Raw genomic sequence first — 72089 nt, 5'->3', positions numbered from 1 at the left:
TGTCGAAGGCTATCGGAAGGATTGAAGGCCGTCTCTGCGTACGAGTTTCCTATGGTTACTGACAGTCTAAGAAAACGCTGGTCGTGTGGGGCCCCGTGCATTAAATTATCGCTCCACTGCGAATGAAATCGCTGCATTCGCCGATAAGAAAGTCAAAGAACCTATCAGAAAGCAAGAAGCTTGGAACATGTTAAGCCACGCCCTGCTTTCCTTAAGTTGTCAGTGACATTTCTCCGATACTCAAAACCAGAAGACGAGTAATTGCGATTCAGCGGCCACGCCAAAACGTCAACCTTCCTGCACTACACAAAAAAAAGGAAGCGTAAAGGTTAGAAAAAGAAAAGATCAAAGAAAGAACCGCCACTGAACGCAATTTACTCGTGTCTTGGTGCAAAATTGCCCACACCGCCTTTTTTCTCTCTCGTTTTTTTATTTTTTTTTTTGGTGGGGATTAAAGGAAGTGAGAGGAAGACTGCCTATAACGCCACGCCAGGGACGCCAACCTTCGTGGAAAACAGCGTAGCCATTGGAAGCCAGCACAGAAGCTGCAGCGCGACCACGTTCAACACCAGGAGCGTGTGAACGCGAGCATATACATACAGACACTTGGATGCTCGCACGCACACTCGCGAGAGTGTTGTATGTCGCTCGTCTCCAAGATCCGTCATCTCTACAGAGAGGGGTGTTCGCTCGCGGGTAATAATGATAGTTTTTCGGATCAAGGTCCAGATTCTGAGACGGCATTTAAAAATAAATATATAAAAATCACCAAAAAAAGCGGAAAGCAGACAAACCACGAAACGAATCCACACCAACAGCCAAGAGACGACGAACCGGACGTCGAACGAATCGATCCAAAACAAAAAAGAAATAATTGAACCAATCGAAAAACTTCATACACAGCAATTGTCACATCAGTAACCGCAAAAATAAAAGTACCGAGATTTAAAAGAACAAGGCTTAAGGCTCCCGAGAACGTCGCATACCCGCACACACACACACAGTTCCACATACGCAAGAAAGAAACCTTAGGACAAAAAGAAAATGGCGGAGAAGGTTAAAAGAGGGGTGCGAGGGAGAAAAAAAACGCGTGCGCCTCAAAGCTATATCGTGTTTCGGTAGCAGCCACGCCCCCGTCCAGCCGCGCTATCGAAGGCGGGAGCAAAACTCGAAAGCGGTTATTTAATAGAACAGCACTCAAAGTGCCGTGAAACTTAATGACAAGGCGGCCCCCGCTGCAAGGCTAGGCGGCGCCGCGGAGCCCAGCGCGCGCATCTAATACCGGCTGGCGACAAAACGAAAAAAACGTTGATCCGCGCCTTGATATATACTCTATCCCCGACTGCATGCGGCGCGGACGAGAAAGCGACGACGACGTGCGAACTGCTTCGGACGTCGAGACAACAGAACGCCGTAGCGTGCGCGCATGGCATGCACTGCACACTGGCAGCGGCACTCTGCCCCGCGCAATAACAGACATATACACGCAACTCTGGCATCCTGCGCTCAAATTGGAGGGGAAAGGAAAATCAGGGTGTCTGGTTGTGCGAGGACTTCCGTTTGCGCGCCGCCGCGGCAATGGTGGTGGTAGTAGTGAGATAGCCCCAAATTTCTCCGACTTCGTTGCACTTTCGTGTCTTTTTTTTTTTTTTTTTTCTTTTCGGCTTTTTCTTTTATGTAATCCTCTTCGTCGCTGTGAGTTTCGTCGAAAAAAAAAAAGAAAAAGCGTTGGCGATTGAAAGGCCCACTCGATGCGCGGATTTTCGACAAGCTGGGAGCCGACGGAAACAAATGGCCGGGTTCTGTGTTTAGGCTTATCGAAGGAGCTGGAAAGGAGGCTGTTCGGTGGCGACGTGTTTGTTGCTTAATAGGCGCTTCTTCGCTCGTCGCCTGCCGTTTTATTTGTGACTCCGGGAAGGGGGTTGGGGGGGGGGGGGGGGGGGGAGTTGATGCTGCCGCTGTTGCATTTTTTTTTTTTTTGGGGGGGGGGGGGGAGTTTGATTGGGTGTTACGAAAGTGTTGGTTCATCGATGCGATGAGACCGCAGGTTTCTTTCTTTTTTCCTCGCGGAATGTCGTATCGCTTCTGCTTTCTTTTGTTGTTCTAATGGAGGGAGCCTGGTATATGGGAAGCAGCCAATCGAAGGGGAAGGTTGGATATAGCTTCGGCAACTGCTGTTCGGTCGATGCCACGGAATGGAGGGGAAATTGACCGGACACGGCGTGGGAATCTGTGTGTTCCGAATCCGTGTTATACTTGTCGAAAAAGGGCCCTGGGAAAAGAGACCGCACAAGTAAAGAAAAAGAAAAAGGATATCAATCGATAGCAGAAAACAAAATCTGCACGATATCCTTTTTTTTTATCTGTTTTTGTTAGTATGCCCTTTTCAAAACCCCATGGAGCAACGTTGGCGGTCACCATTTGTTGGGCACAAAACTTGTGATTGGATCCGAGTCTCCTATTGTTTTCGATAGGAGCTCGGCCGAGCACGCGCCTAACGATGATGCAGCCCTTGTGTCCGATAGCGATCAGGGTACCTGCCCAAGCAATGGTGGACTCGAATAGTTTCTTTAGCAGTCACCAGGTGGCGCGCACTTTTGAAACATACAGAGTGAAGTACCAGGAAATTGATACAGTGTGCACTGCTTGTGGAGAGGAGGACGAGACGGCTGAGCACTTGATACTCTACTGTAAAGGGCTTCACCCTATGCCTACCGAAGACAACATAGATTTAATAAAGTCATTGGGTTTTAGAGACAGCGAAGGGAGAGTGGATTTCAGGACTGTAGAGATTACCAAGCAAAGATTAAGTGAATGGTGGCAGAAATCGAGAGAAAACTAGGTATTTTCTTATCCACTGATGGCCAGGGGGTTTCATAGCCTCACTTTCTTTGCACTGCGGAGTGAATATAGATTTCACATTTAAATATTCTAAGCTTAAATGGTAAAACAAAATGGCTAGGTGGCGTAAGCTACCGCCCGATCCAAAGGGCTCAGCCGTATTCATCCATCCATCCATCCATCCGTCTAGCTCTTCTTCTTCCAGCACATCTATCCTTATTTTACCCACGCATTAACGCAATGAAGCAGTAACACAGAGCGCGGACGTATAAGTCGTGCCTCGGTCTGCAGTTCCGTCAAACCCATTTATTACGTTGTCTTCTGTAAATGAAAAAAAAAAACAATATATCTGCCAACTTTCTACAGTTTGAATTTATCGATCGGAGCAATCCGTAGTAGTGACGCAGTTTTACTTCTTTTTCCCATTAGGTGCGTCCTTAATCGCTTTGTTTTTTGTTTTTTTCAAAATAATTATCTCTTTGTTTTCTTTTGTATACAAAAAAAGGGAAAAAGCTGCAAGGCTTGCAGCTTGACGAGGTACCGTGTCGAAGAAAAGCAGCAAAAACAATTCAGACAACACAAGGAAAAAACAATACTACACCTTATTACATCTATTAGCTACAAAAAAGTCGTTATCACTTTGTTTCTAATAATATATCTCGTAGAATATCCTTCGATTTTTTAGTAATGTCAATATTGAAATCACTGTTCTACCCACACTGCGTATATAGGGGGGATTGCGGTATTGCAGCTGCTATTGTCCTGAATTCAGGGTGTTATATATTTTAATAGGGAGACACGTTTTTTTTTCTGCTCTAGTCATCGCGAGCATGGTGAATGAATTCCCATATTTTCAGCCTTCTCACTAACACGTATATCGATACACCCCCATGACTACTCTCACCCGTACCATTCAGATAAAAATGACGTTACGAAGCACACTGAACACGCCGGTAATCCAAGTTGGCGGGAGGACCTCAACGTACACCCTACCTCAGTGAGGAATCTTTGAAACGTCTGATTCGCAGCCACCTTTAGGACTAAGTCCCTTTAGTGAAATGGCGACTGCCACTCAGTAAAGTTGCAGGAAGCTTTCCTTTATTTTTATTTTTGTTAGGGTATCGAGCTACAAGAACGAAATGTTCGGAGCACTACAGCAGGTGAGAAAGTGACCACATTCTCGTGCCTTAGCATGTACGCGTGCATTAAGCCGCCCTTCATCAGACATTTTTATATCCAGCGTAATGAAAACTTAGAACAATTCAGATATTGCCGCCAGCCCTTTTTGACAGCCCTTTTTGACGTATACTGACAAAACAAACCGCAGCAAAAACATAAAACATAACACCTCTACTATTCGTCGAAAAAACACAAATCGACGCGATTCTCCTTCGTTGTTTAATTCGCACCTCAAGCAACCGCACCTCCCTGAGCGCGTACATCGCCCGCCGTTCCACCGCGACATCGGGATCGACGGTCTTCCGCCGCTGATCTCTTCTCCCGGCGATCGTGGATGCGGTCCTCCTCCTCCCGCCAGAAGAATCGTAGCAGCGCGTGCATCCACAACCACACGAATCCGGAACACCATTGACGCGACGAGGGGGCGGTGCTTGTCGGCTCGGTCCTCCCTCGCTCCCCCCCAACGACGCCGGGAAAGAGGGGGGCCGGGAGTGGAAACCAGAAACCTGCCCGAGCCCGTCGGCCGCTTCGGCAAGCCGGACAACGAACACCGTGTAGTACGCGCACCACCTACAACGGCGGGAGCGGGGAGCTCGCCGCCACACAACCCGAAAGGATAGCCGAAGCCGCCGCCTCCGCAAAAGATCGGCCGAGGACCTAATCGCCCGTCGAAGCGCTCCATGCGGATCCCGGGCGTGCCATGAATCTTCTCGTCCGATGGCCGGCGTCGCCAGCGACCTTGAAGATGACTCGGCGAAACCGGCAGACCTAAGGGTGAGCCAGAACCGACGACGTCGCCGCGACAGCGACGGAGAAGGTGTCGTCGCCAAGTCGACGTCCGCGCAGAGTTCGTCCTCGTTCTGCATCAGCGAACTGATCGGCCGCCCCAATCGTCAGGGACACCAGCGACACGAGAAGCTGCGTCATCATCATCATGATCGCCATCATCAGGAACATGAGCAACGTAATCATCATCATCAGCTTCAGCAGCAGCAGAGGCATCGGAGGTACGTGGTGGATGACAAGGATGCGGAGGACGAGGAAGAGGGAAGATGCGGAACCGCCGAAACGATGGAGTCGGTTCGGTCGGCGACAGCGGAAGCGGAAGTGGCGATGCCTGGCCATGGGTTTCCGGTTCTGCTCGATGCTGGTGAGTGGTTTGGATGCAAGCTTTTTCATTTATGTTTTTTTTTTCTTTTTTGTCTCGGTTCTCGATGACCGTCCCACGTACGCACGGGATCGGCACTTGGACATATGTCTAACGGCAGTCGTTTTTGCGTTTTATTTTTTTAATAGAGAGTTTTAGTAGATCGCATTCTGCGGAAAGCGAGCCCAGCGGGCGCTTGCCCATTCCTCGCTTCAAAGTTACGGCACGAGCTCTCGCTAGCAAAGCGAAGCTCTAATCTACGGTCTACTAAAGGTCCCTAAAAACCCTTTAGTCCGTTACTACGTGAATATTTGCGAAGGATTGTAGCCACACAAGACGTGCACGACTGCATCTCTTGAGGAGTCACATCGTCGTTTGCGCGTTTTTTAAAACGCAGCAATCCATTTTGTTTCCTAGAAGAATCGTGTGCCTGTGCGAGCTGTGCTGCCATCTGACGGTGAGGGCTCATATGTACTTTGGTGAGAACGAAGAAGCTCTGGCTTGTTTCTCTTAATGTGCGAGCAAAGGCTAAGCTATAACTTATAAGCATGAGCGTGTTGAGCTGAACAATGCTGCTGCACTACACGAGCACCCGTGTTTGGCAGGGATGCTGAAAGGCCGGAACTCAGTCTCGTATCTTCTGCGCTGCAGCAATTGAAACAGCATGTTGTCTTCAATCGTTGAAACATACCGTGATTATTTGATAAGCAATATTTCTAAGTACAAACGTCACACTAGTTCTCATAAAGTGAATGTTAGGCTACGCTTGGACACAGGTTTCTGTGACAATTCAGAAGTTGAGGAGTGCGCTTGCATAGCTCTGGTCGACGCTCAAAATGAGCGCGAGTGCATGGCTTTGACTGCGTCGCCGTCAATCGTCAGTAATCCGTTTCTCGTTTATTCAAATAATTAAATAAACGAACCGAATCAATCACATGAATTCAGAAATCAGCTGGTCGACAATATCTGTAGGCATTGTGATTCGAACACACGCTTTATGATGAACCCTTGTACTTCGGCGGATTTTAATTTCCCTTATGAATGCAACCCCCCTGCAATAATGCCTTCGGGCGCTGCGGAATAACCCGAAATAAATAAAACGCACAGAGGGACAACACACCGCCGGTATAGCCGCCATTATCGCGTACGCGCAGTTGACAAGGAGCCACCAGGCAGCGTGTTAGCAGTAACAGTCCGGAGATTTCTCGGATACAAGAGCTACATATTCCGAATAATGATTTCCGCTTCATACGCGAGGTTCTTTTTGCCTCATAACGTGCGTGTACTGCGTTGAAGTAAACCGCTAGTAAACGTTTCTAGGTCTTCGACTGCTTTCAAAATAAACTGATTTCATTGCAGTCAGTCAGCAAAACAAAAACGAAAGAATAAATTCTAAAAAAGTCGCCCCTTTTCCGTGCTGGCGTGGCAAAGGCAGTGGTAACATAGAATGTGATGTGTTAGTGTGTAAAAGCTTTGAACCCATGTGGAGACTGGATAGCGCGACACGTGGAGACTGGAGGGCGGAAACCTGCCACATCTACAGTATATAGCAGACTCTGTTCGTCGTTTATCAGGTTTCGATAACAAAAACTGAACAAAGAAAGAAAATGAAGCTGCTAGTTTTTATGGCAATTTTGAAAAAAAAATTCATGCTGCGGCTGCAAAAATCAAATTTTACAATTGATGTGGTTACTGAGCTCGTTCAAAATAACGATCCTCAATTACTCTTGCCGTAGCAGCATTTATTTACGTTGACTAGGGGTGTACGATGTCTAATTTATATTTCACTCTTTATGATTATTTTTTTTTTTTTTTCACAATGCGATAGCAACAGTTTTGGCGCAAGATTAAATAAAATGGCTATTTGGGCTGCTTTTGACTTGCGTTTTGGCTACTTTTATCAACCGCCAAACGGCAACACTGTTTTTGTTTCTCTCTTTTAATTATTAATGACTGTTTTTAGCTTCGTGACGTGAGACCAACCCAAGTCCACCGGTGTTTAAAAAACAAATAAACACCGAAAAACATCCGTCGATTTTTCTCATGAACAAAACCCGGAAAATACGCGTCCTAATTTTATAACCATTCCTCCGGGCCTACATTTTCCAAAAACAAATGTGAGACTGGTGAAAATAGCTGCGGGCTTTTCCGCATTACAAAAAAGACGCGGCAAACGAACGGCATGTAAGCGCCGAGAGGAGACGAGAGCGCAAGAGTACATGAGAACGCAGAGCTATGACTGGGCTGAATAGTGGGTAGACCTAAAGCTAGCAGCCTTTGTGTCCACTGCACTCGTCGAACGTGTTTCAATGCGAGAGACAAACGCCGGACACCGGAGCTCCGCGTTCTGACGCGTTCCACGAGTGCAGCGGTGACAAAGGAAGCTAGTTCTGCGTCCACCCACGAATCAATCCAACCAGAGCCCGGAGTTCTGATGTACCCACGCGTTATCATTTACTCCTCTCCCTCAGATTGTCAGCGCATTGGTTGAAAGAACACTTCCCTCACAGTCGCTGGGAAAGGATAGTTATGAATAGTTTTTCTTCGCGTATCAATACACGAAGTCATCGAAGTCACTGAACCATCAACCGCGAGTCTCTTCAAAATCCTTCCATTGACCCCCGTGCCGTCCCTCCCCTTATAAGCGAGTTTAGCGTTCTACACGCCCACGCTCCCGATCTAACAAAGCTGGGTCCCCACCCCCCGGTCCCGGCACACGTGTCGAAGGACAACACGCTCAATCGAGGGATCCGTTGCGACAGCTTGCGGCGATGGCCCCCGGCTAGAAAGAGACACCACCGTCCCTCCCCGTTCTTCCGGAAACCCGGACAAATCTGTTTGTCCAGCGGTGTTGCGCTCTGAAGTAAGATCCGTAGCGTGCGCCGGGTCGCATGCACGTTCGCACACACATTTAAGTACCAAAACTATATATATATATATATATATATATATATATATATATATATATATATATAGGGAAAAAAAAAGAACATGCGAAATGTTACGGCGGCTGTGTATAAAAGAGAGAAAGAAGGAAAGTAAGGGAGAGAGTGGAGTAGGGGAGTAAGGGGGAACGACGAGATCAAACCTCCTGCGTGTTGCACAGGAACACGTAATTGTAAGTATGCACGTTCAATCCCCACCCCTGCCCGTTTCGGTCTGAATGAGCATCGTACCGGCGTGTGGTCGTGAATAACTATAGCGTAGTGCACGTTAATGACCCAAGGCTAGCGGTTGTACAGATGTGGTTAAATTGTTCATCCACAGCTGAGAGACAAGCCGCCCGTTGAGGCAGACTAAGTTCAGGCAGTGTAAACATACACCAATTCTTCGCTAATTATGCAGGTATAGTGCAAACGAACGAACGGTTTATGTAACAGTGTACAAAACAAAACAGGTTTAATGAGAGGGAAAAATTGTATAGAGAGAGATAAGATTTCTATTCACGCGCACACATAAATGGGCGTGTGTGTGAGTGTGTGTGTGTGTGTGAAAGAGAGAAAAAGACAGTTTAATAAAAAAATACAAGAACGTGAATTCCTGCGATGATGCGCTGGTTTGCTACCAGCGCATCAAAAGATAATAATAATAAAAAAATAAGAGAGCACGGACGAACGGTTTGCTCATGTATACGTGTGTGTGCGTGAGCGTGATCTGAAAGAGATTAACTAAAAGAGATCCTATCTGGCACGAACACAGTAATGATTCACACGACATATTTAGAGTCCCACAAAAAGAGGAATAAGCAAGCTGTGTGCGCAAAGCAGCCGGGGCTATAGCACCAGAGAAAGCCAGCCCGCCCCCCGATTAGTTTCTCCAGTGTCCGTCGTTCACTTGTGTGCGAGTGAACTCGTTACCTAAGCGCCTTTGCGCAGCCCCCCAAGCGCTGGAGCCCCCGTCGCCGGCGCTCAGCCGACGTGCGTGCGCGCGCGCGGGTGCAGCGAACGGCAGGCATGCAGCTGCTGGCTGCGCAAACACGCAGCACCGCCTGCCGCGGGCGAGGGACGCTGCACCTCGAATATGGGCTTCGGAAAAACTGTTTTACAGTCAGAGTCTCTTTATACTTTAGATAAACACGCGCACGTAAAACGCAACCGGCGGGGCAACCGTTCGTGCCACAATGCGTTGCCGGGCGCTAATGGTTTTCTCGCGCGTTTCCTTGCTTTCCTTTTTCTGCTGTTTATTTCGCCTTCTCTTATTTTTCGCTTTGCTTGTTTGTCGTTAGTTGCGAGATATTATGGGCTTCCTGTTTGCTAAACGGCCGTTCTCCCAATTTACCCTCGCGGCCTTCGGTTAAGTGTGCTTCTCGCCTTCCGTTTAATCTCGAGGGGCGGGGGGGGGGGGGGGGGGGGGGGGGGGGGAAGAGAAACGAAGTTTTAGAACGATGTGTGCGTGTATACGTGAAAGTGGGACAATAAACTTCCGTTTATCCGGAATACAGATCTCTCGGCGGTGACTCGTTCGTGGGTAGAAGGACATAACAGGAACGAACTCGACTGTCACGGGGACAAATAGTGGTTAACTGTTTAATTAGGACCGGGCGAATGCCGGTTCGAATAGAATAGCACTGCGTCATTCATAATCATAACTGGGGTTCTGTGTTTTCGGGGTTTATTTATTTATTTTTGATTCGGAGCTGCTTTTTTGGGGAGTTTATTTATTCCCTCTAATTTGGTGTTTTTCGGTGTTAACGTACGACTTGATAGTTGTTTATCGGTGCTTATGTCGAGGAAAACAAGGGCACCGGATTCCCGCGAAAGTCCAGGAAACACGTCCGTAACCCAAGTGTCGGGAAAACGTTCGGGTAACGATGAATAAAAAAAAAAACAAAAAAAACATTAAAATTAAATTTTAAAAAAAAAAAACAGCGTTGCGGGAAATTTTTATTTCCGCGAAGCTTGGTGTTTTAATTACTCAAAATTACTCAAAATGAAGTTCCAAGTCGAATTGTTTTTTTTTTCTTTTTTTTTTGTGTCCCCCGAATGGCTTAAAACGGACTTCAGGGTTAATTTTCAGGGTTTATTGGTATTTCCGAAAAAGGAGCGTTTTCCATTCACTGTGCGTGATTGGCCTAGTAGGGGCATAGCAGACACAAAGGCGATGAGAGCCGTGACATTGCCCTTTTGGCGCCGCTTCAAAGGCTCCGTCATACCGTCGGCCGCGATCGGACTTACTGGGGAAACGGAGTATGCAGGATATATATATACTTTGGTGGCTTATAAAGTATAGAGCGCCTTAGTGTTTACGCGTCTGTCTTCAAATGCTAACACGCATGAGTATCGACTAGAACGCCGCTTCTTTTCTATCCTTTTTCTTTTTTTTTTTTCTTTTTTTTTTTTTTTTGCTCTGGAGCGTTTAAAGGAAGAGGGTATCCCGGCTCGGGCTCTTAACGTTTTGCCGGGTGCTTTGCCAACATGCCGAATTACGCTATTTGTGCTTTCCCTACGTTTCCCACGTGCAGTCGGCATCGCTACTGTATACTGTCGTGCGTCAGTATTTTTTTTCTTCCAGGAGTATAGTGACGATATAACAAAAAACAAAAACCCCGAAAAAGAGCTTTATAGTTTTCTTGGTACGTGATTGGTTCCTTCGCCTTCTTAGCGGGTGAGGTCGCTGAATCCCATTGGCTGTGGAGCAGTAATAAAAGGATTGACCACGCCCCGCGCTGTTTGATAGTGACTATGCGTGGTGAAAGTGCGGGAGAGGAGGACACGAGAGCGCGCGGGGACGTCAGTACGTCGCGAGCTCCGCTTGGTATGACTAGTGGGTAGGCCTAAAGCGAGCTGCCCTTTGTTTTCGCCGCTGTCGTCGAACGCGTTATCACGCGGAACGCCGCCGTCCGGCTTTACGGTTCTCTCAATCGAACGCGTTCGACGACCGCGTGCAGTGGAGACAAAAGCAGCTAGCTTTATAGGTCTACCCAGTGATTTTCCTACACCCCCTTCCTACCGCCCTTGTTTTTCTGAAGGCACCCCCTGGGGACACCCCTGCGTCTACCTAGCAATCCCTTGAGCCAAGAGCTCGCCGTTCTGACGTCTCTGCGTGCTCTCGTCTCCTCTCTCTCTCTCTCTCAGTTTGAAACGTCGTGCCACAAAATAATATTTTATTATTTGCTTTTTATGGATACGCTTAGCTTTTGGGGCTGGCGATATCGATAATTAAAGGACAGGCTGCGTTGCGTTTACACGAAGGGGAGACAAAAGATCAAGAGAGGAACAATCACGCGCTTCCCATCCCGCTCTTTCTCTCTTCGTCTTCTACCGATTCACGGTTGTTGAATTTGTATTTGATGTGCTATACATTCGCATTCATGTAAACGCAGCCAGAGCCGCGAACACATTAACCGCTCATTCACACTGGACGCGGATCCGCGTTCGCAACCGCTTGGCGAACGCGGATCCGCTTCCAGTGTGATTGAGCGGTCAGACACTTCGGAGCACTGTACCGGCGTATTAACCCGCAGTTGTACCGGCATTGTTCTATGTATTAAACTATAATCTGTCCAAAAATTACTCTTATTGACTTCTGGGGGATCGGTGGCCGAGTTGGCTTAAAGTTGGCTAGCACACACTAGGCTCCCTGTATAGGCTCCCTACGGGAGCCAGTGGCGCGTTTACCGCCGGAGCGCCGGCTTTCCTGCATGGCATGCGGAGTCTGCTCCTCACGTGACTGAATTCGGCAAATAGCGGCGCCGCGCGTTCGAGGTGGGGGCGCGCGCCGTCTACTTTCCTGCACGACACTTGATCCGGCTCCTCACGTGATCGGATCTCGGCGAATAGCGGCGCGGCGGCACGTGGAAAACAGACGCGCAACTCTGGCTCCCGTAGGCAGGGCCGGAACGGGCTAAGGGGGCTGCAGCCCAGGGCCCCAGGCTGCCAAGCTTGGGGCCCTGGGGCTGTTGGTCCCTGGAAATATGAAAGAAAAAAAAAGAAAAAGAAGGCTAGTCGGTTTCAGTTTAGAACAGCTCAAACCTAAAGGAGGATCACGTGAGCCTCTGGGCCCTGGCTTTCAAGTCACTATAGTCTTGCCAAAAATTTGCCTTCTCATAGACGAGCTGGTGTTCGTGAACTCACCTTGGTTTTAAAAGCGCACAAAAGACAAGGACAAAGTAAGAAACAGAAACGACGGACGAGCGCTCGTCCGTCGTTTGTGTTTTTTACTTTGTCCTCGTCTTTTGTGCGCTTTTAAAACCAAGATGAATAACTACCAACTAGCCCAACTTTCCACTCTACTGCAGTTCATGAACTCGTTGTAAAAGACTGTGCTAGAGTAACAAACTGTTAACGTTGCCTCCCACACTTCTTGTGGAAGGGAGCAAAGCTGTCGATGCTGATGGTCCCGTTTGAAGTCTTTTCTAATTGAATCCAGACGGTAGGACGGCCAGGGGGTTCTCTATTGTACTGGGGCCCCGACGAATTTTGTGGAAAATGATGGCTTGGAAGGGAAGCGAAAAAGGTGTTGCCGAAGGCTACACGAGCAACTGGGATCGGACATTTCATCGAACGCCGTTTCGTCGAACGCCGTTTCATCGAAGCCGTTTCATCGAATGCCGTTTCATCGAACGCCGTTTCATCGAACACCGTTTCATCGAAGCCGTTTCATCGAACGCCCTTTTATCGAACGCCGTTTGATCGAACGCCGTCTTGTCTAACGCCAGGGTGGCCTTCCCGTTTCCTGAAGCCGGTCGGAGGTGCCCATCCCGGGTTCTTGAAGTTTTTGACTCGCATCGCCGCAGAACATGGACTGACGGAAGGCAAGCAGGAGGCGACGCTGATTTCCCAAGAGCCTCCTCGACAGAAGAAGGCCACAGCGGCAAGAAAAGAAGGTGCGCCATTTTTATGAGAACCGACGGACCATGACTGTAGGGAACTTTTTGAGAGCAATTGCTCATCATTTCAAACGGTGAATGACTGTCGCACGAACCCATGAACCCCCGAAAGTTTTCAGATAAAATCTGAAGTGACGTACTTACTTTTAACTTCATTGAGTCTTAAAACTAAAAAAAAAAATGTTTCGTTGTAGTTTCATAAATAGCACCTCAGCTTTAGCTACTGCAAGTTCCGGCAGTAAAAAAGTATCAATAGCAAGACATGAGAGGCTAGGAGGCTCACATGGCTAAAGTTGTTGCGCCTGCGCAAAATCTAAGTCGCCTTCTGACCTCCATGAGTTTGGGTGCGCTCTTACCGGGAGTGCGACTTTTTATTTATTTGTTACAATACCTTCAAGGCCCATCGGGTAATTAAGAGGGAGTGAGCAGATAAGCACAATGTGCGAAACAAACATAAAAATCGGTACAAATATCCTCATGGGTTACTCGCATCAAAAGAAATTGTAACAGCTACAAGTTTGGACATTAAAAAACCTGACGATAAAATGAGTGAATGACACGAAAATGCACTCGATCCGTACATAAAAGAGCATCTTTCACACTTTTCATTCAAAAGACATTCGATGAAACGGCCATCAGCGATTCGATGAAATGGCGTTCGACAAAACGGCGTTCGATGAAACGGCGTTCGACGAAACGGCGTTCGATGAATTGTCCGGGAACCACGAGCAACATGCATCCTACACATTATTCTCATTATTCTTTTTTTTTTCATTTCTTGTCATTTAGCGTAGTTTCATATGGAAATTTTCCTCCGAAACGATTAGTTTCAAAACAAGCAAAAAGAAATATCGGTGAACCTCCCGAAGCCATCCTTTCTAACCACTAACAGGCGTGTCAAGTAGCCGGCTTTTGAGATGTCACCCAAAAGTTTTCGAGAGGCAGCAACTCCAGGAAACTGCTTCGTAGCCTGTGTCTGATCTCAGTGATCGGCCAGTGCGAGACAACACTTTTGAGGTATGACCTGTCCAAATGCCATAAAAAAAAATTCTTAATTAGTCGGCAGAGACACGTATCTGTATAAATAAAGTTGTCGACTTGGTCACACACAAGTTCATAGGAACGCGGAGTCATTATTTTCAACTTTTCAATGGATGTTTGCGAGGCCCTGCTCGACATGCGCGACACTTACTTATCATTTTTCCTAATCGTTCATTGCTTTGCGTTTTGTACCTCTTAGTGAGTGATTGGCTATTTCCGAAACAGCCTTTAATCTACGACCGCATCTGCTTCATTTCCACCCAGTGATACCCTAATTTCCTAATCATCGAATCTATAGATACAAAAACCTTCCAAGATTATCATAAAATGAACGATATTTGTATTTTATAAGTTGGTGAAACACACATATTGCCGTCATGGTCGTTACCACTACCACTATCGTCATCATAGTCAGTATATCACCACCATTAGGGGCCTCTTGAACAGCCTTAGCCCAAGGCCCCAAAATTCCTTAATCCGGCCCTGCCCAAAGTGAGCCTATACAAGAATTCTAGCACAAACCAGCTCGGAGTACGCGTGGGGCCAAAGCTCGCGCTGCAGAACCCAAGGCCCACCCCTGCCCGTTTCGATCTGGATGAGCATCGTACCGGCGTGCGGTCGTGTATCACTACTGCCTGGTGCACGTTAAAAACCCCGGTCTAGCGGTTCTACCGAACTGCCTAAATTTATCACCTACAGCTGAGACAGCAGACGCCCACTGAGGCTGACTAACTTCCGGCTGCGTAAACATACACACATCAATAGTTTTTTTTTATTGAATCTATTCAAAATCGCTCAGCTTGTTTCATATTGACAAACTATCATCGCACTGCCAGCGTTTCTACCATGAAGGATACTCTCGAGCTGCCGTTACGAATACATAGCCGGAAAATCTCTCGTGCGTGTCATTTTCCTAAAATAGTTCATCAAAATGCTGTCATCGTCATAAACTAATTAGTCAACCTCTCCACATCTCTGCTCACATTGATTATAGCCATAAAGATGACATTCCAAATTTTAGAACTTCGTTATTTCAATAGTCTTTTTTGCCTCAAACATCCATAACTGGAACGACCTTCCCACCTCGACTGCTAACATCACTGATATTGTTTGCTGGGCGTCGATTACAATTTTTAACCCGATTAATCTCAACCCTTTAATCTATTAATTAATCGATTAATAGTTTTCGTTCATTCCCATGCATAACAGTTTCTAAAATGTCAAAATTCGTTTTTTGTTTCTTTCCTGACCATGTAATGAATGGCAAAACGGACAATTTCAGATTTTAAATAAACTTTAATGTGTGGTTGAGAACAGCTTCAAAAGTCATCCACTCACAAATCATTACCTCAGCCGCAGAAGCAAAGGGGTTCGCTGATATTCTCCGGCAGTAGCGAACGCCTTATACCCGTGCCACACGGGCTACTCGAATGCCATTTACAACGAATGACATCTGTGTGATCGGCGAATCAGCTCGCAATCTGTCGCGAGTGGAATGCGCTACGCCCGGAGTGTCGCGCGCTGATTGGCAGTCCGCTCAAATGTCATTCGTGGTAAATGACATTCGAGTTGCCCGTGTGTCACGGGTATAAGATAGTTCAGTAATCGCTCCTGCGCTAAACAGGCACTAGCATGGCGTTGAAGATGACTGGGACACGTATAACCTCTACTTCTTTGGAGTTACAAATCTCGCCCTTACAGTTTACTTTAGGTCAAAGTTTCACCTAAAGTTTGCCTTCATACAGGTGTATTCGTCCACGTCTGCGTGAGGAAAGGGATACATTTTAACTTTTTTTTATTGTTTGCCAAAATTTAACGGACTCACCGGTTAAAACATTTAATCGCGATTAAATCATTCATCGATTAACCGGTAGGTTAATCGACCAAGTTACCGGCCCTAATCTGTTTTGTTTAAACGTGACATTGCTAATATATTCACTTTGCATTTAATATTGTTTAGCACTGTCCCCTCTTCACTGCCCATACCCTGAGGGTATTTGGAAAAAAAAAATTAATCTCTATTGCCTCCCCCTGTCTAATCTCGTTCCACCTAGGTTCTGGATAGCAGTCGTACTGCGCTGTCTAAATTCCTCATTTACAGTGGAGACAACATCAGACGACTGTTGAGGCAGACTGACATGCCGCTGGTTCAACATCCAGACGTCAAATTTGACTTTGAGGTACTGCGAAGAGTGGCATCTGTCCAAAGTAGAGTTCCTGTATATGCTACCTACGGTAGCAGAGTTGCGCATTCAGCCTCGGCGGATGGCCGTAGCGCCGGCTTTCCCGCACGCCCTGGATGCTTTGCTCCTCACGTGACTAAATTTGGCGAATAGCGGCGCCGCGGGCGCCGCCGCGCATGGAAAACAGGAGAGGAGGAGAAGAAGGGCGAAAGCAGGGGAACATACGCCGGGGAGCGAGAAACGTCGGCGGAGCGACCGCAAAGGTGGCTTTCTTACACGGCGCCGGATGCTTTGCTCCTCACGTGATGGATCTCGGCGAATAGCGGCGTGGCGGCGCGGGGAAAACAAATGCGCAACTCTGCTCCCCCTTCGGGGGAGCTATACAGGAACTCTAGTCCAAAGGGCATCGAGACACTTTAGAAAAGACGAACGGCGGGTTTCCCCACAGAAGTACTGAACACAGCTCACGCCTGCGCGTGTAGGTACCTGCTTTGTTTTGAAAGAGTGATGCATCTGCGCAAGCTACCGCCCGCGGCAAAAAAGAAAAAGAAAAAAGTGAAGAGCGTTTTGAGAGAAAGGTGTCATAGGCCCCATTTACGCGCATTGTAAGGATAATTTTTACTTTTTTTATCTCTTTTTGCGGGTTTTCAAGAGGTTTCCCTGTTCAGTTTCTCATAAGTTTTATTTAGATAAAATTACCAAATGAGTGCAAAAAATGCAGTTATGGTACAAATGAAATGTTGGAAAGATATAGTTGACGCCGTTATACGAACAAACAAACTAGAAATCAGCGCAATTGCTTTTCTCTTTTTATGTTTTCAGTCACGCTCCGAAGATGACCACAACATGCCCAAAAGCTAAAGTGGTCTTTTTTTCTGTTGAACTTTTAGAAGTTCGCAAATGAATGTGATTGAGGTACGTTCTGAATTTCGAAATAAAACCATAAGACCAAGTTGATGAAGTTATTAGGGAGGTAGGGGGAGAGAGAGAGAAAATAAATAACGGTTGTGAACAGGTTTTGATGGAGTTGTATGTTTATAGACTCTTCAGAGCCTAAGAGCAATTAAGAAGCCAAACGCGAACTCAAGCGAGCGCCCCGACGAAATAACGAAAGTCGCCCACTTTTAACATAATTATTGGGATTATTTTTTTTTAATCGCTTATTTATTCTAGTTTCGGCAGCCGCTTGACTTTAAGCAGCGAAGCGTAACCTCCTTCAGGACAGCTCATTCCGCCTCGACCTGGAAGCCCCACATTCGAGACTTGGGCTTTCCGCTTACATCCACACGTGTACACCAACACACACACAAACGCACATACATACAGACGTACACGCACCCAAACTCAAGCAAACACACACACGCTCAACCGTCACTGACCAAGGGAGCACCAACAGTGCGACAACACATAACACATACACACATACGCACTCATACGCTCGCGCGCACACGCCATACACAGACACACAGAGACCGTCACTGACAAAGGGAACATCAACAGTGCGAGAAAAGAAGAGAGGCAGGGGATTATTAGAGGCACGGTAAGTGTTCCGCCCCCACACGCAGGCAAATCAAGAACTCCCGGGACTGCGGAAACGAGGAAGTGGCGTATCATGCATGCATGAGAAGAAGAATGGCTCCGGCGGCGACTCATCGGCTTGCTGCTCCCCACGACTGCGCTCGCGCGAGCGTTCTAAAGAGGAAAGCGAAGCAGCCACTGCAATTAGGACGAATTACTCTGCCTCATGGCGGTGACCGGCGGTGTTCCTCCAGTCAACCTTCCCTACCCCCCTTTCCCTTTCCCTCACATACACTAACACATACACGCACGCACACTTTCGTTGTTAATTGTCCCGCAGCGGCTCGTTCGTTCACTTTGTCTTTTGTCGCGTTTTCTGCAGACTTTATTAAGAATAGTTTCTATAGACCGTTTTCGCACTCTGGCCGCTATCCGCGTTAACTAGTTCGTGTGCGTGTCCTTCGTTGGTTATTCCGTGACTGTCAGACCAACTCAACAGTCGAGAGTCGGAAGAATAAGTTCGTCCGGTCCGGAATTGCACCCAGAATCCAGCATAATCCGGTCTGAATCCCATCTCCATTTTCAAAGCATACTGGAATCAACGTCCGGTTGCCGGCACACCTCTTCCACTCATTGATCACAGGACCGGCAGAGGGAGCTGCGGTTGATTGTTTGTACTTTACATACATTGGGCGCCCTGAATTAGTAGCATTACAGCTTAAACCATGAATTCAGGGGCGAATTTAAGGAGAAAAAGGGGCGGCGGCGGCCGGGGGGGGGGGGGGGGGGGGGGGGAGAGAGAGTTTTTTCCCAGCCCTTAAGAGCAGCTTTTTTTTATGGAAGAAAAAAATATGCACGACTTCTTTTCTATTTAAGAAATGCGTCGTTCTTGGTAAAATGGCAGTTATATCCGTCCGAGATGTCACACCCGTTCATGACGTTATATCTGTTTGAATCATTACATCTTTCACATTACGTTACTTCCTAAACTGCGACACGCCCCGTTTCTCCTTTTTTTTTTTTTTTTTTGAAAAAAAAAGGGGGGTGTTGCGGCGTTTCACGACTTTTATTAGTCGATAGGCAGCGCATGATCTGAATTTCGGGTTTCTTTTTCTTCTCTTGTGCTGACTAGAGCACCTCGATAAAATTATCGCCATAGTAAAAAAAGAACTCGTAAACTTCTGTAATGCCATTTTAAGAAAAAAAAAAACGGAAGCGATGTATAAATCGAAGTTGCCAAATACTCTAAAATGCGTTTCGCGACAAAAATGCCGACGTAGCCTCGAACTCCCGCCCTAGCTTACATAGATGGGAAAGTAAACAAAACGAGGAAACGGGTGTCGAAAGGAAAGTACAACGGCGAGGAAGGCGAAACGCCGTTACATAAACCGGGGTCCAATGCAAACAAGCTTTCGCCGGGACTGCATACGTATAGAGGCCTCTTCTATCGTTCTCTGGTGAGGAGAGTCATTTATTGCGGCGCTGATGATGTTTTCAGGCGGCGCGTCTTCAGACGGGAAATCGTCCATGTAGACGCTGCCTTTTCCACAGGATTGACTGCGCCCCCTCCCCTCCCCCGCTCCCAGGCCATCAGACCTTTCCCCTCTATAAGCGCATCAAAGGAGCGAAGTGATAGCGCGATATCAGCATCCTCTCACCGCTACCATGGCAACGCATCCTCCTCATCCTCTTCTTTTGATCCCCATCTTCTCGCTGGTTTCTCTTTCTCATTGAGTAGCCTCGTCAAGGAACGGACTTCCCGCAAACTCAAAAAAAAAAGACATGTACAAAAAAAAAAATATATATATATATATATATAGAAAAGATGGCGAGGCTCGCCGCTTCAAATTAGCGCTCGTTTCGAATGCAGAACTCTTTATAGGCGTTTCCACCATTTTACGCTCCTCTACAACGCGGCGCGCAACGATGGAGCCGGCTGGCGGTTTCATGGCCGACGATGCGTTGTCTGCCACTCGGGGAGAGTGGATCAGCGAGTTTGTTATTAAAGGGGTATTCACACGAGGGAGAAATCTCGGGGATTTCTCCCCGGCACGCGCATCCCACGACGAAAACATCAGGTTTTGCGATGTGCAAAAGCCTCGCGTTTTCATCTCGTGATGCGCGCGTGTCGGGGAGAAATCCCCGGGATTTCTCCCTCGTGTGAATACCCCTTAAGGGTCGCACGTTTTATTATGGCGCGAGCTCCAAAACATGTTTCAAAGCATGCTAAGCTCGATCTGCTAAAAAACATCGAAAACGTGGTTTTGTTGTCATAATATCAAATACGCAAAAACAGAAAGGGGACAGTTGAAATACAGGGACTCTTTTTTTTTTTTTTTTTTTTTTTGTTGCCGCGTATGACATGGTATGCGCTCTTTCGGCGTTTATCACCCAGACAGGTGTTAACGTACGATTGGAAACACTAGCCAGGTGGCGCGCTACCCGACACAAGGGGTTCAGCCGACCTATCCATCCATTCATTCATTCAATAATGTAGATTTTATAGCAGCTTACTATCATTCAGAAGTCAATTAGATTGCAGCACCAGTTTATAGCGGCGCCGAAAAAAGAACCACGATGCAAAAAGCGTGAACATAATAATGTCTTGCGTTCCTTAAATTGTCACTCACTTCAGACCATTTTACCACAAAACGCGGAGAGGGAAATGCCTTATATCACCTCTCGTCCTGGTGCGTTGTCTGCTCCGTAGACTGGGCAGTACACAAACAACCGGCAGGCGTGCAAACACGGTTTGAAATCGTGTCATTTCGGTAATTACAGGCCCAAAAGTGAGGATTTAGATGGGCAAGTTATCGCACGTTGTTAAATCCGATAAAGAGACTACCCGAGCACAATCCTGCAGGCACCTGCCGCGCAAGTTAAAAAAAAAAATGAAAAAGAAGAAAGAAGAAAGAAGAAAGTGAATACAACTCTGAAAAGTTGGGTCGATCTGTTGTCTCCGGCAGAAAGCAAATACGGTTGCAGCTTTTTGAAAGATACGAGTTTGCACTGGTTCAAGACTTTTAGCAACTATGTGTGAGAAGTCTGGATTAAAAATAAAAACATGCTCATTAAGTATGAAGCAAGAACCGCGCGGTGTGATTTTCCAACGAGCAACGAGTCTGCAGAGAATTCATTACCAGGGGGGCTATGCTCGACAAATGTTTCGTTTCTTCTAAAAAGAAATGGAAGTGACGGAAGTGACGATATCGCGTCTGATTGGTTAGATGCTCCAATGACGAATGCTCCCTCTTTCGTCATTTGAATCTCTAGCCAATCAGACGCGCTACCCTCACTTCTGTCACTTCCAGTTCTTTTTAGGAGAAACGAGACATTTGTCGAACATAGCCCCCTGATGTCCTTGAATTTGAAAACCTTTGAGGGCTTCGATTATCGATGTTTCTAGTAATTTGTTAAGAACCAAAATAACTATTTTTCATGTTTACGCTTAGGTGATACTTGGAAAGCAGTTATTAGGTGTGGATATGACTTCAATGCACCGCCAAAAACCTAACGATGCGGGTGAGCCGGCAGCGAGATTTGTGCAGAAGTTATTTATTTTTTATTTATAAAAAAAAACTAAAAGCAAACCAGCTGGCTTTAATGCGACGGTGCTTCCCTGGCTAACACATTTCTATCACATTTGGCTGGGAACACGCTAGGAAAACCGCTCTGGGTTATGTTTCTACCCCAAAATAAGACTTTTTTTTATTTTTTTACGCTTGCATGGCGTTTTACAAAATCCAAGCAAGGATTTTTCGAACTGAGCACTGTACAATCAGGATTACGTCTTTTGTTGACGCAATGACGGGCAGCGGTTGAGGGTAGTACTACCCTCAACCGCTGGACGTCATTGCTATCGAAGCAACCGAACGAAGATGCGCTAGCTGATCATTTTCTGAAATAAACCAACGGGGCACAATAGACTGATCCTGGAATACCCGCAAATGTTTAGACACGAGAACTAAGCGGCTGCAGCGGGCGAGCATTAGTTGTTCGCAACAGCCAACGTGCAGACCACGGGTACCGCCCCCACATGGAGGATCGCCGCTATATAAAAAAATTGGGCCGGCCAGAGAGCACTTAGTGGAATGGTCTATACGGCCTGCAAGCTCGTCTGGTCTTCATGCGATCACCTGTTTGTGTGTGCCCCCCCGCCCCCCCTCCCCAACCCCGGTCTTTTCGACCTCGACAAATGACACCGCTCACCTGGCGCTCTTTTCTTGCCCGTTGATTTTCAACCCCCTGCTTGCGTTCCAACCACCAATGCGCCAAGCACGCGTTTCTAAACACTCGCTCTCCGTATAGAAAACCACCACATAGGTGGGGCAGGCCGCCGCCTGAATTCAAACGGTTCAGCCGTGTTCATCCACCCATCGTCCAATAGGTTCTTTCCCGCGCATGGTCATAGTTCAGCAAACTCCGCAGCTCCGTCTTCCACTAAGTTGTCTGTCCAGAGCGGCGCCGGCGCTTTCGCACGCAGTTCTCGACTCAGGACCTACATCGAGGACACAATTGGTGCGGCTGCTGCCGCTACCTGCAGCCGTATACGCAGGCAGCCTAGAGTTAGCGAGAAACAAAGGGAAAATGGGAGGAAGCTTAGCGTACCGAATAAGGACTCAAAACGTTCCGAAATAGCAAACGTTCCCACGGAAACCACGCTCCAGCAAATCCAACATTGTCTCCCGGGTGATGACGCCCCGAGAGCAGACCCACTTCGAGGCCCTCCCGTCGAGTTAACCTTCTTTTATCGTCACTGCTTTTTTTCCTTTGTTTGATTGTTTTGGCTTTGTTTTACCGGCGTGCCACAGCAACAACAGTCATGCTCGTGCGAAAAAAAAGATCGGTTAAGCAGAAACGAGAAAACGATGAACGACTTGCTGGGAAGGAAAACGATTCTAGTTTGGCACGTTTTGAGTACCTCCGTCTCCACCCACACAAGAGGTGGTGCGAACTGTTCGCTTTTTCTCCCTGCATGGGAAGGTGTCTATTGTGCGTGCCAAGACAATCTTTTTTTTCTTTTTTTCTTTTTTTACATTATCAAGGTGTGGTGTACTTCGGAGTCCCTGGATGGACGTATTCGTATATTTCTGAGCGAGATTGGATCTACGCGGTAAAATCTTAAACGTCCATAGGGTGCTTCCACATCAGATCGTGCAATGGTTGTCCGGGTCATCTTTTTGTTTATATATTTATGTAATAAGCATACGGGGAATCCGTGTTCTTGGGAGGAACATTCGGCTATATCTGAACCCAGAGACATAAGATTGAGAAGCTCGAGGCGTGGACATTGCCGATATTTCACTAGGGTAATTTAAACAGCCGCCGATGCCACACAAAGGCAGGCACGCAGTTTAAAAAAAAAAATTGTTTTATAAAAAGTTACAACATACGCACTTAATGTTAAAAATTTTATTTATATATTTCTATGCAAACAAAAATTACGAAGCAAGTAAAAAAAAAGTGTTTTAGAGACATTTTCAGAAATTATTTAGTAACAAACAACTTTATTTAAAACGTAGCAAAATACATCAAAGTGCGCGACTTAAAATGCAGCTTAGGAATATATATATATATATATATATATATATATATATATATATATGTTTTGCCGTAATTGTAGCTTTGTTATTAATTCATAAACGTGAGTCATTTCTCTAAAAGCAACAAAAGTGCTCGTCAGTATCTGAAAAATCTCCATCTTTTACTTCCTTTAAACTCTCCTTATCTCCAGGTAGTAACTTTAACAAATTTGTGATGGCAAAATAGTGAGTAGCATACAACCTCCACTTAAGAAACGACAACAAACCTACACTCAAATTGACACGTTTTGTGTGTTGTCCCCTTCTTCGTCCGTCGTCTCCGGTTTTCAAAAATGTGTAACTCAAATTGAGCTGGCTTGTCTTCGTTATAGTTGTTTTTCCGCACAACATCGGCTACAAAGAGATATTATCTATAACCGACAAAGTGTGTTCAACGGTGCTGTTCTATTGCAGAGCGTAGAAAGTCGTCATAACTTAAAAGCATGGAACTAGGAAGAATAAAATCAGACGGAGAACACAACACAAAATCTCAAGAACAGCCGAGTTTATTCGACGACACCTAAACAGGACAAGATCAAGAAAACAGAAGATGACGTAGCAAAGATTTGACCAGTATTCGATATGATTATCTTACTGCATATCTTCTGAAAAAATGGCACCTAGGGTTTTGTGCTGTTTAATTATTTCAACGTGGTCGGTGCCTATCTCTAGAACATAATTACTAATAACGTGCTTATTTACAGGTCTAAACAAAATTGCCCTAGACTTTACAATGTTTATTTTAAGATCATTTATTGTTGACCACAAAAGAAACCGTGAAAGTGATGAATGACGCCGCGCTATTTGATCTGAACCCCTTTTGCATATACACCAATTGCTTAGGCAAAAAAGTGCCGACTCACTGGGTTTATGAACTCATCGAGATGTCCGATTATCCGTATTAGCGAGAAACTGCGCATGCTCAAAACGTGTTCCACACAAATATGGCGTCGGCAGAAGGCTGCTATTGGCATGCTCTATACATCCCTCCATCAATTTATACAACAAAAACAAAATATTAAAAAAAAAAGAACGAAATCTACTCAGCTTCAATAACGCGTTTCAGTCAACGCCGGTATTATAATGCGAGGGTTTGTCCACAAAGGGCGTCGTCCCGGGCGGTTCGTGCGTATAAACAAACAATCGCACGCACTGTCGAACACTTATTGAAGGAATCGGAGAGCGAGTGCAGTCCTGCCCGCCGCTGCTCGAGCCAATGGACGGGCGCGGAAACCGCTTAGCCGGGGGAAAAAAAAAGACGCTGTTGCAAGGACTTTGAGGTCGCCAATCCCCGACCGATCTCCCGCCGATTCATAATCGATACGACGACCTCCGAATGATACGACGAGGGAAGGAGGGCGAGAGGGCGGTGAAGAGAGTTAAAAAGCAAGAGACGGAGGCGAAAAAAAAATGATAAGAAGCGATGTCGGCGAGGAGGGGAAGTGTTTCAAATACCGACAGTATACGGCCCCTTGGGTGGACACGTTGCAAGCAAGCAAAGCTACAGTGACGCCATCTTCCGCGTCCATTTGGAAACAGCCTATTCGCTGGATGAAATGAGCACACATCGTTGCACGAGCGCACTTCTCAGCAGACTGCTCGTCGGAACGCGCTCCATGTAATACCGTGAGTTCTGTGACACTCAACTACAATTTATGAAGCCCTACAAATATCCTGGTTTGCACAATGCTTCTAACCTGTCATTAAAAACGAATACTCATCAAGTTATCTCGAACGCTCGTATATAGGGGGTCATTTACTGGACACCCTATTTGAGGGCGCTGTTTAGAGCGTATGCTCAGAGAGAGCTCACATTAATAAGCTGCTAAGACCGGCAATCTTGATTGTGCATGCGGAATGCACGTTGCAAAAGAACTCGGGAAGCTCACCGTCAGCACGCGCTTAGCAGTCGCGCCACACTCTACGCAGAAAGGAGATTTCTGCGTAGAGTATGGTTGGGAAGGACTTCGTGGGTGTATATAGGATGGTCGAACAATAAACCAGTTAGCTAAGTCTGAGATGTCCCTTTCTGTGTCTGTTTTTTCTCCTAAAAAGTTTCCAATTTCTTCCACCACAGTCTCAGGTGTTATATGACATGATTAGCTATCACCAGCTCGCCTGCATACTCACTGTCTTTTCATCATTATCATTATTATTGTAATTGTTATACCAAACGCGTGCGCCATCCCGCCCCGGAAAGGTGTTTTCCCCTTATGACGCATCTATCTTGCGACGAAGCGAGATAGACAAAATTCAACAACTTTGAGAATATCGCTATCAGTTCACTGGTGCACGATGAAGAGAACACTCAACGGAGCCGACTAAGTCTAACCCGTGCAAATAAACCACAAATAAACATTGCCAAACTTCCGAGTACTCTCAGTGTTCGATACGATGATCAAATCGAATAATACTTCATTCTTCATGACGATCGGAAGTTTCTAAAGTTGCTACAAGGGGTAGCTACTGTAGCAACGCCCGAGCTATCTACTAAGAGTTTCAGAAAATATTTTTAAAACATTTCTACTGGTAGGGTTTTTGAGGAGAAAGAAACGCTTTTCGGGAACAAACTGCCAGCCATGGCAGACGTGGGAGCTTGCAAACAACGTACTAATTAGCTAATTAATTTACTAAGATTCACTAATAAAGGAAAAGGAATTTCAGGCGGGATGTTGGTGCAAATCTCACATCTTACTGAAATGTACGATGCACATAGCCGGATAAATATTACGGCGCAGTAATCAAATCACTGACACAATCGCCGCCATTATCTTTTTTTTTTTTTTTTGTGTGTGTGTGTTTTGCAGTAGTGATTTGCTCGTCCTGGTTAGAGTATACTAGAAAGGACGAGTGGGGCCACCGGAGTGCTATTTGAGTACCTCCGCTTGTGGGAAAAAACGGCTAATCCAAGCCACTTCGCTCGTAGCGCCTCCTCGGGAGCTACGAGCGAAGTGGCTTGGATTAGCCGCTTTTTATGAGAAAACGCGTTTTGTTCCCACGCCAAGCTTGACCGGCACACTGGTCAAGGTCATAGGAACGATAGAACGCCGGACTATAGTTTTTTCATACAATCTAGACGTCAGGCGTCACGTACATAAAGTCACCGCGACCTGACTTGTCGTCACAACGCCATGCGACATCAGGACGACGCCTTGACGTCAACATCGTCAACGACGTTGACAACCTGCGTTACACGACATCAAGACTACGTTTTGATGACGACGACGACAACGTCACGAGACGTCAAGATGGCGGCATTCTTGTGAATGCAACGTCATAAGGACGCTTGTGTCAGTTCGTTGACGTCGTTATCGACATGACGCAACTCGACGTCAGGAGGACGTCCCGACTGCTTCACGATGTCGAAGTCATCGTCGAAGACGTTACACGACGTCACGACTTCGCCGTGACTGCGCGTCGACGTTGATGCTGGCGAAGGCGGCGACGTTACACGCCGTCAAGGCTTCGTAATGAGGTTGACGTTCACGATAACGTCAGGACGACGTTACCGGGATGTCATAGCGATGTTTGACGTTGCGTGGAGCGTCGACGTCAACGCCGGTATCGACGACCACGTCCACGTCGTCCTCGGTGTAGTGCGCGACGTCATGGTCGTGACCGTGTTACAACGGCGACTTGACGTCACGTAACGGTGTCGTACTCAACGCGACGTCATGACCGCGTTACAATGGCGACTCGATGTCGCCAAACGGCGTCGTCCTCGACGCGACGCGATGTCACGACGGCCTTACGACAGCATCTTCGCGTCGCGTAACGTCGTCGACGATGACGTCGTGGCGTCATCGTGTCGTGGCGCTTTGACGTTACCTCTGACGTCAAAATTATAAAAAATGCAATATAGCCCCTAAGGGGCTATATTACCCATATGACCTTGACCTGTGTCGTTGCTTGATCGCAGCGAAGGTGGCGCTGCGATCAAAGTGGCGCGGTTCCACCTGATCGCTTTACACATTTTGAGGTGCAACTGAAGGCATGAGCGGAGCCTATAGCTCCGTCCTACTCGTACCTTCTAGTACAGTCTATCCTGGTGAAGCACATTGCAACTTCGTCGCTCTCGCGAACCAACTCGAATAATCTCGTAAGTCTTTTTTTAACCGATATTAATATTAGTAGAACTAATATTAATATTAGTAATACTAAGGAAAATATAAAGTGTTTCTCGAAACAAAAACAAAATCACTCCCGTAAAAAAAAAAAAAAAAAGAAAAGAAAAGACTAGGCACCACACACAAATATTTAATGTCTTGCTGATTTTTTTCGAAGGAACTGAAAATTAGTAACGTTCCATACCGTTAGGCTCATGATTCATTTTGAGTATTTAGCGTTTTGGCTGGTAGATAGATATAGGTGAATATATGGTTTCACTTAGAAAATGTCCTGCCATCATCACTCCCCGTTTGAAACGATACCCGTTTGATACAGGTGCCCATTTGATACGGCTGCCCGTTCGACCAGGCACGTGACCACACAATTGAACGCGCCATTTGGCCTAAATGAGTCTATGAGCCCTAAATGAGTATCGTCGGGAAGGTTGGTTATCTTAGACTTATTTAACACGTCCCGAAACTCATAGACCGATTTCTAACATGGAGGATCACACCACTAAATCGGCGTACTTCACAAAAGCATATGGAATGCGGATAATCTTACGGCGCTCTGAAAAAGCACTCGCTTAGATTCCTGTTCAGCGCTGAGCCACCAGTGATGACTCAGAGGCAAAGCGGCAGCCAACAGGTCTCCAGTTCGCGGGTGCCCGAAATTCGACGGAGGCTTGTGCGGGGAAGGCGCCGTTTAAGATTTCGGTTGCAGGTTAAAGGATATTGCACGGTCTAAATCAAGGGTCCCCAAACCCCTTGCCGCGGAGGCCTTCCCAGCGGCCTGTGGCTGGCCGAAATCGTTGCAGTGGCCTGCGGCCCATTTTCAACAGGCCCCCCGCTACTGGCGCAAAAATAGGCGCGTCTAAAAAAACGGCGTCGCTCAACAAACGTTTTTGTATCCGTGCTGATTCTAACCCTGCTGATAGTTGCGTGCCCTATTTATTGCACATTGTCACCATCTCCTTCCTTAGTCCTCGGTTTCATGTCTGCTTAACTGAATTAAAAGTAATTCTCATGTATAATGTGCCCCTGTGTCCATGCGTATCGCGTATTGCCATTCTCATTAGACATTTGCCCTGTGCGAATATTCCAACGTATATATGCCATTTAAGTTATGCCTGCGGAATGTTTTTATGCTACAAGGTAGTGTATAATGTAATATTTCACTAAATATTAAATTATACTAAACATATACACCATATTCATATGTGTTACTTGAGACTTGTTATTTGCTTGTAGGTTTTCTATTGATACACCTTGGATTCGTTTTTTTTTTTTTACTCGCCTTTGAACTTTTGTATTTACATATCTATCTATGCGTATTTATTTAGGCATATTTTTAATTTATATTTACTTGTTTATTTTCTGGCCCTCGAAGCCTAATTCGGCCCGTTAGCCATAAAGTTCGGAGAACCCTGATCTATAAATTATCTTCAGATTGTTGGGGCGTGCCAGATGACATTCGTTGTAACCAACCACAAATACGCTTTTCGCGTACGTTGTAAGCTATCTCGAGGTTATTTTTCACTACAGACGTGGCGCCCTTGTAGTTGCAGCAGACGTTCAAGCTAAAGTTAAATTTGTTTAATGGATCTCAAGACAACGGGAGGTAGTCTACTTCGAGAGACGTTTGATGTCTCTGCTATATATGGGCAATTTGGCCAGAGCAGTGCGGCTGTAGATCCGGAGTCTTGAACGTGAATCGCGAGGTAGTGATTACGCAAGCGCACACATGTACGATGCTCATCCAGATCGAAGCTACCGGTGCTCCGAGATGCTGTGCGCTGGCCCACTCGGCTTTCCACAGCCGATCCCCCAATGTTGAAGAAGCTCGCAATGGCTCGGAGTGATTGGTTTATCTGTAGCAGTTGGAAACGATGTTGACCATAGACTGTCACCACCGTTCCCATTCCAATTTCGTATTCACCTTTCATTCATAAAACTCACACAGACACGACGCCCAAAAACACAAATGAATAAGCTGGACCATTCACATTCCGTCTTCGCAGGATATCGGCGGCTGAAAAGAACGACGAATAATACTCTTGACATCGCGGTAATATAGGCACCCAGCGCCCTATATTTTTTATGTTTCTTGTTTGTTTGTTTGTTTGTTTTTTTTTGTACTCGCGCAAGTGTTGTCAGACGGTCGCACGGATCTTCAAGATTGTCTTCTTCCTCTCAACCTCAGTCCTATCGCCCAGGAGTCTAACATCTTGACTAACTATGGCCAACCCTCCTCCTCCTATGATACAAAACAAAAACAAAAACAAAAAAACTACAGCATACTCAAGAACAAAATACACCACGAATAGAGAGCCTGAGAAATCGAGACACCCCTTCCCTTATATTATCCCTCGTGAAGTGGAACTCTCAAAGTACACGGAATTGCACGATTCCGCTTTGATTTATTTTCTTCAATCATTTCGCATGTTTTCCGTCTCCTCCGCCACCCCCGCCCGCTTCCAGACGCCAGCACGTACACTTATCTTTCCTCGCGAAGAAAAACCACACCAATTGTCGTTCGCAACCAACCCCCTCCCTCCCCCCTCCTCTTTCTTTCCAAACATCGTAAACACACGCACACACGCACACAAAAAAACAGGTCTAAAACGCCGCGTATGTATGGAAAACTCAATATCCCTCCCCCACCCCGCCGCGTGCACCAGGCTAGGGGCCGGCCAACGACATTCAGACACCGGCTCCAAACAACTCGCTCCCGCGAATATAAAAGATAAACACCGCATTTCCGTTTTCCAAACCCCGCCGTTCGACACGACCAATTCCAAGCCGGCACAATCCACGTAGAGGAGTACATCTATACCTGCCCAAATGGTCGGCGTTTCAAACGGCAGGCGGGAAAAAAAGAAAATCTCCCAAAAAAAGGAAACGGCCTTTTTGCATTACAACCGCGGCGTCCGACACGGCATTCATATTCAGCGCCACCGCGTCGCAAACGTATACAAGCATGCATGCACGCAGCTACCGCGGCATGCAGTCCGGGCGTACGTACTCGGCCAGCAAGCGCGGAACCAAATCTCAACGCTGTCAGAAGAGGTGCCGCGCACAGACGCCGAGATGAAGCGGACGAAAAGTGCGGCGCGGCGTGCGAGACGTGAGTGCAACGAATGAAAGAATCGGGAAGGAGGAGAAGATGGGACGGACGCGATCGGACGGTGCGGCAGAAGAGGAACTACGCGTATATATGTGCCAGCGTAGCTCGGGTGGCTCGCAACATAATGGAGGCCAGAACGGCGGGTCGACTCATTCGTTCCCATAGAGTCGTGACTCGACGTGAGAAGAAGAAGAAAAAAAAACACATCTCAGGTTGGTTTGTGTAGGTTCCAAACATAGACAAGCAAAACAAAAAAGGGAGATGGACTTTAAAAATATCAAGAGGAAAACTGACGGGGGAAAGAGAGGGTGGGTTGCAGGTTGGTGTTATATAAAGAAACGGCAGTAATTTACGATAATTGCGATGATTGGGGTTAATCGCATGATTGTATGCTCTCTATATGTGTGTGTATGTGTGTCCGTTCGCCGACGTGTTTTTGTGTGTCTACATGCGCGAGTGTCTGTGCATGTGCGCGCGTGAGAGAATGCGTGTGTACGTGTGTGGGTGGGAGGCGACGTGTTGCTTCTGTTCCCGGAACTGCCGAAAAATAATGCCGTCATGTTTTTTTTTTGTTTGTGTGTGTGTTTTACGTGTTTATTTATTTTTGAAAATGTCGGATTTTGTTCAATGCAGATTCTGTAAGTAGATTTTTTTTTCAAGGAAATCGGACGTAATTATGTGCACATAGTTTTCATAAAACGTTATACGTATACATTGAGAGAACTTATAAATACCGCCAGAGAATTTATGTGATGGACGTTTCAGGAAAATGCGTCTTGCTTTTGAATGAAGTCTTTTTTTTTAATGCCTGTAAAGTAAAGTCACTGTTACTGTGGTCTCTCAACGTAAAGTTTCTCTCAGTGTAAAGAAAAAACGAAAAAAAAAACGATTAATACACTGTGCAAGAGCTCGAATCGCGCACCTGGAATGCGACCTTTCACTTGTGCGCACAAAAACCAACAGTCCCTATTACTTCTCATTGTTCAGCGCACATCCCCGACAATTTTAATAGGTTACGTTTATTAAGAGGATAGAAACAATATAGGCTAGAGAAACCAAGAGACTAGAGACACCTTACCTGCATCCCGACATTCTGAACATTCGCCCCTTGCGGCCTCGTCAAAAATTCTTAACAAATTCTCCTAAAAAATATATATATATGAACATTCTTTTTTTCTTTTTTTTTTAGGAAATTTGTTGAAAAATATGGGCAGAGGCCACAAGGTCCCTGTAAAGTTACCATTCCCGCATTGAGAGATGCATTGGGGCCAAACAACCTTTACAAACGCTCATGATCGCTGTCCAGATCGATGGTGTGAGGCGTTTGTAACACCATTAACGTCTAAACACCACGTCTGGCCATGCAGTGACGCAATAACGAAATATCTCGCAATAGGGGCTCTTAAGGCTTATTCCCACGATGCATCTTTTCAACGCGCCACGGATTAGCTAAACCGAGATTTCGCGTAATCGGCCTCTTCGCACGTGTAGTTTGACGGGCGAAACCTGTGACGGTATTGACTCACAAGCATTTCGCCAAGCCCTGTCATCTGCGCCGGGAATATCAAGTGTTTCGCATAAAAATGGTGTAAAGTACACACAGTGTGAATAGACTTTGTTTGCTTTATTGTTTTTCTCTTTTTGGCTTTGGCTCGTATACGGAATCGGCCAAAAATCAGACTGCTTGAAAAGCCCGCTCCACCTCGAAGGTCAGGCTTCCAGCGGCCATACGCAGCGTCCGCGTTTCTCCTTCAGGTGATTGACAGGCCACGGTGAGGTTTCAGCAAATTATTGCTCCAGAAGCGAGCAGCACGCGCTACCTTTTTCGGTCACGTTCCCACGGGTTCACACTGATTGAAAATGCGCCCAGCTAGGCCCGCTATCCGCAATGCACTGTCTATAAAAATCCTTTATTGTTGGTCATAACAGCGTTCGACTTACAAAAAAATAAAATATGAGTTTTTGTTTGGTCAGCGTTTCTAAAATGAACTTTATCGTGTCCTCTTTGCTGTTACAAAAAGAAAAACAATTGCTAGGCAATTGTGTTGCATTCGTAAAACGTTCACGCATAACAAACGTTTAGCGATACTCTGAGTTTCAGACGCCAGACACCTACGTTCATGGCGCTCTTCATCAGGGCCCGTTTGCTCGAAGCTGGTTAACTTCAACCGCGGCAGACAGTTAACCGCCCTCCCCTGCTAGTTACGTACAAGTAGGTACATAGCGAAGTAACGCGAAGGCTGGATGCGCGATAGCTCCGTGTGTTATTTTGGGGTGGTAGCTCGCGTCACCTACTGGTTGTAGCGAATATGCTTACGTGGAAAAAAAGATCTGAGAAAGGGGGACCCAAGTACTCGTGTTGTCGAGTTTTCGCTATGCAGCATGGCATACATTTGGACTTGAGATACACTTTTTGTGTTTCGTGGTACAAATAACGAGTAAGGTAAAAACAAATCAACACGTGTTTGGTAAATTAATAAATGTTTGGGCATTATGAAGTCAAGACAAGCCTCGTTGAAATTTTTTCTCAATGCGAAAGAGGACGACGAAGTTTAGTGCTAGAAAACGATGAGGAAGAAGGGGGCAGTGAAAGGTGAGCGACACACCGGCAGCATGGTTGGCCAGCATGTTAGAACTCTAAATAAAACCCTCATAACGACAGCATATCTCTCTAAAATATACCTGTTATCTATCTATTTCTTTCTCTCCTTCGTGAAATGAAAATAGCGTAGTGCGGCTACTGTGGAAATTGGCGCGCGGTCTGCTTACGCGTGCCATCAATATCCGGCCGATTGAGTAAAGATAATCCATAAGAATTCCAAAAAACGTTACTATGCAGACAATAGACCAATCTCACTAAGCGTTCGGCGCATGCGTGACGCCTCCATAACTTTAGTTCACAGGAGGCAGACGGCCGTGCATGCGAGGGCTCGTGCCTTCTCATGCTCCACACGCGCAAAGCTCCAGCGAGGTTTTCGCACGTGCAGAAAGACTCAAGTTCCCTCGATGCATTGCGGCTGCGGTGGTGTAGTCAAACTGGATTGTGAGATCGGTCTATTACCGCGTCGGCTTAGTAATGGTAATGGCCAGAATCGAAAGACGATCCAGAAAATGGGGCGAGATGATTGCTCATACTTAGCGATTTAAGTGAGGTAAGGCGAAGCGAAAGCCTCCTGCACCACCCATTGCTGACAAGCGTGCCCGGTAGTGCAGCGACTACGACATAACAGTTCCAAAGCAAGCTACGCTCGCTGGGAGGAGCACCGCCATGTTTTTTCGCCGTCCCTGCTCTGCCGGTCACGCGACCTAAAATTTCCCCTTGTATGAAAATCGGGTTAACTTTCTTCCGCGCTTAAAGTTAACCAGCATCCAGCAGACGGGCCCAGATACTTCAACGCGCACCATGTGTACACTTGATAGTTGTTTCTAGAATGAAAAGATACTCTACCGCTAATCGGGCTGATAAACCTGGCGATCTTCCAGAGCCTTCCATACTCTCCGCATTCTCCCCATCAGTGCGCACAGGTGTTCCAGCTCCTCCTCGCCTACCCTTCTGGTCACATGACCTCCCCGTTAGCCAATCAGCGTTGAGCACCTTGCTTCTACTCTCCTGCAGTCATAATCTAAGAACGCTAAGAAGCCCCTTTATTTTGAGTACAAAACAATATTTTTATCTATGATATTTCAACTTATTTATACAAAGCTATTGTTACTCAATAAATAAAAACAATATATGTCGATCAGTGAACATCGCAATTGTATTAAGCATTTCTTCGTGTTCTTCCCTAGAAATCTTAAACCTACAAAAGAATAGACTTGCCGAGCTTCAGTCAAGACGGCATGCCCCGTGGCAATCCAAGCGCACTGGGCTACGGAATTCTCAACGGTACAAACACAAAAACGAAGAAAAAAAAAAGAAAGGTAACTGACCAATATTCGATGCATTCACCCTCTAAATTCACGCACTGAGAAGGAAAAAACAAAAACAAAAAAAAAACTAACGCCAACAACGATGTCCATTATGCAGAGCAAAATACAGGTGTACGCGTAATTCAAACCCAAATAAACAAACAAACGAAAAAGAAAAAAAACGCTCACCCCTCGTTGACTCGAATCCACCGCCCGTCAAATTATATTCTCGTTAGCCGGGTCTATACGTTCAGCCCGAAGGAGGACAAAGAAAGAAAACGGGCGTGAAATTCCGATAAGCGTGCAGATAGATGATCCCTCCGTTCACTCCCTGCGAGCCTGCCGTCTCGCAAATGGGTTGCGCCATTTGAGCGCGAGTGCGTTTGACAGAGGGAGACAGCGGCACAGCTTAATGGCAATCGTCGTTAGCTGAGTTTACCCGGATAACGACGAAGATTTAGCGCGTGTAGGAGACCACCGGTAAACTGTTTTGGGGAATCCCGTCAAAATTTGCAGTGTGTGGTCTGCCTTACATCTCTGTTTCATGGTGCACCACGCTGTCAAAGACGGTGGAGCGAGCACGCTCCAAAGTCTATCGGTTCCTTCGCGTAAGAGCGCGCCCGACTGGGGCGATGATACGGAGAGACACCAAGGGAGAGGAGGGGACGAAAGTGCGCAGGGACAGCAGAGCGCCGCGCTCTGATTGGAAGAATCAGGGGGTAGGCGCAAGGGCTAGAGCTGCCTTCGTCTCCACTCACCGTCCGAACGCGATCGAACTGAGACTGCCGCCGTCCGGCGTTCGAACCCGAAAGGCACTGCGCGAGGAACGGACGACGCTCTCGTTCCCACTGTTTCATCAACAACAACTACTGCAAAACATCAACTATATTACTACATCAACAACAGGCGTCATTTCCAGTGGTGGAAAGAGCCCAAAGCAGCTATTGGCGACGTGCGGGACCGAAAGCGTCGCTGTGGTCGGCCGAATTCCACGATTGGCCGAACGCTGAATATGACGCCAGAAAAGGATTTATCATCGACGGAAATAAGAGGAATGAAAGAACTTCAATTTTGACGGTATTGGCAGTGTCCCTTTGAGAGCGCAATGATTTCATGCTTCCACCATGCTATTTACGAACACCATGGAACTTGCTGTTTGCAAGGTAATGACGTCACAAGAGGGAACCGTAGGAGGGCGCCACCAAAGAGGCGATTAGCGGCGTCTCGCCGCTAATCGCTGTAAAACGCTCGTGCTTCGTGTATTTGTACTCCGGCTCTAAACAGCATTTGGGGTGGAGCACGAGCCAAAGGTACCCATTCGTGCCTGTAGTGGAGGCTGGTATAGGAAGTATTCACTGGACACCATATTTGTGGGCGCTGTTTAGAGCGCATGCTCAGAACGAGCTCACATCAATAGGCTGCTAAGACCGGCAACCTTGTTGGTGCGGACTGCATGTTGGAAAAGAACTGTGGAGGCTCGCCATCAGCACGCGCTCAGAATTCGCGCACACAGCTATGTTCGCCAGTGAATACTTTCTATACAGGCGCGAACTCGAGGCTAACACGAGCGCATTTATTGCTGCACATTGTTCACGGCTACTTCTGAAACGTTGTCGTCTGTCTTCGAATCAACTGTCTCTACTTCAACTTCACCGCAGAGCATCGGGCGAGTCAATTAATCAGATCAAAAGAGGAAGCTGAGCAAATGATGAGGCCCGAAAAGAAAAAAAAAATAATAATAATTTTCTACTAAAAATTGCAGACTACGGTGAGAGTGAGAAATCATTCGTCGAGTTTCTCAAATAGATTACCGCGATCGACTCAACCAACGGGAAGATGTGCGGGTGGTTTCTTTTTTTTTTTTTTTTTACTTTTATTTAGAATTGCGGAGATAGTTGCTTCAGAAAGCAGCTATTACTAATGTACACTAATGCTCAGAAGATATTCACGAGTAACGTTCTCGCAGTATAATATTGCACGAACTAATTCAGAAAAGTACACACTGAAAAGTTAAAGAAAAGAAGAAGAAAAAAAGAGAACAGAAATACATCGCGACGACAAGTCTAACCAACGGCCTTCGTACACGCATCCGCGTTAAAAGGACGCTCTTCTATATTCATAGACCTCGTCCGAAAAGCCAACAAAGAAATCCCCGTCGACAAGCCCATACTATATACAGATATACGTACGCACTCCTGCATCAATCCAGCCGAAACGGCTCCCCCCCCCCCCCCCCTCCCCTCAATCCCAAAAACAGATAAATGGAAAGAAAGACCGCCACTTGACATTCAGGCAAAGCCGAGAGAACAACCCACCCGGCCAAAGCCTACAGAAGCAGCCTGTCGGGGTCTCCCTCCCCATGTTACACTGCACCGCGGCGCACCCGAATCAACTTATCGGACGGGGGTCCCCTCGCCGTCACTTCCAACAACACTGAGCGCCCCGCCAACACGTAACATTCAACCTATACGGACGCGGCAACGGAATCGTTATTAATGACCCATCAGCCAGAGGAACATCCCCCCCCCTTCCCCCCCTCCGCGCTAACCCGGCCTAATGGACTCAATCCCGACATCAAAGACCTCCGGAAAGCGAACGAGAACAAACGAAAAAATAAAAAGATCCTGGTAGTCTGTTCACATGTGTGTGTCTATACTTAGCGTCACCGTACGATGGACCACAGAGGACGCCACGACCTGTCACAGCCAATCGAGACGTTGCCAACGTGTCACGTGACAACGCCACCCGCGCGTAGCTGTGGGACTCCCGGAGGTCACGTGAGACTCACGCGGCATCTCATTGGCTCCTAGCGTTCGCTGCCGTTTATTGTAAACCGAGACGGAGTACGACAGCCTGCCCCGCGCTGGTCCTCCGTTTCAGCCTAACGTTGCAAACGGCGGAAGCCACGATCTCAGCGAGCCAATAAGCGGCGGCGGATGTGACGCGGCAGCGCTAAAGCCAAATCCTCCGTGGCGCTGTCACGTGTATCCCTGCGGCTCCTCTTACGGGCTGATTCAAGTGGCCGTGGCTTTCGTCGCTTGCCTGGTGGCTCTGAAACCGAGTACCCAAATGTGTCCCGAATAGAATAGGCGGTGGTGGAGAAGAAGGAGAGATTCGTTTCATCGTCCTCTCCGTGTTCCTTCTCCTCCTCCTCCTCTTCCTCCATCTCTCTCTCTCTCTCTCTCTCTTTTTTTCGTTCGAAACCGGAAGTTGACCACCGGAAGCGCGCTCAACGTGACTCACACACGGTTGCCCGGATGAGCGGAGCCTCGCGCGCGCGGGGTTCGAGGAGCGGTTGCGTTCATTGGGTATGCACCCCGCCGCAGTTGTCCGTCCGTACGATACGAGCGCGGCGGGACGAGAAGCGGTCATTACTGCGCATGCGCGAGGCTGGGTGCATGTAACGCTGCGGCGTCTGACTGCTGGCCTGGCTCGTTACGGGGCGCTTTCTAAAAAGAGGAAACTCGTATTATGCGTTTCTTTTGACTCGACACTCCGTACCCGTTCTTCAGTAAGGCTCGTTTTTATCGGGATATGGTTTGAAGACGAGAACATCAGTAGAGGGACAGAGCTCGTTATACGCTATAGCAACAGCCTAGAAAAAAGTACGGATATACATATATATATATTCGAAACAAAAAGTCTGGAATGCAAAGGAGTAACCGACCACCAAGGCGGCACCCAATATAGTATATTGTCTGTTTCGCTAGTCTCCCTTTACAAAAGAAGGGGTACGGGGAGGCGGCTCTTAGCCTAATATGCAGTACAGTAAGGAAAGGTAAACAAAACTTTGTAAGTGTATTTTAAGGATGCCAGTGTTTTTTTGTTTTTTTTTTTAAAGCAGGGTATGCCGACTGATTTTTGTAGTTCCAGGGTAATACCCGCACATACAAAAACATAAGTAGTTACTATCAATATCTGCCTCAGCATTTTTATTTCACTTATCACGTACTCTGATCTCAAATTTTCATTGTGGGGACAGGTGTACTTGAGGCTTTTGCTTTATTTTGTTTTAATTACTAGGCACAAAACGCGCTGTTCTTTTTTTTTTTTTTTTTTAGTTTGAGGGGGGGGGGGGGCGATATGCAAAGCCTTTTATCTAGTTGCGCAAATCACACGGGGAACAACGTATCTAGAATCATGAGAAAAAAAAAAAAAGATTTTGCTCGAACACGAAGTTGTGTCTCACACAGTCTAAACTGCTTGCCCGATGTATATGTACTACAGATCCGCACAGATTCGGCGAACCTTTTTACTTCCAGGAGTACAAAGCTCAATGTGTGTACAAGAGAGCTTTCCGAATATTTTCTGTGGAAAGTGAGTACAAGCTTATCTTAAGGAATTAGTACAAGCTTGCCCGATAATAACCGACAAGTAGTATATCGGCCTGCATTTGTAATGGTTTCCCGAAAAGTCAACACGACAGCGACCCCTGAGTGTGGTTGTCTCGAAATTATCAATAATTATTAGCTACGTCAATGAACAGTACAAATATTTCCACATTTTTAGAAGCGCCCGCAGGACCAACCACGAAGCCAATTCCAGAAAAGCCCATCGTTTAGAAGCACGTACACACCCACACTGTGTTCACCCAGCAAAAACGCGGGTTCTTCGCATTCAAAAAGCGACCAATTCACAAAACCACAACCACGAGCACTAAATATCGAAATTGCCCAGATTAAAGGCCTTTCTCATTGAACGTTCCTTGCTCGAACTAAGCAGAAGTATATTCCTATAGATCGTCGTCCACGCCGGAACACTCCACTCCATCCGGAGCGACCGAAGGGACCTCATGCAGCGAGACGACACGCACCGCAGCAGCAAAAGGGTGCGCGGCGCGCACGGTCGTCGCACACAACCGACGCAGCGTACGCTTCCATGCGCGCGCGGAACGAACCCCTTGTCTGCGCCGCGCGCCGCGCCGTAACTCATTTCGGCGTCCCTGCCGGGCCCGTGCCTAAACATCTCCGTTAAGCCTAACAACCTCTCTTAGGCCTAACAATCTCCATTAGGCCTAACAGCCGCGCGTCCACGCCGCCTGCTCACAACGGCACGCAGACCGCCGCCGCCGGAACTTAAAATGTCATGCCCCGTGACGACGTTGAGCGGCGGGGGAGGACTCGGAGAAGAGAATAGTACTCCTCGCCCTTCGCCTCTTCTGTGCATGGGATGCAGTCAGGGTGCTTCGCCTTTCCCCCAATGCGCCGCTTGAATACGTCGTCGAGGGCCATAGGGCACGGGGGGATGCGAGCCGCAGGCTGGGTGGGCAAGGGTTCAACGTCCCGCGAGAAGTTAAGTTTAACGGTCTTAAAATGGGGACCCTCAAAGCGTAACTAACCAGTGCCGTCTCTGTGTCGTATTATTGGTCTCCTTCTCCATTCGTGTATGCGTAATTTTCAATGCGTGTCGTGCACGTTGTCTACAGACATCGCTTGTTCTAGCCCACGAGTGATGTGGTACGGTCATATATGCGGCGTGTCACAGCCGTTTTTGAGTGAGCAGTACGCAAATTTTGTTGAAATATACATACATGCACCGTTTACCCTTATATTCAAGCTTTTCAGTTGTTTCCTACTGGGTGACCCAAGGAGCGGCCAGGCTTTTTAAATCGACCGCAAAATTCGCGCTATCGCGCTATCCCAGAAAACAGTATTCAAAAGAAGATGAGTAATGACCTGCCAAAAAGTACCTAAACTGCCACATTCAGTGGGACCGTGGCCTTAACCTATCGCGCTACGATTTTGTGCCTCGTTGCCCATAGATGCTGCATTTTTGTTTTTGTTTTTGTAAAATTTGCAAAGATCGAATTTATATGAGGAAAAAGTCAAGAAAGAGAAAGGCTTAGCTCCTATGGAAACGCAGTGAAGCCACCGGTCTTCAAACCATAGGCGTGGGCTATGGGTGGGCATCGGGGCTCGTGCCCCCCCCCCCCCCCCTTGGTGAAATCTAAGAGGGGCGGACCCCCCCCCCCTTGCCCCGGGCCATGATCCTTACCGAGACGCTGTTTACGTGCCATGTAACGAGCTTCTAGTAGCGGCATGTAAACAAAATAACGCCCACATTGCCTTTATTGACAAAATACATGGGAAATGGAATACCAGCGTGTTGTCGTTAGCTTCAATCTCCAGTTCTGTCGAGAAGGTAACGCGCAGCACCTCCCCCCGTCCCGGGAGAACTCAGTCTGCCCCCCCCCCCCCCCCCCCCCCCCCTCCGGGAAAATGGTAAGTCTACGCCGCTGCTTCAAACAATACAATGCCGCTTCGCACGAAAGACAAGAGATGGCGCAAGCGGTCGCGATGCCAACTGCCGCCAACGAACGAGCATACGTCACCGAGAGCCGGCGTCTTTAGCAGACGATATTTTCGATCGCCTATCGGATGAATAATCATCGCAGTTCCTGTTCCGCAGAGCATACAACGTTCTATCTCTCCAAATTATGTAAAAAAAGAAAAAAAAAGGAAGACGTTTACTAATCTTTGTAATGCAAAACTAGAGCGTTGCACTTGAGGAGGAGGAGGGGAAGGTATAAAGGGAAGGGTATATGCCCCTCCTCCTCCTCCGTACTCTCCCTTCCCGCTCCTCATTTCCTCCTGCTCCCTCACCTTTTCCTTACCTCCTCACGCTGGATTTGTTCATAAATGACGTGACACGAAGTCATATGACGTCATTTTCCCCGCTAAATTTAGCGGGGAAATTGAATTGATCTTGAGGCCACGTGACGTAAATTTTTCCGCTAAATCTAGCGGAGAAACTGAATTTGTTCATGGACGACGTGACACGAAGTAATGTGACGTCGATTTCCCCGCGAAATTTAGCGGGGAAATAGACGTCACGTGACCTCAACACCAATCCAGTTTCCCCACTAAATTTAGCGGGGAAAATGACATCATATGACTTCGTGTCACGTCATCCATGAACAAATCTAGCAGGAGGAGGAAAGGAGGAGAGGAGGAGGGGGAAGGGAGGGTACGGAGGAGGAGGACGGGCAGGCACTTCCCTTTGTACTTTCCCCTCCTCCTCAAGTGCAACGCTCTAGTTTCGCATTACAAAGATTAGTAAACGTCTTTCTTTCTTTTTTTACGTAATTTGGAGAAATAGAACGTTGTATGCTCTGCTGGACGGGAACTGCAACGATTATTCATCTGATAGGCGAAATACAGCAGCGTGCATGCGCGATGTCTGATCACGAAAGGTCGGGTCTATATAGGGAGTATAGCAAATAACACTAAATGATGCGCTTTCAGATTTTTTTTCTGTTAATACTGAAAAGTGCTTTGTGGTATTTATTTCCATTGATATATTGCGTACTTTCATATTTTTCCGGATATATAACTTGCCGATATTTCGGCACCCGTGACAGAGACCCTTTGCTAAATGAAAAATAGCAAAATTAAACATTTCGGAACTACAATATACAATATATACCCGCACAGCTTACTGTCACGCACGTTCGTGGAATGCCAGCCTGAATTTTGGGATCTGACAGCTTTAGGGGAAAAAAAAGGCGACCAACATAGTGTAGATTTCAATAGAAAAATACAAGCAAAGAGTATGACTGATTACAGCACATATAGGACAAAGGTATGAATTGAAGCATTACCACCGAGCCGGTGTCATGAAAAAACTACAAAAATTGCTTTTGGAACTGCACGATGTTATTTGCACGGACCGAGATTCAAGAAGCCTGAGGACATCGCGAGGGGCCTTATTCCGTCTAGAACACCGATCGAATTGTAAGTTTTTAAGTTCCTTTCCATATATCTGTAAACTCTTGCGCGCCCCATTTTCTTTTTTCGTTTTTACAATTTGAAGATGTTTGTTGCTTCATTCAAAAAAAAAAAAAAAAGTCTCTCCGTAGACGCGCACAGTTAAGGCGAAGTCGGTGCGTAAAAGTGTTTCTATATTGCATGAAAGGCCATTTGGTAGAATTTGCTGCAATAGAGTCACTGGCAGCTACGCAGGGTGTGGCTTATTCGTTCACTCTTCTCGCTTCGTGATTGGTTGTTCGGCGTTTGTATCAAATAATGCAGCAATATCATTGGCTACGGAGCGATAATGAGATGCTCAGCACTCACTGTACGCCCTTTGTTTCTTATGCCGTCAGTGACTATCGAATCGATTGAACTCAGAGGGATCTCACGCGTGCACATTTTCCTAACCTGGAATATACGATCTCCTCTTTATAAAAATAACAATGCTTGTTGTGGCATTATGATTATAGTAAACCCTCTTGGTTGTGTTTTTTTAATCTTTGTTTTTAACGCAATCGTTTTTTGTTTTTGTTTTTAGTACATTGCAAGGTCCTGAAGTCAATTGAAGAGCAATTTGGGGACCACATTCAGCTGCCAGGTTCTCGGATTTTTCTATAGGTACGCATCAAAATATACCGACTGATTTTTACACAACAGGGCATATTCACTTTTTTGTTTGTTAATAATTTCTATCAATATGGGCTTAGAAAGTTATGCGCTGTTACGCAAGAAAGTTTACCCAAAAGAAAGCGGGTATTTGCTCATCGGTAACAACCAGGGCAACAATTTTCTTTTTAGCTTAGAAATTTTTTGGGCTATCGAAAGACTTTTGCAATCTCAGCTTTTCAGTTAATATATAACATGGGGTAAACCAGGCATGTAGCCAGGGGGGGGGGGGAGGGGGGAGGCCCATGGCCCCCCCCCCCCAAGAATCTTCCATATTGCTGGGACCTCCTCTCCCCCTCCCCTCTACGACATTTTGTCATGGACGCGCCCCCCCCCCCCCCCCCCCCCGTCCCCCACCCACCGAAACAAAATCCTGGCTACGTGCCTGGGGTAAACCATACGTCATTCGCTTAGATGCTAATAGTAACTCGGTCTGAAAGACGTCATGAGGCACCCTTTTGCCGACATCCTATACTTCGTCTCAGCCTACAATGGACTAAAAGCAGAAGCTGCAAACTGCCAGGTCCTATCACGAGCCACTTAGACATTGCGTGATATTTTGCTTCGATGCGCGTATTGGTGCCCGCGTCTCGGATCATTGATGGGAATGGGCGGACAGTGGTTCGGATCGAGCAATGAGTGAGTCAACTATTGCAAAGAAAGCCACGACGTACTATATCTTTGCAGTGTCGAAGCTATAAAAATGACGCAGCGCTTTTGGATTCAGAGCATTATTCGTCCAAACCTAATCAATGCTAAGCGTGTCATAGTTTAGCGTCGAACGTGATTAAACCTGGCGGCCCGTGGCTTTGGTCTTTAGTCCATCGTAGGATGAGGCGAAGTATATAATTTTAGTATCCCACTGAAGTCGATTTTTCCGCAATTTAAATAGTCGCATACCTATTCGTATACTCGCACCTTAGAGCCTCTATTGTTGCCTCATGCGTGCATTTACCCCCATTTGCGCCCACGTGCGTTTGCCCCCCTTCCCCTTTCCCCGCTTCCCGACAAGCGTGAGTTTGCCTTCCTCGCCATCGCCCGTTCTCGCTCTTTACGTTGCCCTTTAATTGGCACGCCCGCTTTGCGTTCCGACGCGCTACATACGCATTGTAGAACACTCGCTCGCCGCATAACTGTAGCCACATCCCGTCTGTACTTTTTTTTTTTTATTCACCGAACGTTAAAGCGAGTACAACTGGAGCCCCATTAGCGAGCTTATCACAGCCAAAAAACGTTGCTTTAAACTTTTATAAAAAAAAAAAAAAAAAAGAAATGGTCAACACGTGCTGCATGTAGAACTAACTACACAATCACACCAGCCTGCTCCATGGAGTTTCGATTATTTTGCACGAGGTCCATATTTCCGCCAGCAGTCTTACGAGGTCATGCCTTTCTCGAGTCCCGTCGGCGAAGCCCAGCCGCGGGGATGCGACGGCCCCCGTTCTAGGCCATGCAGTACCACCTGGAAGACAAGGCCTTCGCATGACGTCATCACCAGTGGCTCCCCGACCCCACCCAAGCAGCAAGCATGCTGAGATTTGAAAAAAGTCACCGTAAAGCGGCAGACGAGTCCGTCTTGGCTTCGTCGCGCGCCAGCGTCGCGCTGGTTCTGAGACGCTGCAAAACGTTCTTCTGGTGGCGCGATGCTTACGCGATTAAGTTAGGCGGCGCTGCGTCACCAGTGATGACGTCTTGGGACGTAAAGGTGCCGGCCTTGTCTCCTGGATGGTATCAGCTAGGCTCGCTGGGCGTGGAGAAGCCTTCGGGAGGCTCGAGCGTGGAGGGCGCGAGACAAGGGAAGCTCGCTGGCGCGTGCCGCGCGCCTCGTCTCGCATCTGGCGCCCGGTGACAGATGCCCGGGCCGCAGCGCCGTCCTAATGGCCGGCTAAACGAGTCGCTTTAACAGCGCCGGACAGCGCAAGAGCACGTCGTTCCGGACACTCATGGGCGGGCCGGCCGAGTGGATGACCTCTCTCGGGATCTGTAGTCACTTTTTTCTGGACGCCTCGTTTTGTGCCATCGGTACGCCTTCGAGCAGTTGAAGGCCTCAGTCGCACCGCTAACACATTAGAGAAAAGACAGCCCGCAGACACTGTCTGAGGCATGTTCAGACATGTTCAAAGCATGTGTCAAGCAAACATGCTTCGCGTGAGGCGTGTCTCTACGTTTGCTGCGAACACTGCGTGTCTCTATGGTGGCTATAGAAGGAGGAGTGTGACGGGTGGGAGTGAGGCTGCGCAGTATTGAAATGAAAAGGATAGCTGGCGCTACGCGCAGCAGGTGAGTAGAGTCCAAAGATGGGCTACCCCGTATAGGAAAGCCAGAGTTGCGCGTCTGTTTTCCATGCGCCGCCGCGCTGCGATTCGCCGAATTCGATCACGTGACAAGCGAAAATTCAGGGCTGTGTAGGAAGGCTTCCGTTACACTGTCGCTCCGCAGCTTCGTTAGCCGCTGGTCGCTAATTAGCCACGATCTAACTGCACTCATGTTCTTTGCGCTTGCGCGAGGCCGTATATCATCCATTTCTATAGGCCGTAAATCATTCATGTATCGTCCACCTCAGCGTTGCGACGACGACGAAGGCAGGAGGTGGTTTACCGCCTGCCTTGTTCTTACCTTATTCCGGCCCATTTGGGTACGTTTTTGCCATGATATCAACCGAAAATGTGGACACCGCGTCTGACATCAGAGGCTGACGCGGAACGCTCGCGGAACCACGTCAACGTGAGTGTATTCCACCGCATACACACCCCAGGGGACTAGTCCCATCTACTCGGCTTACTGGTGGTACGGCTCCTGCACGCGGTAAGAGTGGCTTTCCCGCATACCTTTGATTTTCAAGATGGATGAAGGCGCAACTGTGCTCCCTACGGGTGCGTATACACAGGAACTCTACAGGCGAGTTATCGCCGGCCAGTCGTCTGTATAGGTATGGCGCTGCGTGATATTTTCTCTCTTGTTTTAAATACAAACGGCTCCTCCTTTGTAGCTTTTTTTCTTCTTTTTTTTTTTTTTTGGGGGGGGGGGGGGGGGGGGGAGGGGGGATAGCACGAGATGTACCGAAGTTCTGTTACTCGGCAGGAAAAAGGGGGAGGGGGATCTGCTTTCCACTTAATTTATAACATACCGTGCTGCCCGCAACGAATTTGTTGAAAGGTCACAAAGCTTCTTTATCTTTTGACTCAGGTTTCTGCAATATTGAAAGTCAGTCTACTAGAATGTTCCTTCAATATCAAAACGCGTATGACTGTTTCTACATGGATTGGACACGTTTCACCTGTTGAGTGGGTCGTGCGCCTGAATTTCGCGATGAAAATGTCGCGACGCACTGATCTCTATGTCTATTTTCTGGATTGCGTTTGCCCATCTCCACCAATGCACATAAACGTGGCCACGGTCGGCCATCTATTGGGTAGAGTTATATTATCTCTAGCCATCATAGTAATATGGCGGACAGCGCTGTGGCGGCACGCTGCCATAAAAATAGCCGTGGATCTAGTACACTGTGCCGTGGGTGATATTCCGTGCTCTATCAAAGTCGCTCGACGAAGCAGATTCTTGAAACTCACTGGATGCGATAGAGGAATGCTGACTATGCCGTCATGTTGTGCGGCGCGCTGTTCAAATCGCCCCGATCGCGAAAGGACAAGAACTTACCATATGTGAGTATTCAGCGTGTTGTGGCTACCCTAACGTGCAGGAATACGTTCGGTAAAAAAAATATATATATATATAAATATATATTTATTTGTTTTTAAGTTTTCCACGAGGTGGCCACGCGACCCTTCAGCCTTGGGTGGAAAACGTGCTCCCTATCTAACGGACGGTAGATTGCGCCACCTATACTACTATGGTGTGGCTAGAGATAATATAACTCTACCAAAAAGATGGCCGACCGTGGCCGCATTTGCGGAGCGGGCAAACGCGATCCAGCAAATAGTCCTAGAGAGCAGTGAGCGGACGAGTCAGCGGTCCCCAAACTTTTAATCGCGCCTCGGGCCCGTCTCTATCACTGCGCGGACACGGCGTCCGTCCGTCCGTCCATTATAACCGTGTCTTTTGCACGATGTATACGAGCACTGACACAGTGACTTTAGGGACAAAATCGTTACCAGGATTAAAGAAAAGTATCGTTTTAATCGAAAAGGTAAATTATTTTTGTTTAAACCAGGCATCTTTTTTTCTTTTTTTTCCTTTTTATGCGCAATCGCGCGCTGTCGCTTGGCAATAGTCGGCGGTGAGGCGGAGTCACCCGGAAACGATCGGCACTTTAGTTACCCCTTCGCATCTCGTATGGTAACCGCGGCCCAGAAACCGCGCCATTGCTCAGTTTGTTGCTGTTGAGTAATTATACCGCTTTCACAGCTCCGCGAAATGCTCTACTACTTTGTTTCACCAGAAGTCGGAGCCCAGCAGACTGTATAGAGGCCAACGGGGCAAACCTAAGAGCATCCAAAGCCAGCGGGCGCCAAACCGCCGAGTTGTAAGAATCCTAACTATTTCCCGCATATTATGACTTATACACAAAACTTGCTCTTCTTTTCTTTTCTTTCTTTCTCGTGGAGCAATTTAGGCAGCGAAGCATGCCAACACAAAACGCGCGAAGCAGCGGTCAGCGGAGGTCAACATAGCGGAAAAGGCCTTTAGTTGAACCTTGTGTGATCAAGCTCGCACGTTTACGGCAAGGCCTCGCATCGCCTCGCGTCGATCTACAAATTGAACAGCAGGGTTCCGGCAAGCAACAGCTTTCCCGGCTGACGCGGTGCGCGAGCCGTGCGTGTAATTTGGGCCCGCTGGAGCGCCGCCTCCGCTGCAGATGTCTGGTGTTGCCTCGTCGACCAGCGCCGCAGCCAACCGTATACAAATACATATCACACTGCGAGCGCGTCTTCGAGCAAGAAGGGTCTCGGGAAGTTGCTCCTTTACGCTTCTTCAATCGGGAGGGCGTGTCATACGTGACGTCTTCCGTGGCGCTAGTGGCTGCTGCACAGGGGGCCTTCGTACGCGTGCGCGATTGTGTAGATTAATGATAACTCGGCCATTTTACCGGACGATAGCTTAATTGCGTGTCTTTTATTTTCGTAACAATTTCACGCACTTTGGTGTCTTTCGTTGATGCCATGTGTAGACGAACAAGGTGGCTGTGACGTCACGCCTATATGCGTTGGGACTGCTGTCAGCATGGCGCATGTGCAGATGCTTCACCTCACCCGAATCTGGTTTCTGCGGAAGCGCGTTGGCCTATAGACCACCGAAACGTGGGCGCAGTTTTACGCGGGGTCTTATATGACTTTGAGCTACCTCTGCAGGCACAAGGAAGGGGCGTTCCGTTTTCTTTCATTTTCGGTGTGCTTTTCTTTTTAAATATTGTCATAATTCTGTCAGAAAAGAATAAAAGTGAACTACACTAATCGTATCTTATAGGTAAGTTCTCACCATTTTTAATTCAGTTGATGTGATATATGACGATTATGAAACGACAAAACTCAATCTTAACGGGTTTCTTTTTTTCTTTTTTAGGTTCTTACGAATTCCCTAGTAACTGACAGTTTAAGAAACGTAGGGTGTGGCCAATCTTAAGCATCTCATTATCTTTCCGCGGTCAATTATATTGCTTTATTAGCTAAGAGAATTACGAGGAACAAATTACGAAGCAAGGAGTTTCAACATAAAAAAAAAAAACACCTTACGAGTTCCTGAAGGTATTCGTGGCTATTCGCAACCTCAAAGCGCCACTCGCAATTTTGCGGACGAACGAAGAACCAGAGGAGCGGGGACCATGGCGGGGACCATGGCGGGGACAATTCGCGACTCCAGCAAAATGGATGGCACCTAGCGAGAAAGCACTTAACTGGCCAGAACAGGTTCGTGATTTATGCTCGTTTCTTGTGGCTTCCGTGATTGCATGTTGTAGGCAACTGGCGCGATGGAACAGTTCTCCTGGTGACTATGTCGATACTGTCGTACCAGCCTCTTTACCAGGTCGCCCTGAACAGAACCTACGCAACCGCGTGAACCAGCTGTATTGTTCGTTTATCGACGTTCATCAGCGCGGTAGGAATACAGTAAGCAGTCCCTCCGTCGCTTCCCATTCAAGGTTGAGCCTAGTCTTGAAGCGCACTTTCGTCAAAATGCCGCCGCAGCTCAGGAGCGTAGTGGATAAATACCGGAGCAGACAATGGGCTTATTCGATTCCCCTGCACCAACCTGCGCCTGGGCAGAAAAGTGTAGCGCGATGCAGAAAAGTGTACGGCAATGTACTTCCGGGTCTGCGTTGAGAAGGGCTGCACTCGTAAATTGAGTACGGCAGTGTGCACCCAGTGCAGCTGGTGCAGGAGATGCAGGTCAATTGAATAAGCTCAATTCTGAAGTCAATCCTTTACCTGCTCAAACCCGAGCGCAGTGCCATCAGCTGGCACATGGCACGGCCTGACCGGTTTTTGGCTGCCATATTTTATTGAGGGTGGCAACTCTTATAGGTCACTGGAGTCGCGAATAGGCCTCGGTGCTCCTGTTAGTGCATGGGCCATGGCTCTGATCGGCGTACTAGTGCATCATGCAAAAAGAAAAAAAATGTATTTTGTTTTGAAACTGTTGAAAATTAACATGCTCATTTTCGTAGAGCACGTCAACACCTCCGTCTTCTGTGTGAAATGCTCCTGCCCTGACCACTTCCTATTTGTAGCCAAATATATTAATTTGAGCACACTGACCATCGTAAGCCGGCAGCCGCACAAGAACTCCTGCAAAATATATCCCCGTTTCTTCCACCGTCTTGGCTATACCGCCCCGCAGGGCGTCGGCGTTGCGAATAAGAACATCTATAGCCGTCAGTGGACACAGGAAAGCACATATAGACTTTTCCAGGCGAAAGACTACAGTGGCAGCAACCGTCCGATTTCACCAATCAGTTCCCTTACGTCACCGTTGCCGGTACAAAACGTGGAAAATGTGATTTTTTTTTGTATTTTTGTACATGCGGCAGTTCCGTTGCATGTATGAACGATCAGAGCACGAGATTGCGCGAGCTGTCTCGTGCACTGACGCCCGCCTCCTGTAAACCATAGTTATGGCGGCTTCACGCATATGCGTGGAACACGCACTCTCTCTCTATTGCAACATCATCAATAAACAGCGACAACAAACAACGCAAAAAATAACGCTCGCTTCAACCTACATGTGAAACAAAATGCACTCAAATACACGTACATCACGCACGTTGTTGCTGAACACAGATATCGCGCGGGCGTACATGTAATAAAATGGGTCGCTTCCGACACCCAGTCACGCGTCACATGATCGTTCGGAAGGAAGAAATTTCTAAGGAAACTAGCTTCGACCGAACAAACTCGTATAAACACACACAAATTCCACGCTAGCGAGAGAAACAAGTTGACGGGATACAAAACGACAATAACGGTATCATGCCATGCGGACGTCGACGGCGCGTACCGCTAGCCAGTCGGGGGCTCGTGGTTATCCAAGCCGAAAAGATCCGGCGGCAGAAGGACAGTTTGATTGGCGCTACGTACGTATATATTCTTGCAGGGACCCGCTGTTGGCGATTGAGACGCCCCTGTCGAGATTGACAACACGGGGTGCCCTCTTATTTGCAGAGGTAAGGGTCTTCGGCGTCGCGGGCACTTCATGGCGACTTGGAGAACTATCATCCACCGTCTGTTCTTTTTTTTTTTTTTTTTTTCGTCTGATCTATTGAGACGACGCTCCTTGGGGACTCGCATTAACTGACAGTCGATATATTGCTTTGCTTCCTCTTCAGGCTTTTTATTTTCGTTCAGTTGACTGGTTTGTGCTGGAATAAAATCAGTTTCCAAGCAGTCTTGGTTCACCACACGTGATTAACTCTCCTTATATTAAAACTGCACGATATACCTTTTTTAAGAGAATGGCAAAAACAATGGAGCAATCTGTAATGTTGTTCATGATTCCTGCAGTAACGTAATGGCTTCTTTTTTCTTCTTTTAGAGAGAGACAGAGAAATTAATATTTTACCGGAAATATTCTTCTATTTGATTAATTTGGGGTTCAAGCGAGATTTCAGGCGGCGGCACTGCTCGATGGAGCGAAACCGTTATGATTGCAATAACGTCGTTGAACGCTTCCTTGTCGCCCAGAACTTTCGTCATCTCGTTGATTCCGCGTATACTGGTCAGTTTGCCTTCGTGTACAGTCGCGGCTCTCCCGAGCAATACAGATTATAGAAGTTGCTATTACAATTGTTTTAGTTTTTTTTTTTTTTTTTTTTTCGCTCAGTGCTTTGCTTGACTTGTGATCTCCTTTGTGAGAGTTATCTACACGTAAATCAAGAATTAATTACATACTCGCGCATGTACTAAGACCTCAAAGGTTGTCCTCGAGCGTAGCTAAGGAGGCGCTTTTGGTTCTTGATTATTAAAACGGAAAGAGCGAATCGGCCGCTATTTTGCATGGTGCCATCCAGACATTTCGTGTGGCGCAAATATTCAAGTCAGCAGAGTTGGGGAGCTCAACTGAGTTGTTCTAGTAACGTTGCTGCAGTTAAGTGATTCCAGCCCGCGCCGCCCGCCCTCCCGCGAACGAACAAAGAACCACGGGATCGGAGGCGGCGGCGGAGGCGGTGGCAGGGACCTGTAGGCATTACCGCATAAACCTCGCCGGTGTGTTCGGGCATCGTGCCGTTTTAACGAAAAAAAAAAAAAACAAAAAAGAAAAAAAAACGAATACGTTAAAATAGGAATCGTTCTGTTCCGCTTCGCATTTCTTGAAAATCGGTATGTTTATTATTTTAACGCACGTCGATATCTCCATCCCCTGTAATACGCTCCTGCCCTGATCGCTTCGTATTTGTAGCAAAAATAAATTAATTTTAGCACACTGACCAGCGTCAGGCATACAAAAAGTCCTGGAGAATCTATCCCATGGTCTCTTCCGCCGTCTTGGAACAACCGTCCCGCAATCTATAGGATGTTGGAATTGCAAGTAAGTAACGCCCTCGCGTTTCCGAGCTATCGGCGACTATAGTTTGCCATAATAGTCTTCCATACTATAAATAGCGCTTCGGCATTTACACACTACCGATTTCACAAAGCAGTCGATGTCCAGCGTTCGAGAGGAGGATCCGTTCTGAAGGCCTCGCGGGTTTGTTCAAAGCTGGCCAACAGCTCTTACACAACCAGGAGTCCTGCTAAACACAAAGCTGTCGAATCGAGGCATAAATCACGGGCTCGGGGTTGCAAAAAAGTCGCAAATAGAATAATGTCAGAAGGTAGATTTCAATTGTTGTCTTGCCTCCAACGCGAGCCTGTTTTGTTGCCTTTTGCAGTTTCCTGACTGAATCGCGGTTGAAGCAATTTAGAGATAAAGCCCACGCTGGAACCAGCGCAGCAAAAATGACTCATTGGAAGTGTTAGTGGGTAGAGAAACCCAAACATGTCATAAGAACACATGCTGATAATCCCCGCAAGAAATTGACAATTCACGGAAGCTTTTGCTACACAGAACATATCGAAGGGCTACAGAAGATACTAAATTACTCCATATAAAAACTTTGGATCGAAAACAAACTTCAAGCAACGACCTTCTCGCAGAGTCGCTGACGTGCTCACCAAACCAGCGAAAGATCTAGGTGCGCGCACGCTGCTTGGCACCCGTAATTAGGGCCAATTAGAACGCCGGTGCACTATCCGATCCACACTACCGAGTTTCCCCCTCCGCCCGCGAGGTGCCGCTAGCTGACGACGGCCCCTGCAGTTCCCGACCGCTCTCCGCCCGCCTCCACCGCAACAGAAAGCCAAGCAGCGTCGGCGCCCTCAATTAATGCGGCTTGTCACACTCTTCCGACGCCCCGCCGCTTATTATTCTCGCTTTCCTGAATGACAATGGTCGAGTTTACACAAAGGATCTCGTAATTTGAATAGAAAAGAGCCGCGTCGAGTCGAGTGCGGGGATCGAGAGGGAAGGCGCGGGCGACGCGATGCGGATGTGCATTGTCGAGCAGCTGCGGAGACGGAGAAGGGGAGAAACGGTGGCGCCGACTGGCGGCAGGCGAGAGAAGCTGTTCGGGGGCCCGCTAAACACGGCGTGAACGGTCCATCCGGGCTTTCCTTTTTCCTCATCGGGCGAATGAAGGCGCGCGTGCGCACTAGAGAGACCGGTGAGCCGTGACAATTTGAGGGGGTTTTAATGAACTGCATGTCGTTTCGTACGTGAGTCGCGCGAGGCGAGTCGACACGTCTGCTCGGCGAGGCGTGAAACGTGAGCCCTCGAGTCGCCATCGCCCGCCGCTGCAGGTCGCGATGGTCGTTCGTGACTCGGCTTGGCTTAAACGCGGCTTCTGTCGGCTTGGCTCGGCCCCCGCGTGGCCTTGGGGGAGGTGCGAAGCGAGGTGGAGGTCCAGCAAAGACATCGTTAGCGGCAGGGGCGTTGAAGCTAATGAGATTGATTACGGAGCTGTTCTCGCGTGAATCGACGTGATGGTTGGGTCGAGTCGGTGCCCGTGTTTCGAGATATGCTGAGTCACGTTCGAATGACGAGGCGACGCACCTTCCCAGACATACCGTATATATTTTGTGCATGAGGCGCACCCGTCAACAATGCGTGTTTCCTAAAGTCACATTGCTCGTACACCAGACACAAGATCCGGCACGTTGTCTTCCCTTGCACTAGAAAAGGTAGGAATGACTTAGCGCTATTCTACTTGTACAACTATTCACAAACCACTATACGGCGTGCAAGTTGGTCTGCTCCTTGTGCACCTGGTGCGTTTATTTACCCCCCAAACGCGTACACAGGCTTTGGTTTACCCCCGGCCTCAACCAATGACGGATCGCTCTTGGGTGCCTCGTCATCGCGCGTTCCAAATGCTTCCCTCGTGATTTTTTTTAATTAAATAAATTAGAGCTATTTTATTTAGATGAGGTTGAGTTAAATCACTGCAGTTAGAAAATGGTGATTACTTGCCCCTATATTTATTTTTGAACGTGGCAGATTGCTTGATCCATCCGCTCGATCACTGATCACAATGCCAAAAAATAATCACTGCGAGTATAAGGGACAGTGTAATTAGAAACGTTTTATAGTTGTAATGACTATACCCAACACAGTCTAAATTTTTTTACTTAGTTATGAAACTTTTTTTTTCCGAGTTCTGACTTGATCGCAGTAGTTTCTTTTGCATATTTCTTTGGCCTTTTTATTTTATTTGCAATGGGACGTCATGTAGCTGGCGAACGAAGTATTAAGGTAGAAATCAAGCTCAACACTGCGACTTTCTGATCAGAACAGCCATTCTTTTTGCTCGTGTTCAGTTTTACATAAACTGCTCGATAAATACTTCATTTAAATAGAAAACAAATGCACATAGAAAGCGTCGAATTAAAGACAAATAGTAAGTAAAAGTATATTGGGCTTATTTTTGAAAAAAGAAGTTTGATTTAACTCCTCATAGTAAAACAATTGTCTAATTTAGTTCACGATACCCTTCTCCATTTCAAGTCCGAGCGATAGCAATGCTACGAACCAACGGGGCCGATCAAGCCTCTCAAAAAAAACTAAATGTCTTTTTCTCTTTTTTTGTACCCGTGTTACTCTTAACCGATCCAACTAAGCGCCACGAATTCATCGTGAAATCGCATTTTTAGTCCGTGCGTCCATGTTGGTGTCGCAACTAGCTGTTGGCCCCATCCGGTCCTCTGATGAAACGCGGGGTAGAGCACTCGTTTTGTAACTCGCACTTTAGGGACTCGGTCGTGCGTAATTACGTAACTTGGGAGCGAGTCTCCGTTTGACGGCGCACGACTTCTTGGCCGAAAATCGGCGCTTACCAAGATAACTGACTTCCTATTGTCGTGAAGACATAATTAGGTTATTAGCAAGTAAATCAACAGTGAGTTTAGAGCTATATATTTAGGGGAAATTCTCGAGGGAAAGGAGGGGGGAGGGGAGGTAGGTTTATGAGGGGATGAGTGGATATTTCCACATAAAGTGCGCGCATATCGCGCGTCCTGGCTAACATCTCTGCGGCTGAAAAAAAAAATCCGCCTAATTTTGGTTTTGATGCTTCCAGCATGTCTGCAGGCAGACTTTGTATGATGTAATCGCAGTGTGCGCGTACAATTATGTCAGGAATCAGTATAAATGTCTAGATGTTCATTGTGAACTAGCAATATGTTCGATTCAAAAAGTGAGATCATCCCAAATGGGTTTACTGCGTGTAAAAGATAGAATAAGCAGCAGTCACAGAAAATAAACTCTTCATTACCAGAATCTTCTCACACCACGTTACCTAGGCGTTCGACCCTATCATGCATAATATATATATATATATATATATATATATATATATATATATATATATATACATTCAAAAATCGAATAAAAAGCACGGTATTATAACTTGTCAATAGCGACCTATCGGCCCGTCCACAATGCATGACAATAAAAAATAAAAACAAAAAAAAAAAGAACACGCTTTCAGTTTGAAACAATTGCTTACGCCGAACCGCAAGGATTAAATCTTGGTTCATACTGCACGGTTATTTCTTTTTTGTATATACATTATATATTTTCCACAGACATTGTGAATTATTAGGAACGCATACGCCACAAATTTTATTTATTTCATTTAGTTTACCTCAAAGGCATTTAGCGATGCATTACATAACGGTGAATGTAAGAACGTTAGAGAAGTGGTATGTGTATACATTTATATGGACGAAATTATAACTATTGCTGAAAGTTGTTCCTTTTCATCTGAATTTAATCGGTGTTAGGAAGTACTTTAAGTGCATTGCACTTGAGGTACTACTTCAAATAAGTTTAGAAAGCTTGCACATTACTTGAAGTACATTCGCAGAGTATGTACTTGGACTTTGCTTGAAGCATTTTCTCTGGTACTTTCCGAGAAAGTACATTCCCCAAATTTGGTCTTGTTAATTTTTGTATGACAAGATGATGCTTTCTCAACTCTGAAGAAATACTGGGAGGGATATTCTACTGTCACCAGAAACGCGAGCAGACGGCGCATTGCTCCGTTGCTACTGGGGCTTCCCCCAAGCCTCTCAAAACTCTATCCACTTCTCGCTCGGTCAGCACAAGCGAGGAGGTTAAAAATAATAAAATGGGGCACTGCTCCACGTGAGGTTTGCTTGCGGAAGCTACGGGGAAGACGTCATGATCTCTCTAGTACATTTAACACCCTTGGGTACTGAAGAGACTCGTACAACGTCTCGGGCAGACTGAACGTTTATTCAAGGGCTCTGCTTCTTTTTATCAGCTACACTGTTAGAAAATTCCATCAATCTACGTGGAAAAACCGAATAGAACATGTCCCGTTTTCTGGAAATGCATACAATGTGCTGTTTGCTTTCAAAAACGGGAACTGTACCATATGCATTGAAATGTGCTATTTAGGCAATAAGTATGAGCTTATCCGTATAAATAAAAAAAGCCTTACAAGACTACAGTTCATAGTCGGTTCAACTGGTATAAGCGGATTGAACGCGCCCAAAAGTGCCGGATATCCAGCAATTTTTATGGAACTCTATCAGACCGCGGAAGTACAGTGCCCGTGAGCCGTGTTACGCCACGCGCAGGAAGACATCTCTCACCCGCGCATGCGCAAGCCGCTGCCGGCCGGTGTGGGCCCGCGAGCTGCGGAGTGCTGCTGCCCGTTCGGAAGGCGAGTTCGACGTTGTTATCGCGTCGTCAGAGGCGTTCAGCGGTGCGTAGACGGCTTTGTTTTCCAAGGTACGTATACGTTAAGTTGTTCCTAACGCAGTGTTATTTTACTATCTCTAAGGGTGTCGTATATTCCAAGTTCGGGATGCCCAGCGTGTAGCGTCTCGTCTTCCCAGCTGCATAAAGCTAGGCCTTTTATAGTTCCTGATTCGGGGCGGCATACTGCCCGACCCTACTTAGTATTGATGGTATGCTGCGCTGCGTAGTTACGCGGAAAAAAACTGGAGAAATGAAGTTAATGCAGAAGGACAGACAAAAACATGCATGAATTGGCGCAGACTAACAACTGTTTAATTTCTTTCTCTTTTTTCTCCCCCGACCCGTATTTCCAAAATTGCGGCTAAGAAAACGAATGGTTGATGTCTTGAATTTGTTGGCTTCTGAACTTGACGGTGTTTGCTGTAGCTGCCTCTTTGATATACGAACTGGATGGTGTGTTTTTTGTAGCGTTTACCTGCCTGATGTTTGCTCCGACAAGTTTGGTATCTTATTGAGTAGATCTATTTCTTCTTGTCGCAAAGCTAGTGATAGCTCACTGACGCACGCTCCGTGTCTACCCGAGGCCATGTGAAAGCCTTGATTATTTCACGCTTTGTTCTGTCCTTTGATCTGGCCAAGATGGAAGTAGTGTCAAGGAGAGCTTCGCAGTTGCATTTTGAACAATGTGCTGCAAGGTTGCCAGGTGCTTGCAGTTGTCCGCATGCATGGTTGTGCTCCCTTAGTCTCTCGTTAAGGCATCTCCCAGTCTGCCCGACGTAGGATCTTCCACACGACAGTGGTATTTTGTATACCACACCTTCGACACATTCAACAAATTTGCTCCTGTGTTTCACTTGACACAGTGCGTTGCTGTTAGTCTCGTCCACTTCATTGTTGACCCTCCTGCATAATCCTTTGAGCCTGAAAGGGGCAGATAGTGACACTGACTTCGTACCTTGCGGCGATGTTTTTTATCCTGTATGAAAAATTGTGTATATAGGGCAGTACCACCATTGGTCTTTTGTCCAAGATCTTCTCCTTGGTTTTGCACTTTCCCGTGAGTGTGGAAATACATTTTTCTGCGACAGCTACCAGTATGGGTTCAGGATAATCGCTTGCGTGTAGTCTGCTTGTCTGCCTCTGTAAACTTTCTGAGACTTTGTGGTGACACGATTTTTGAATTGCTCGCCACATGCATCCTGAGGCAACACTCCTCTTTACTAACTTTGTGTGTCCAGAGTCATACGGCAGAATTCGTTTTTTCTTCTAGTTTTGTACATTCAGCATGTGTGTCTGTAATCAAAAGTCATGTGGATGTCCAAGAACTGAAGGCTGCTTTTCTCAGGTAACTCAAAAGTAAAATCCAGTCCTCTGTGCGCTTCTCGAAACTTCTCCATGATCTTTGAACGTACCTTGTCTGTTAGTTTGTGTATTGGAAAACACACCAAAAAATCGTCTACATATCTAAAGCACTTGCTGACTCCATTTTCTGGAAAAACCCCTGTAGTTCTCTATTTCCTTTTGCCATGTACAGGTGGTACTGCCATATATACACAAATTTTCACACAGGATAAAAAACATCGCCGCAAGGTACGAAGTCAGAGTGTCACTATCTGCCCCTTTCAGGCTCAAAGGATTATGCAGGAAGGTCAACAATGAAGTGGACGAGACTAACAGCAAGGCACTGTGTCAAGTGAAACACAGGAGCAAATTTGTTGAATGTATCGAAGGTGTGGTATCCAAAATACCTCTGTCGTGTGGAAGATCCTACGTCGGGCAGACTGGAAGATGCCTTAACGAGAGACTAAGGGAGCACAACCATGCATGCGGACAACTGCAAGCACCTGGCAACCTTGCAGCGCATTGTTCAAAATGCAACTGCAAAGCTCTCCTTGACACTACTTCCATCTTGGCCAGATCAAAGGACAGAACAAAGCGTGAAATAATCGAGGCTTTTCACATGGCCTCGGGCAGACACGGAGCGTGCGTCAGTGAGCCATCACTATCTTTGCGACGAGAAGAAACAGATCTACTCAATAAGATACCAAACTTGTCGGAGCAAACATCAGGCCCCAGGTAAACGCTACAAAAAACACACCATCCAGTTCGTATATCAAAGAGACAGTTACAGCAAACACCATCAAGTTCAGAAGCCAACAAATTCAAGACATCAACCATTCGTTTTCTTAGCCGCAATTTCGGAAATACGGGTCGGGGGAGAAAAAAGAGAAAGAAATTAAACAGTTGTTAGTCTGCGCCGATCCATGCATGTTTTTGTCCTTCTGCATTAACTTCATTTCTCCAGTTTTTTTTCGCGTAACCACGCAGCGCAGCATACCATCAATGTCAAACCAACTAGCCCAACTCCAAGCATTCATTATTCCTACTTAGTAGTTGGGCACTAGGAGGGCACAGTTTTCGCAGTACTCCCGCATTATTATGCCAAGCCGCTGTCAACATGCGTGCTTAAGCGCGTCGAATTAAACTTGTTTCGCCGCCAAGTTCAACCTCACATGGTTCAAAGTTTAGCGCTTGATCGGGGAGGGGGATGGGGCAATTGGAGGACGAGGGAAGATTGGATTAGAAGGCGTGAACATTGGTCAGTCATGTTTTAAGGAACGAAGTATTTTCATAAGGTCGAAAGCGTAATATATTCTCAATACAGCGTTTGAGAAACGGAGCTTGTTTTTAACTTTCTTTTTTTTTAAATGCGTCTGAAAGCATAATGGAGCACTGCGTTCCTCTGCTACTCGACCGTGTGAGCGATCTTGGCAGCTTGCTAAATATGCGGTGAAATAAGGGTGGCACCTGCTTGATGCAGAGAAATAGTGCAGGCTTTTGCATCTTAGGAATAGTAACGCATTACCGTGCGATATTTTGAGTCGCCCAGTAAACTTATCCGTGCTAAGCCAGTAATCAGTCATCGTCGTGGTAATACTCGTGTGCGTGCCGCGGATGCTCCGGACGTTTTGCGTACTAAATTAATGCCATTTTTTCAGGACTGATATTTCCTAAATAACTTGAGCTTCTGATAAACGAATTTACTTCGAAATTACCCCGGTCGAGTTGAAACCTTTATTGTAATAGGTGGTATTCACTAGACGCCACATCGGAGCTCTCTGAACGCTGCGCATGCTCAGAGTGAACTCCCGCTTATGGCCTGAGGACACCCTTTTTATGTAGAGTAATGCTACATGCACGACGTCGTGCAGCTCAACCGGAAGTGGCTGTACGCACGACGCGCGTTGATGTTCTTTGATTGGACGACCCGAATCCTGGCCATAGTGGCAGAGCTTCGCTCTGCCAATAAAAATTACTGTAGAGCCCCTCAAACAAATATTTTCGCCCCATCATGACCTAACCAACCTCGCAATTCACGAGCTTGCTCGTGAATATGCGACCAGAGTCGCGCATTATGCATGCAGCCTCACACATTCAGGAGCATGCTCGTGAATTGTAATTGGGTTTTAAATGTCAAGTTCACTTTTTTTTTTTTTTTTGAGGATGGAATTTGACTTGTTTTCATCGCTTATCAAGTTCATTCACCTCAACGGAGTGCGATTTCTCCTTGTGAATTAAAGGAAAATACTGTATATATCACCGGAATAAAGCGATAAAACTCGTGGATATATATGTTAACCGGAAGAAACTGAGAATCTCCTCCCCAGATAAAAACTGAAAAGGTATGCCATGTTTGAAAACAATATAACTCCCGAAGTCCTAGGTATTAATGCTCTCAAACACAGTTAAAGTCATAAACGTTCGGTTCAGCGTTCCTTTATGACTAAAAAAATCGACTTTTTTTCAGGCAGAAGCATCTTCGACTGCCACTGGATGGCACCAGGTGCTTCGAAGGAGTCAGCTTCCTCTCTGCCATGGAGCTGATGTACGCCACATACCTAAAGTACCCTGCTGAGCTGCTAGCAGCGTTGAAGTTCGTTTAAAGGTAACTATAGATGTGCCTTTCAGTTATGAAAATGTGCGCTGTGAATTTGCTTTGGAAAAATGTATCGTATGGACAGTTCTAATTCCTTCAGGTGGTAGAATTGTCTAGTGGATATTGCATTTCATGAAGAAATAAATAGGCGATTTTTTGTCTGGGAAGCAGCGATAACTGCTAAATACTTTTGACAGCGTTAATGACATAATAGGCCGTTAGCAATAAATTATGTAGCTAATCTGTTATCGTGTCCTTGCCAACATCCTAAGCAGTTTGGCATACTTTTGAATGATGGTGTGCTCTTCAACGTATTTCCGGCAAAGCCAATTTGGCTCAAAATTAGAAATTTCGAAGACTGTAATCGACTTATTTTTCGCAAGAACCTAATTTTCGCAAATCGCCTACAATTTGAAAAAAAAAAAGGTCCCGCGAACAATTCTGGTAAAATATAAACACATTGGAAACTATATTGAGATCCCACCGCATCGTGAAAATTAGAACCCGCAAATTATTCCAAAACTTCAACTTTGACCTCAATCGGGAAATATTGGGCCCTTGAAACATATTTCGTTTACATTATATATTATGGTACAAGTCAAAAAAGTTCAAATTCTGTTTTCATTTGGCAATGTGCAATGTTTCCGAAACTTATAGGAACACACCAACTGTTCATTACCTCATAAAAGTGCTAACTTGACGGTGGCCGAACGACGACTATAACATGTTGCTTAATGCAACAATTTTGTACGCTACGTCATGGATTGATGTAACCTCCAGAGGTAATACAGTAGCGTGTTCCTTTGGTGAGTACTGTACATACACAGGGCGTTTTTTTTTTATTCTTACAGATTTGTTTAAAGAAAGCCATGAAAGCTACACTTATTCGGTTTCTGCGAGTGAGTTATACGCCAATTGGGACATTATGTGGGTGGCTAATCTTTGCGATTAGTCGGCTAATTAATTAAAATTTGTTAAATAACTTTTTAATTAGTGAAAATAGACATATGGCTCCAATTAGAAACTTGCTGAGCGTTATCAAAAACCACTAAATCAGTCATTTTTAGAAAGACTTTCAGCGCGTGAGAAGCGTAGTAGTGCATTTAAGTTACAACTCGTGGAGCATATACAAAGCTAGCTGTCGCGGTAAGGCGCCTGTGCGATTTTTCTGTCTCTTATTTAGCCCCAGCCTTGTACCTGCTCCACGAGTAGTAACTTCAGCGCACTGTTGCTCTTTTCACGCGCTCAAAGTATTTCTAAAAATTACTGATTTAGGGGTTTTGGACGACGCTCAGCAAATTTCTAATTGGAACCATATGGCTATTTTCAGTAATTAAAAAGTTAATTAACGAATTCTAATTAATTAGCCGACTTATCGCGAAGATGAACCACCCCCAAATCCCCCCTGGGCGTATAACTCACTCGCACAAATCGGATAAGTGTAGCTTTCATGGCTTTTTTTTTTTTAAACAAAACTGTAAGAAAAAAAAAAAAAAAAAAAACGCTCGGTGTAGCAGACGCATAACGATTCCTCAAACGTATTGCAGTATTCCCATGTAGATATTAAGGGTTTCATTCAGCTTGGTCACACTTTTGCTGAGGCATTGTCAATTACATTAAACAAAGTCTAACTTTCGGCAGCAATTCGGAAAGAAATATGTTCTGTAGAGCAGCATATTAGCGTTAGCATTTGTGTTTGTTTGGCACGTTCAACAGCAACCTGGAACATGTTGTACCATGTTTTTGTTGAAACTTCGAACTAAGAAAGGCAAAGGCCTAATGTTAACGTGCTGCTCTCTAGACACCCTTATTCACATTTCGCTTGAAAATATTCGTTGCCCGCATTAATTGGATGTGCTGCAGTAACTGCGTGACCTGCTTGGGAGGACCGTTTCTCTGTAAGTCATATTATTATGTTGCAATATAATGAAAGAATCAGTATGAATCTGGTATTCAGATACATTGTCATATAGAACCAATACTAGAACTTGTGCACCCTACGGAGCATGCAACTTATATTTTAATCCGCCTTAGTATCGATCGGCTTCAAATACATGAGCCCTTGTTCTGCAGGGGCACACGAATATACCTGTGACCGGGCTATGCTTATCAGTTAGAATAAGTAATATGAACCAAAAGACGTGAATGTTCAGCATTCTAATAATGGGTGTATCTCAAAACGTCCCATTCGCATTTGAACCTTGCACATTTCGTCCTATTCTCATTTGGTCCTTCTCGTTTGAACCTTCTCATAAGATCCGAATCGTGTTTTTCGCAACTGGGCCCATTCTCATTTTGCCCGTTCGCCCTACGACCGAATGGCATTACTTCGGCATGCTTCTAACGTTGTTATGCCTTCGCGGCTTTGTTGATGAGCCTTACCTTGCTTGGGCCCCCAACATACCATTAGGTATATGTTATCTGTAGAGGTGCGCACTGAGAATCGTGCAATGACGCGTCCTTTCCTTCCTCTAAGCAAACAAAAAAAAAAAAAGAAAAACGATGAACATTTAATTTGGAAACTTTGTTTGAACAGAAATAGCATACATATTAGCAGTGGTTCTCAACCATTGATGTTTCGCGGACCCCTTGTAGAAAGGCGGAGATGATGGAGGAACCCGCTCGGGGTGAGGGGAAAAGAAAGGTATAGGCTATCATGATAATGATTTAATAAATGGATATAACTAATTGCTAGTGTGAAGTAGACTTATCTCATTGACACACGCACGAGAGTACTCACCCAAAAATTGGAACGTTTCTAAACGACGTGAAGAAAGACAACTAATATTGTCGTGCTTGACTGATAAGACATGGCTTCGCGGACCCCTAAGATGCCTTCGCGACCCCCATTTGAGAAACACTGCAATATAGAAGTGGTGGCATTGTCCCAGGTCGAGAGACCCCAAAAAACGTGACATTTCGGAATATGATATCTGGCTGCGATAAATACTTGGTCTGTTTTATTGTCAGCTAGTAGCTTTTCAGGACGATCTCGACGCACTGCTAAAGTACTTGGCAGACAGAGTATGACTGTAGCGTGGCACACACACACACGCACGCACAAAATATATCAATGTACTTATTAATATAACCCCCCCCCCCCAAAAAAAAAAAAAAACGATTTTGGTATAGAACGAGTCAAGTGCGACGGGTCAAAGCGAGAAATTCTTGAGAATGGCTGTTTTGAAAAGGGCCAGGTGAAAAGGGCGAAACGAGAACGGACTCAAATGAGGAGGGTTGAAATGCGAAGGACGAAACGGGAAAGGACCAAATGCGCCAGGTCCAAGAGAGAAGATCTTTTTGAGAATGGTTGTTTCGAGAAGGGCCAGGTGAGAAGGGCGAAACGAGAACGGGCTCAAATGATAACCTCCCTTTAATAATAACCAGAATATTCTGCTTAAGCACTTCAGGCAAGTTTTTTTGTAATATTGCATTTACTGGTACTGTGAATTCCTTTTTTTTAACCGAAGTATCGTTGGGTACAACTTTACTAGACAGGCGAGCTGGTTAATATGACATTCTATAAACCGAGATGGAGGCTTCGAAGACATACGTTTCAATTGAGACGGATGTGTTCGTCCTTCTTTGTCGCTTCCGTCTCCGGTTGTAGAATGTTTTAGCGTTGTGTGCTGACACAAGATCCGAAATGTGTCCAGTTATTACTGAGAACTGATGCCAAAAAGCTGAATCTTTTTTTTTTTTTTTTTTTTTTTTTTTTTTTGTGTACAATCACAATTCGTCTTGATGCAAGGATCAGACTTGGAGGCTCATGGTGTGTGCACGGACTGTCCAAATTATGGGCCTGTCTCGGCTTGAAAGTATACTATAGACGAGGTTTAGAATTTGTCCAGATTGGATTACTAACCGATAGAGAAGTTAAAGAAGGAGTCAGGAACTCCTTAGTTTCTGTTATACATCCTCCTCTAAGAAATCCCACCCATTATTTATGTTATCTTATTTTTCAGGCGACTTGTGGCAATGAACCCGCAGGAGGGGTCCCGGCAGTCGTCAAGAAAAGTTGCTCTGGTGCATCTGAAGGCGCAGGGAGCCCTCCAAGAGTTCTCGAAGTTCCAAAAGAAGTGGAAAGAAACTTCGGTGCTTGTTTAGATTAATATTTCTTTTCTATTGTTAATATCACAATTTGTTGTATAGGCCAAGATGGTTCTTTTCGAGATGTAGCATGTCAGCATAATTTTTGGTCAGATTTTTTTAGGAGACTGCTCACTTTGATATTTCTTTTTATGGCTGAGCTGCCCCCCAAAATATTTGCGGCATGAACTGTGTTTTTTTTATTGTGTATCTGCTCTAGTCATTTAAAAGAAAAATAAATGTAAATATTTTTGAAGCAGCAAACTGTTCAGTCTTCTTTGCAATGGGTCCGTTGCTATGGGTTGGAACCAAAAGGACCAAGCGTGAACTTAGTTTGATAACGATTTTTTTACAAATGTTTATCTGCCTTTATCCCCGTCACTACATGTACAATGCTCTCTAAACTTGACGTAGCATGTGAACACTTTCTCATGGCATTCCTGGCTGTTCTATTGAGTATATATGTCACAGATTCATTGTTCTGTTTTCAGGATAGTGCTCGCATTAGGTACGACAGTTCAAATTTTCCATACATACAAGTTTGGGGAACATTTGCGCATTGCAGGTAATTTTATGTTGCAAAGACGTGCATCAAGATGCGCCTGCAAACTGCCAGGACATCCCTGTTTTGCATGTCGCATATCAACTTTTTCAAGGAGGAGCTTGGCATGTGACATACAAAGCCCGGATGTACTCATGAATAGCGGCAGTAACACAAAATGGGGCGAGTACTATCACAAACAAGACTGAACTTTTTCCGTACGTACAAGAAATGTAAGCTGTGTTTGTCCGTCCTTTCTCGTTTTCTTCCTCAAGTTTACTAAGCTGTGTCGTTTTGGACGCATTGGAACATGTAATGTACTTCGTAAAAATGGTACATGGTCTGGCATGGCTTGCAACAGAACATGTGCTGCTGTGTGCCACGATGGTACATTTCCTGTAGCATACAGTACTTGTTGTGGCTGCCCATACAGCAACAACATGTCCCGTACTAACGAAGTATGGAACATGTTCTGTAGTCCGGTAATACAGTACATGTTGTGGCAACAAGGTTAGCATGTATGTGTCCCATATTTTGACAGGAGTTTTTCTAACAGTGTAGTGTGTTGGTGAGAAAAAGAAAGAACAGAACAATAAAATGAAGGGCAAGTAGATTAGGATAAGATAATAGCAGCGCCACTCTCTGTCACAGCAGGTACAATCCAGTGCAAGCGGTGCAAATCCAGAAGTCTGAGTGACCTCTGAATTTGTCGTATGTTCCGAAAATGATTACTCTGTGGCCGTCTGACTTTATTGAATAGTTTCCGGCATTACCTAAAATAACTTAGCCACCCCCGATTACCCCTGGGACATACCAGTTTTAAATGTATACAGTGTAGAGGGGAATAAAAGGACATTATATGAAATTATGTTAAAAAAGTACTTATACTTCACTTTGAAAGCACATTGTATTCATATTACTTTGCTTCAAGTACATTGCGGCCTTGTACTTACTCCTTTAGTCGAAGTATGTCTCTAACTTACTTTGTACTTCACTTTATGTACTTTGTAGATGTTCTTTACCGAAAACTGAATTTAATGCTAAAAGTAAACCAGTTAGACTTTCGATGAACATCATGTTCAAAAGCTTGCTTGTGGTGGATGTTAGTTCAAATAAATATTTTGGTGTTTGGTTGAAGGTACGCCTGTCTCGGTCTCGCCATGAGGAACAGATCCAGTCCATCGGCGTCTTACGTAGGCCTATGTATTGAATTTCATGTTGGTTAAAACGTCACACGTATTACACTTTTTTCACTCTCGCCTGCGCTCCAGTGTTTATGTATCTGGGGTATGAAAACTAAACTTAGCATGTTATTTGTCTTGAATATTTGTACTCAGATCGCATTTTTGGGTCATTAGTATCTAACAGCACTAACTCATTCATTCGTTCATTTATTCATTCATTCATTCAAGAATTCGTTCAGTAATTCATTTATTCATTTATTTTTTGTGGTTAAGAACTACAGATGCCTTGGTATTGATCCACAAACAATGAAATTATAAATCAGTCAGACAGAACTTAAATGCTAAAAAGCTTAGTTAAAAACGCCAATATACGTTAAACCGAGAGACAAGTGCTCTACATTGGGCATGGGGCTAATTGAGAAGATTTGAATAACAAAACAAAAAATAGGAAAAGCAAGCAAAACTCGTCTTAAAAAGTGAACATGAATAGATGACGCGAGTTTAGGGCAATGAATTAATTCATGAAGACATTTATACAAGAATAGTGAATCTCGCTCACGTCTTGTTGAACCCAAAATAGGACAATTGCATCGTTCCAAATTATTTTTTTATATATTCATAACAAACTGTACGACCAATATATAACGATCACAAAAAAAATCAGAAGAAACGCTTTTGAACATTTTCTGCAATCGCTTGGCTAGTACATCCAATACAGTTCGAGTAAACACATGAAAACTTTAGTTCAAACCGAATGAACGAAAAGTATAGCTGTAGCATGCAGGTTGACGTGGAAAACTCGCGCCTAATTCTAGAAATAAGACCTAGCATACGAAAATAGGCGGCAAATATATTTTTAATGTGTACCTTAAAAGAAAAACGAGAGTTTATATATACACCAAGATCACGCGTGCATTCGAGTCTGCGTCACGAAACATTGGCAGGCTGATAACAAAAATGTATCTTCCTAGATAAGAACATAACGGCAGTTTCAGGAGGATTAGGAGTCAACGTGTTGCTACAGCAACAATCATCCACTGATTTAACATTGCTCGTCAGCATGTCACAGTCCCTCATAGATGAGATCGGCCGAAACAGTTTGATATTATCGACATACTGTAATATGCCTGAATACTGAACACATATTTGTTTAGATAATTTATGAAACTGTTGAAAAGCATCGGGTCAAGTATAGATGGACGCCTGAGGCATACCCGAAAGAGGAACATAAGGACTGCAATACCGTTCAAGAACGCGCGCGAAATTTCGGCGATTAGACAAGTTATCTAGAAACAGTGTGTAAAGCGGAGGACTCATAACATAAGATCACAACTTCCACATAAATAACAGACGATCAACCAAGTCAAAAGCATTTGAAAGATCTAAATCTACTGCATGCAACTTACCACGCTGACTTACAACAGGAGAGACAAAATTTAAAATGACACTACATTTGTTCCCGCTGATCTCCCACTTTCTATGTTAATCTACTTTTTATGCTAATCCTTTGTTTAGAAAAATTCGACAGATATGTAAACAATTCCATACATTTTTTCGAATGGGCATAGCAAACATACAAGATTATACTTGTATGTTTCCGTTCTTCAACCGTTCTTCAACTTTTATGCACTGACACTGTTACAGAGCTTTTCAAAGCGAAGGGAAAGTGAGGGTTGATAATGACAAGTTAAAAAAGTCCGTTATTACAGGTGTAAATATACAGATCAGAGTTTAAGTATAAATTTTGGGATACCATCGGGTGCAACTGATAACTTAAACACGAATTTTCTTTGTTTTGTTTTTTTTTTTGTTTTTTTGCAAGTTTAATGTTAGCATTATCAAAAGATAAGATGGAGAGGTATTCACTGGAACGACTACTGACATTGGGCATAGATGCTCCAGTTTGATTGCAAGAATAAATTGAGACAAAGTATTTTGCGAAAACGTTTGACACACCTTCAGGCTCACTTGAGAAAGTGTCCGATGAACGGGCTATACTTATTGTCGAGAAAGTTGTACCCATTTGTGCATTCCTTAAAGGCCGACTTACAAAACCATTTTCAGCGGGAGAAGAGGTTTCCTCTTTGCCACCCAGAAAGGAGGAATCCCCTTCTCCTTTCCACGGAGACTAGCTTCCGGACCCGCCCTTTTCAGGGGAGGAGGAGGAAGGAGTGCGAGAGGGGAGGGAGCGAAAGTCGTTGGGGAGCACTTTCCTACCCTGCGGAAAATGGTTTCGTAACTGCATGAAAGTGAAATTTAAACTACGTCCTACTGAGTCGCGGTACAATATTTTATTACGCTTTAATAGACTTAACTACGGCACGAGACTCGGATTTTTTTTTTTTTTTCAAACTGGTGCTAGCAGATCTTAGTATTAGTGCGGATAACGGCAATGATGATGATGCTTTCAGGAACAAAACATTCCAGTGCAGATACAGGATACGTCGTAAATGCTTCACGGCACAATTTACACCAGTCCTGTCATATTTGGGTGCCCAATCTGCATTAGCCAGATATTGCAAAAGGCCTAAATATTATCCTCTCAAGAAGACAAACGAGTCACAGTTAGTTTGCTTAAATTTCTCTACAGAATCCTTGAAGGTAGATTAAAGAGGAACGTGCCATGGCATCAGGTGAAACAAGTGGATCCGAAAAACATACGAGATTATCCATAGTAAAGTTGGTTAAGGCTAAACTAGCACAGTTTCCACGGGGCTTCGGAAACTATTCCGTCGGGTGAAACCGAAAAAAAAGTTAACAAATGACAGAAGGAAATTATATTTAGATAAAGTAATACCATTTCATATGATAATGATAGGATTCTATGATATTTATTTTAGCTCAGGAGAGCCGCGGTGCCGCAAAAAGGCAAGTCGCCCATATCATAAAGGCCTGCGACACCGAGTCTCATGATGATTTATTGGTAACGTACAATACCTCTGACTATGTTTAAACTGATTAAACTATATGTTTAAATGGAGTTTGTAGGCGAGAGTAGCGGGATGGGCTTACGGGTGATGAGGGCCCAGTGTTTTTTACTGAGCTGTTCGCTGGTCCGGTCTTCTGCCCGGCTCGTTTCACGACTGGCTGAACCCGGGAAAGTGTTCGGGCGAGCCCTCCAGAGTGTTGTCCGGCGGATTCACCGTGCATCGTAGATGGGAAAGCCCGAGCGGAGTGGTATTATCGGGCTCCATCAGGAGGTCGCCTTGCTTTGGTACACGGCTGCCGCCTCCAAGGCATTCGTGTCCGGGCATAGTCTCCTGAACAAGCGGCAAAACTTAGAGGACACCGGTTGGCGTGCCGCTCCTGTGCATCGTCGGGGGACCATACCGCGTAGACGCTTGATCGTAGATCTTCATCGTCGTCGTTGAAATTCACAAAAATTGATAAGTTGACAAAGTAGACTGTTTCAAATTCCAATTTATATCAGGAACGTTCGAATTTCCCAGTATATGAATACGATATGGTTCTACGTTCAGTCTATCACCTAGCATATCCGATTTCTCAAAAAAAAAAAAAGTCAAAGGCAGTAAGGCTTAACAGAAAGTAGAGAAGATCGCACCGTGAAAGAGCCCGCAAGTGTTTCTCAATTGCAACAAGTACTCCACCTACAAAATTGAAATCCACAATTTTATATTCTCGGTCTCGACGAAACACTGAATAATTCGGGGAAAATAATCAGTCGACCCAAAAGAACTATTTAACCATGTTTCACTTGACGAAGTAATATCATAGACACATAAAACTGCATTGTTGAAAAACAAATTAGCCTCTGTACTCAAACCAAAGCCGTTTTGATAACACACCGTACAATTCATTTAGGGGGAAAAGTTTGGCGCAACAATGTCACGATTTTTGTTACTCCGAACATTACAAAAAAATGGCCTGAAAAAGGAGGCCATTGACCAAACGTTTTCAACGTTAAACCTTTCGAGGTCTTCTTCATTCAAAGCAATGTGTAACGAAGAGTAGCATTCGCGTTTAAAACTAAATGCACATAAACGTGTTTTTTTGTTTTTGTTTATTTTTTTGTGTGTGTGTGTTGTTGTTTTTTTTTTTGTTTTTTTTTACGGTGTTAAGCTTTTTTTTTTTTTTAATATTGTCACAGTAGGTGCCGAATGAAGGCCTGAAACAGAAAGTGCTTTGAACTTCGGGGTTCTCGGGACTGTAGACAGCTTACTACTTGCACAGGCTCCCGATGGTGGCTTGCCTCTTTTTTCGTTGGACGAGCGTGTAACCGTCGGCACCTTTCGGTGGCCCATGCGCAGGCCACTTGCAGCGGTAGAGTACCAGTCACCGCCGGTGACGGACGTGCGATCACTTCCGGGCGTTGCCCGGTGCAACAACTCGGGAAAATGTATCCTTTTCAAGGAACAGCGAAGGTCGCATGAACCATAGATCGGGTTGCGACAGCGGTGTCAGAGTTGGCGATGACACGATGTTCTGGGTGGTAAAGTGACGGAGCAGTTTCGTGTTTCTGGACAGGTGCGGTAGCAGGGACGCGCTGTCATCCTTCATCGAGGCCACTTCCTTGACGAGCCAATCAATCTTATGAAACAACGTCACCAACAGTTCGTTGACAGAGCAGAAGCGCTGCAGGCACGACCAACAGTTGCCCCCGATGTCCCGATGTCACGTCGTCACGTCGTCACGTCGTCACGTCGTCACTTTCAGGGGGAGGGGGGTATTTCAAATCTAGCATTCATTTCGTTGAACCCTCTGCGCTTCGTACAATATTTTCATTTGTACAGTCCCGACCAAAAGAAACGCGAGCGACTGTGCGACAGTAGCGAGTTTTAGTAGACCGTGTTTCCCCCTCCGCTAAGCCCCTCCGCTACCCCGAACTTTACAGCCAAGCCCATCGGCGCGCAGGCGCAGTGACGGCTTCTTCGTAGGGGAGGGCTAGCGGAAGGGAAAACGCGGTCTACTAAAACTCCCTAGTAGGGAGTTTTAGTAGATCGTTTTCGTGCAGCCGCTCTGCAGAGTGGAGCGCGGAATCGCCACTGCGCCTGCGCGCCGATAGCCTTGGCTGTTGAGTTCCGGGTAGCGCAGGTGCTTAGCGGAGGGGGAAACACGGTATACTAAAACTCACTAATATCTCGCGCTCGTTGCGACACCAAACCGCTGTCAGCGGAAGCTTTCGTAGAGCCTGTCGTGCACTTCGGGACTAGAGCCAGCCGGCAACAGCCAGGCGGCGCCAGCAGAGTGAGGGCCCACGGTTATACCCTGTCTCGTTGTAATTGGGCAAAGGGTGAACGATAAGTCCTGCATTGCGTGCCGACGGCTTCGCTATGCGCTACGTATACGAGCGCAACGCACATATATTGGAGCGTGACGCAGCTAAAGGCCTGATACTTCATCGCAGTAAAAGCGAACTCCGATGATATGTAGTCACGTTCCGGTTTGCCCGCCAGGGCCGTAGTTTTCGCCGTACTGACATGTTATGCGATCACGGCTTCCTGCCTACCCAGTATTTCTTGCTTGAGACACTACGCTAAGTGGCGCCACCAGAGTAATAGCTCACGTTTGAACAATGCAGCCGCCACTTCCAGGCATACCCAATGTTTCTTGCTTCAAGATAGGGCCAAACCAAAGAGCATTGCAGGTTGTGACGATGCGAAGTGGTCAGAAATTTCAGTAAATAGAGTTTCGCGCCGATTTATTTAAAAATACCACATCATGGCGCGCTGATCTCCGAGCCTTCGCCTTGTTGGCAATCTGACTTAAACATTTCGGATGATGAC

Source organism: Ixodes scapularis, unplaced genomic scaffold (assembly GCF_016920785.2).
Source record: "Ixodes scapularis isolate PalLabHiFi unplaced genomic scaffold, ASM1692078v2 PGA_scaffold3__209_contigs__length_174095766, whole genome shotgun sequence".
NCBI classification, from domain to species: Eukaryota; Metazoa; Arthropoda; class Arachnida; order Ixodida; family Ixodidae; genus Ixodes; species Ixodes scapularis.
The sequence above is the reverse complement of the archived record's forward strand: the minus strand, read 5'-3'. Positions refer to the sequence as shown.